The 72,089-nt window shown below is 45.1% G+C and overlaps 2 protein-coding genes across 2 annotated transcripts; both read right to left on the bottom strand.

Moving 5' to 3' along the window:
• Positions 1-3,752: 3,752 nt before the first annotated feature.
• LOC137326586 (EEF1A lysine methyltransferase 3-like) lies at positions 3,753-9,698 on the bottom strand. The gene is made up of 3 exons (XM_067991842.1): positions 9,573-9,698; positions 7,485-7,596; positions 3,753-4,147 (listed from the first exon to the last, which is right to left on the bottom strand). The coding sequence occupies exons 1-3, from the start codon at positions 9,696-9,698 to the stop codon at positions 3,753-3,755; spliced, it is 633 nt and encodes a 210-aa protein (XP_067847943.1).
• A 127-nt stretch (positions 9,699-9,825) lies between these two features.
• On the bottom strand, positions 9,826-35,307 carry LOC137326588 (EEF1A lysine methyltransferase 3-like). The gene is made up of 4 exons (XM_067991844.1): positions 35,161-35,307; positions 33,625-33,736; positions 31,208-31,600; positions 9,826-9,935 (listed from the first exon to the last, which is right to left on the bottom strand). The coding sequence occupies exons 1-4, from the start codon at positions 35,305-35,307 to the stop codon at positions 9,826-9,828; spliced, it is 762 nt and encodes a 253-aa protein (XP_067847945.1).
• Positions 35,308-72,089: the final 36,782 nt, after the last annotated feature.

Genomic DNA, 72,089 nt, shown 5'->3' on the forward strand with positions numbered 1-72,089 from the left:
CCCGATGGGGGCTTATCTTGTCAATCTCCTTCCCACCCCACTTACCACTTCCAGTGCTGACCCTGTGGACTCTGCCAGTGGATCAGCTATCACTGCCCCTCTCTGCATCTCCCTCCAGAATGTCCGTTCACTTGTGAAAAGGCCCTTGCCATCCATGAGCTTATTGTGGATGATTGCATTGATATCATGGGCTTGACGGAAACCTGGCTTAATGGAAACCACCCTTAATGAAGCCTTCCTGCCTGGCTATATCTTCCACCACTTGCCCCGCCCAGACCGCCAGTGATGTGGCCCTTATGACCAAATCACACTTTGGTCTGTCCCAGTAGTCCTCTGGCACCTTTTCCTCCTTTGAGCATCTCACCTTGTTCCACCCCTGTCGCCTCTCCTTTAAAATCCTCGTTCCCTACCACCCACCAAAGTACCACGCCAAGTTTCTCACCGACATGTCTTCACTGCTTTCCTCCCTCAGCCTCTGCACTGAGCGATTTCTCATCCTCGATAATTTCAACCTCCATCTCAACTCATCATGCTCTCTCTCCTGAGTTCATTGCCCTCCTAGTCGTCCTTAAAATCTCTCCCTCCATATAAACTCCCCAACCCATATTCACGGCCACTCCCTCCACCTTGCCAACTCACGTGGCCTCTTTACTCACATCATGTCAATCACAGATAAGGCCATCTCTGATCACTTCCTTGTATCCCTCTCCACCCACATCCCCTTCCCCCTCCCAATCCTTTTGTGTCCACCCCTGGAAAAAGACTTTTTCCAAGTTACTTACAAAGGCACTTTCAAATTCCCAACTGCCTAGCCTTTGGCCCTCCATTTACCACGACATTTCTGCAGCTACCGATCTGCTCAACCACACCCTTGCCTCCACCTTTGGTGCCCTTGTCCCCATTAAAAACATTACTCTTTCTCACCCGTGTCGTTCCCCTAGTATGGTCCTCATCTCCGCTCTCTTAATTCCAAGGGACGGACACTTGAACGTATTGTTAAGGTTTTTTTCATTTCACACCGGATTTTCTATGCCTGCTGTCAAATCACGCCCAATGTACCCCTGTGTTATTTACACTTGATCCTTTGGTGTAGCCCTGCGTTAACTATCCCATGGTACCTTTTACCTATGCCAAATTATTGACCTATTCTATTATACACTATCCTAAAATTGAACCTTTTCATGCACTTCAATTGGCCCTGTCGAAGTTTCAGCAATATTTGTTGCACCCGTTCACTGATTTGCCCCTTGCTGCTCGTGCATTTGATTGAATTGGTTCGGCAGAAAATCTCCCGCGGCAAACAGTGTACACTGGCCGTCTTTAGACAGGGTACAGTTTAACAAGGAACATGGCAAACTCGCCACTGAAAACAGTCGCCGGACCTGTCCTGCCCGCTCTGAGAAAACCATTGTCCAACATGTTGCACACCATTCCAAAATCCCCAGTGGAATAATGACAGAGATTGTTGGGATAACAGGGGTTTGAGCTCGTTAAAAAGGTTCATCAAGGAGACCTCGTACTAAATTCCTCACCCCTGCCCTTGTCATAGAAAATGGGTTGATAATACCCATCCGGAGTTGGAACTATTGTAGCAGAAGGAACGGGAAAGGTTTAGGTGAACTTAAATAATCAAAAAGAGCCCATGGGTTCAGAGCCCAGAGAGTTGGGACAAATGCATAGAACGGCGATGACAGTGAAGAAATCCCAACCCTTAATTGGAAAGGGACTGAAGGGTAAGTATAACGTGATACGGCCAGTGATTGTATACACAGGAATTGCACATTACTAACAGGGTTGTTACACTGTACCAAATCTGCTGACACTTAAGTTCCAATATCTTTGAGGGATTGTGTTTTTTTCAATCACATGAATTAAGTCTCCTGTTTCAGAGATCAGATATTGACTATTTCTGAAGTGCAGCCATTGTAAGGAACCCTGCAGCACTAACAATAACCAACTATCTAGACAGTGCCGTCGGTAACCAGGTACTGACAGTGTTTTGCGGCATTTTCACCTTCTGTATTAATCTGCAATGATGTTTTCAATAAATTTAGTGCATGGTGATATTTAGTTTCATGTCTTAAATAAGAATATTCTTGATCTCATGATATTCTTTATAACAATACTGTGAGTCGGCTCAGTAAACATGACATGCAAAAAATGATCCAAACTTTACGATATCAGGATGCAAGCGTAAAAATGTATTTTATTATTAATATTATTATTATTTTTCATGCTTTGTTACAGAGTGATTCTATTTGAAGTCACATGGTTTGGAAAAAACAAAAGTAAAGCAGTGATTATTGATTCCACGCTACCCGTTCCATTCAAGTACTGGAACAAGTTCAAGCAGTGTCTTTTATTGATTGCAGTACAAAGTAATTAACATTTATAGACAACATGAATGTACACCAGACTACAGCTGTTTTTATATTCCCTGTCACGGAGGCATAACCGAATTGTACTGTGTTATACTGTAAAAACTTGCACCGCTAACCCTTGAAACTTGTGTTGTGATTTGCTCCTTGCACTTTAAATGAATAGATCCAGTAGTTGGGAAATGTAGATACTGGAGCTAGCAATACTTGACAGTGAATAGGAAGGAGCAGGGCCGCAAAAATATAATTTTAACAGCGGCTAAAATGGTCTAGTTTCAAAAAAGCAGAAGGTTCGCCTTTAAAGAATTAAATCCGTTACCTCAGATTTCTCCAGCGTTCCGCTAAGGCAACCAGAAGAAGCGAAAGGCGCATGGTCACTACGCAGCACTATTAGAAAGAAAGTGCGGATTTCAGTTTGTTAAATGCATCCTTAGTAGTTTAAACTGGGAAGCTTTATCACAGACACCGGATTGGCTTTTCAGTTGGACCTTCACTCAGGGCATTCAAACTCCCATAAGTCAAAGCAAATGAAGCAGCACGTTATAGCTTGTGGATTATAACTCAGAGAAATCAACAATATCCGATCCCCATTTTAGCCTACAGAGGCAGATTTACAGCCACTCGGACCGTTGAGGGTACCCGAGGGTTTGGTAGCTGTAAAACGAGCATCTTGGAATCAGATTTCGCAAAGGAGGAAACGTGAGAGTTGCATTTAAGGGCAGAGGAAAGAGTGATGGTAAGATTGGCGATAGATGCAGCAGGACGCAGGGAGCATCGAAGATCAGGGGCGATGGCTGTTGGTTACATTTGCCGAGAACGAAATTCCTATGGCATGAAATTGCGTTGTGCGCTAGTTAACAAGGGCGTTAACCCATTTGCTGTAAACGGATTAACCCCTTTATTAAATAACAGAAAGGCTGCATTTTATACCAATGCGTCCGTACGTTCACCACTGATATGGAAGAGAATAATTTCTCCCTTGCGATCTTGTTTCGTTGCCATTGCTCGATAACCTTAACATTTAAACTATGTGCTTGTCCGGGGTTGTGTAAGCGAGTTATTTGGTTGTCAGGAAAAGTAACTCAAACTCACTCCCTTTATGGCTTCACTTAAATAAACACTGGATGAATCATTAATTCTTAATCTCCTGTAGGGGAAAGCGTATTGGTTAGATATATTAATATAATGTGTAAGTATGAATCACCATTTTTTTGGGAGAGCCAGGGAAGGAACTTGGAAAAGAAGTGAAAGGAGGGAAAGACGCAAGATGTTTATTCGAAAGATGACTCTTCAAAAAGTCCGTAAACCTCGTGAATCTCCCGAGTGGTGTGAAGGGACTAATAGATAGTCCTCTCTCCTTCTCTGCATCAGAAACTAGTGCTCATCGCGTGGGGATTTTTTGGTTACTTTGTAAATACAGTTACCGCCGCTTGTATGAATAACCTCGCTGTTAAACTGCTTTGGTAGGATCTCCTGATGGAAATTCTCAGACCCTACTCTGGCGTCCAGGTTAGAAGACAGATAAATTATAGTTTTATCGTTGCAGATATGCAGCAATGTCTGTATAAGACCTGGAAATTGCGATGGGCTGTACACAATATCCGACCCCAAGATGATATCAAAGTCGGTTGGAAAATTATTCTGATCAGTACCCCAAAGAAGTGCACGGGTTTTTGAACGGTGTCTGGAGGTGGCTGGAATGTTAGCAGACACGTTATATTCTATTTGCTTCAAAACGTACGCTCTGTCCGTCATGGTGACATCTCCACCTGGCAAAAAGAATGAAATAACAACACATTTACCCTACGATTTCTCCGCAGCACGAGTTGCAACAAACATTCTGGTCATGGGAATAGAAAGAAAAGTAGAAATCTCTAAACAGAAGGTATCTCTCTGGGCAATTCTGTGCGGAGTGGCCTTGAGCCAAAGAGCCAGACAGAAGCAGAATGGCCCATAGACTACGGAGCACATGTCCTGAAGGGGATTCCATAAGTTGAGATCACCTACACGCGGCTGCTCTACATGCATTGTCTGCAATGTAAGTTTGTAGGGAAGATGAAGTGAAATCAGACGTTTCCAAAATCAACTTACATTCTATTGACAAATATGATAGGGAGCAACAACCCATCATATTCGCACCTGCATGTTTCCTCTTCATGCAATGGGTACTGTGCTGGGCAAGCAACCGTTCATATTACTTTAGCATGAATTTGCTCCAACGTCTGATCATGTGGAAATATTCAGGTCTGTGGGTACTTTACAGAAAGCGTTATAATATTAGAATTCCACCAGTCTGCATTGCAGGCCGGCTCAAACCGATTGACCCTAAAGGTGTATTTTGAAGACAGAAATTGACTACTGCTCTATTTAACTTGGCTTGGTATATATAGAGATATCTTGTACGGTGCTAAAAAAAACAGGTGCCCGGCTTTTAACACGTGTAATACCTTAACCTTGCCTATCTTTGTTATCACGCAAACAGAATAAAATAGACAGTAAAAGATTTAGAACCTGAACTCGCGTTCCAGTTAACACTTTTTCATTAATGTAGCTTTTTAAAAACACATATATCAAGTACCATTGAGTGTTGGGGGGGAAATTATTAAGATCATTGAACCAACTGATCAAATATTCGGAATCTGAGACCAGCTCTTTAGGAAGGTTTGACGCAGCAATTTTTAACGCCGACGATATATTCCATAAGTTAGGGTAGAGTACAGTCTTTAGTGAAGGTGCTAGTGACATCTAGTGGCGGAACGTCAATCTACCAGCAACCTCGAATTCCACTCTATCTGAAGATTCCTGACTTGGATCCTTTCTCTGGAGTCTAGTTGGATCGCCAACAGTCCACTGAACTCTTAAATATGAAGCTGGAACTAAAATGGATTCACGTAGATTTAATAATTAAACGGTAACAATCTTCCTTTGAATGCTTCCCGGGTCATTCCGAAATGCTTTTCAATTACTTGCCTTGTTACTGTGGTAACACGAGAACCGTTTATTTCGATCCGACCAATCTCTATTTTGGTCAGCCCTAATTTCTGTTGTATGTAGAGACCCAATGAGCTCCACATATGTCCCACAACACTTTAAAAAAAATCCCCATCGTTTCCTGAAAACATTGACTCCCTGTGTGGATATGTGCCGACCGAGGGCAGATTATGCTGTGTCTTCTTTCTTAAGCGACCATTGTTCATGTGGGTGTTGGTAACCTTCTCCTGTATGGAGGAGAGGTGACCGCATAGTATCAGAAGCGGAAAAGAGAATATGGTTTTCTTTTCCTAACCCAAAGGCACTGACGTCAATTGTAACGGCCCCACCACCATCAAAGGTATCGCCCCTATCACCGTTAACTGTTGCTCCCACCACCGTTAATTGTCAAGCCCCGATCGCCGTCAACTGCAGCGCCTACCACCGTCAATGGTATCGCCCCTATTACCGTCAACTGCAGCGCCCACCACCGTCATTTGTAACAGAACAACCATCATAAACTATACCGCCCCACCACTTCAAATTCTGGCGCCCCTACTACCGCCCGTTGTAACGTCCCTATCACCACCAACTGTAGCGCCACACCAGTGGCATTTGGAATGGTTCCACCTTGCCAATTACAATACCCCTACCAGCGCCAATTGTAAGGATATCTCCACGGCTGAAATCAGCTAACAGATTACGTTTTCTGGTTCATATGGCTCATTGTATTAGAAATAATCATCTCAAGCATATTTCAGAAACCCGAACTAGAAATTGTGATATGACGATAGTAACCTCAGTGATAAGCACCAAGAACAGTAATTGTGGGGTAAACATTATTAATAGCAATTATAGGGGTATGCACTAGAGAGGCAGACACTACTATTTGTAATTATAGGGGCAACTGTATGAACAGTAACTACAAGGGCAACACTATAAATAGTAATTATAAGGGTGAGCACTATGACCTGTAATTAGAGAAGTACACACTAGGAATAGTAACTAGGGGTAAGCAATAGAAGTAGCGTTTACACGGCTAAAGGCTAAGAGTTGTCATTATAAAGGTAAACACTTAATAGTAATAATATCAGTAAGCAATATGGAACGTAACTATAGGGCGCTATAAATAACAATTGTAGGGGTGCAACTATGAATAGCAATTATAGAGGTAAATTTTGAATGGTAATTATAAGGGTAAACATTATGAATAATAATTATATGGGTAAACATTATGAATAGTAATTATGGTGTAAACATTATGAATAATAATTATAGGGGTAAACATTATGAATGGTAATTATAGGTGTATGCACTATGAATAGTAACAGCAGAAGTAATCACATCACTAAGAATATTAGAAACAGGGGTAATAATCACCCTGTACAAGGACCAGTAAAAAGGCGTATGAACTATGAATAGTAGTTATAGGCGGCTAGCACTATGGATAATAATTATAAGAGTTTGCACTATGAATTGTAAATATAGGGGTCAGCAATATGAATAGTAAATATAGGCGTTGGCACTGTGAATAGTAATTATAGGCAACTACACGTTGAACAGTAGCTATTGCAGTGGGCACTATATATAGTACCTATAGGAATGCTTACTGGAAATAGTAACTAGATGGCTATGCACTATGAATAGTAAATAGGTAGCTAAGCAGTGTGAACTTTAATTATCGTGGTAAGCACAATGGATTATAGCTATAGTTATATGCAATTTAAATAGTAACTAGAGGAATAAATACTTTGAATAGTTACTGCAGGGGTAAGCAGTATGAATAGTAGCTATTGGATAGGAGCTATGAATAATGACTATTGGATATGCACCAAGAAGAGTAACCATAGGTATAAGCACTTTGAATAGATACAATAGGTATATGTATTATGAATGGCAACTCGAATAAAAATCCTCCGAATGGTAACTATCGGAATATGCATTAAGAATAGTAATTATAGGGATATGCACTCTGAATAGTAACTATAGAGGTGAGAACTATCAATAGTGAATAGAAGGTTAAGCACAACGAACAATCACTGTCAAGACAACATTGGTCCTCACTTTATACAGTTTTAAAATTATTATTGAGAATTTTTAACTCTTAAATCAAAACGGCAGGATGAGTTAACTTACCCAGCAGCACCGCTAAAATCCCCACAATCCCAGTGCCAGATCCCAGTTCAAGCACCTTCTTCCCAGTAAAATTAAACTTCTCATCCTCAAAGTAGCGACAAAGGACAAGCCCCTGAAATAGAACACACTCTTACTAAAGCGAATCAATTTACAAGGTGCACAAAGCACTAGGACAATGTGGGAAGAGGCAGGAAAGGATGGTTGCTGGGGATGGGGTCGTTGTTGAAAGGTCACTCATTTAACTTCATGTGGGCAGGTCAGAGCGGCCTTGACAGAGTCCTACTCACAGGTCACCTTCCCAACCTTCTGGTTTCGGGATGAGGAGGGTGGGAGATATAAGGGGAATAAAGGAGAGGAGAGAAATATAATGGAAAGTGGGGTGTTCCAATCTGACTCCTTCCAGTCCCTTAGGTATAAATAATGTATTCGTCTTTCACAGCTGGGTTCACTGAGAGAACAGTGTGGGGATGCGAAGCTAAATGAAATCGGAATTTACAAATAATTAGACTGCAGTTATACTGTATGAGACGAATGGGTGCAGACTTGGAATGGGAAGCGAAAAGTACCGTGGAAACAGTGCACTGCTATCTGCGACACACATTTCACGAGCGGGCACCTAAGAGAACTGAAAGGCATCGCTGGTCGACAGCGTGTTGGACTATTTGTGTCATTCATTGGACAACAAAAGGTTACTTTCTACAGGAGGAAAGAGGTCATTACAGGCTGCCGGTTTAATGCGCTCTATATACTCGGTGGCAACAGTGGCTTTTTATTCGGTGTCAAAATGTGGGTGCAGCTGGAAAAGCTGGCATGTATTTCCCATTGCCACTTGGCCTGATCAGCTGGTGGTGAGCTCTCTTCTTGAACAGCTGAGCAGCGCCGAGTGGCTTCCCAGGCCACCTCAGAGGGCGTTTACGAGTCAATCACCTTGATGTGGAAGTGGCGTCACATGTAGACTACACCAGGTAAGGGCAGTAGGTTTCATTCGCTAACTTTCCAGATTTTTTATTAAAAAAGTGAATTTAAATTCGCAAACTGTTCTGATAGACTTTGAACTCGTACTTTCTGGATCATTATTCCAACTTCTAGATTATTAGCACAGTAACATAACCAGTGCACTACAGGATCCACTTACGAAGTGCCACTCTTGGCTCAGTGGTAGAGTCCTCTTGTCTCTGAATCGAGAAGGTCGTAAGGTCAAAGCCCACACCAAGGCTTGAATACTAAAACCCAGGCTGATAATTCAACAACAACAACATCTTGCATTTATATAGCGCCTTTAACGTAACAAAACGTCCCAAGGCGCTTCACAGCAGCGTTATTAAACAACATTTGACAGCCAGCCATAAAAGCAGATAGCAGAGCAGGTGACCAATAGCTTGGTCAAAGAGGTCGGCTTAGTAGATACAGGTAGAGAAACGGAGAGGTTTGGGAGGGAATTCCAGACCTTAGGGCCTGGACAGCTGAAGGCACGGCCGGTAATAGTGGAGCGATGAAAATCTGGGATGCGCAAGAGGCCAGGATTAGAGGAGAGCTGAGATCTCGGAGAATTGTAGGGTTGGAGGAGGTTTCAGAGATACGGAGGGATTTGAAAACAAGGATGAGAAGAATGGTGGGAATGCTGCATTCTCATAGCTCTTTGGGATAAGCCGTTAAATCGAGGCCCCCCTCTGCCTTCATGGGTTGATATAAAACGTCCCATGGCACTATTCGGGAAGCTGTCCTGGCCAGCAGTTATGATGTTCAAGATGTGCAGTCGCAGATCTACAAGCAGCATACCTCAGTTGCGGTGAGTCGGGCACAACCGTTGAAAAGGAAGCCAGTTTAAAAATCCCAGACCATTATCATTATTATACACCGCCCAGGAGATCCAAGTGGAGAAACAGCACGCTCCATAAAGGGGCCGGTACCATTCTGCCTCGAAATTAGAGCGGGAGCTGACTCTGGAGATATTCTGGCACCGATACCCGCTTCCAATCCATGCGAGTGTAGTCAAAACTACTGCGGTAAATTGCAAACGCGATACAATAGATCGGAAGTTTACTTTTAAACCGAAACAATACATTTATAACAGGCCACTAGACTTACAGGTCCCCAAACATAAGCAGAGACGCCTAAAGAAGCTCCTTTAAACGTAGTGATATTTAAAGTGTGTCCACTAAATTCATACTTCTTCTCCTCCAAGGAGAGACTGCTTTTAACCGTGCTGCTCATCCTCTCTGATTTCGAACCGTCCCTCTCTGATGTCCAAGCAGATTCCCTCCAGTCGCGGATACCGATTTCTGTCGGTTTCAGCTCCACGTGTCCACTCCAAGTTTTTATCTCGGATTAAAAAAAGATATTAACGAAAACTCTGCTGCAGAAAGGCAGCGTACGATTTATTGTGATTTAAATCGCAGAATAACACAAGAATGCTCAGAGCAAAACACAGGAGAGCTCTCCTCACTTTAACTGTCAAATAAAACAATCTAACAAATTCAGCATAAACACAGCATTGGTCCTTGATCCTAACAAGGAGCAGCGCTGTTTCAATCGGTGACACCATTATATACTCAAACAAACCTTTATCTATAGGGCATATTGACTTCAAGAGAACAAAAACTTGAAAACTATCTGTATGATGTAAAGTTGGCTGCGTGAAAAGATGCGGACCGAATATTTAAAACGAACAACTCCCGCAGGGGCCTACCCTCTAACAAGGGCGTCAAGCTTTCAACGTCTCTGAGCTGTGAGCCCTGAGCTCACTGGCCGCCTCTGCGGTTTTTGTTGTCCCTCAGTGTCTCAGACATGCGCAGTCACAATGTTTCCCAGCCTCACCCCAGGCTAAAAAAGGGCAATACAACAGGAGAGATATTGCTTAATTTGAGCATTTATCAAACGCAAATCGCAGTCTCAAAAGTTTATGCACAGGCACTTGTGCAGAGGAGAGGGTAAGGACATACCTAATCAGTTAACGCTGTCTCTCCAGCTCTGCTTTCGAATTTCATTCTATCGCGGTCTGCTTGAATATTTCAATTAGTTCTCCCGAAGTGCAAATTATACTCTCGCTCTCTCACTTACTTTCCATTCTGCTCCCCCTCGCCCCTCCCCCCGCCCTACCCCTTTGTTTTCTATCTCTCCTTTACTTTGGGAAATCGGCTTCTTCCATCCGTCATCTTCATGTGCTCCTTGTCGCTCGATCACTCAGGAATCTTCATTGTCTACCAGAGCTGGATTTGAGAAGCGCTGCTCTTTTCGCAGATCAGGACTGGGAGCCACGCTCTCAAAACACAAAGAAAGCGGTTTGGATTTCCATTGATTTTCTAGTCGACCTGCTATTGAATCTGGGAATTTGCCATGACTGATAACACTTACGACTGTAATTCAAAGTTGTTCGTTTTAAACGTTCGATACACAACTTTCCACTTCATATATTTTACATTACGCGTTTCTTATGTTTTGTAGGGTCACTGGGGAACTCCGGTTATGTATTTTCCTCTCGTTATCCATAATCCTAATTCGATATTTTCAATTCTTAAAAAAAACCAAATTAGGCATCGAACTATGCTTGTTTGACAAATATATTTTACGCCTTCCCCAGCGTTAATAGATGATTTATTACGAGGTGACACCTTCGTTAAAAAAAATTCTAAAATGTTGATCCCCAGCTATAACAAATGGTTTACCGAAAGAAGGAGATGATCATAGATAATTCTACCAATAATACCAGTAGTACTAATTCTAATAATAAAAAATGTAATATTAATTCTAGTACAATTAATATATTTTAATATCAAACTATTAATGTTGATAATAATTCGAATACTACTAATGCTATTAATAACTCCTAATAATGCTAATAATAAAACTACTAATTTTAAAACTCATTGGTACTACTGGTGTTCCTAACAATACAAATAATAAAATTAGTAATTCTACAGTTAAACTATTAATTCTAACAGTAATAATATTGCTAATAATGCAATATCGACAATTAATCCTGGCTCTTTTCTTAACATCTTCCGTTGTTGAATTAATTCTCTGGGCTGAAATAGGGTCCCGACCCAGGATCTCGTCTGCTGTCTAATAATAATAGATTTTGTTAATAATTAAATAGTTTCATTATATATTATTTCATGGAGATTGTGGACTCCCAGCAGTTTTAGGTCTCTCATTGACAGTAATTATTGGGTAAACGGCTCTTATTGAGCTCTTTAGAGATCAAGCACCACAGGGGAAAAGTGAGCAAAAGAATATCAGTCGAAATTAAACAATAAGGAAGACGTAAAACTCACTTAAGGATGCCTCACTGTGCCCACAGTGATCTTTAACTCTTTGCTTCAGCCCTCGTGCCTCACACAACAATCGGAAGTGCACTGGAACAGCGCACAGTAAACTTGTGCTCTGGTTTTAACCTGTCCAAATCTCGCCAGAGTTAAAATCAGCCAGGTTTTTATCGCAAGATGACGACTGTTGGCCAATGAAAAAAAAAGTGTGAACTGGAAGCGCTGATAGAGCAGTTTGATGCGTTGTTTTCGGGTTGGGGGCGGTGTTTATTTTCCTCAACCAAATCCCTAGAACTAATGCCTCATTATTGACCGAGCGACGAGTCAGTTCAGGCCTCCCCAGTAATAAACTGGAACCCCGGAGGAGAGTTAATCCGCGTTCTGACTTTTATTTCACAATCTTAGAAAACGCCTCAAGCTTCCCCTGGCTATACTGGGGGCTCACTGTTAAATCCGAATCCCACTGCCCTGCAATAACATCAAAATATTTTATTGCAATTGTCACCCAGGACTTTTGTCATCCTGAACATATTTATGTTTTAAAACATCCTGTTGCCACCAATCCCCTAATTAGATAAATTAGAAAATAACTTTAATATTTTTGTTTTGTTTCTTTTAAATACACATGTTGAACAAGTGCTATTGATAGCAGTTTAATGGGGTGGATTTGCCGCCTTGTATAACCGAGCTGATTTGAGACACAATTGAAATTGAAGTACAGTTGGGGTAAATGGGAAGTGCACTCTCGGGGTCGCTCTGTAATCCCCATATTTTGCACCATATATTATGTAGAACAATTATACATTCCATATTATATTAACTCTGTCTCTGTTTTTTCTCCCCCTGTTTACAGACAAAAATGATCAGATACTTCCCAACAAAATGGGTGTGAGGAATTTATGCTCTCTGGAAAGAGGCTAACGAATTGCTTGTTATTTACAACATCAAAACACGACTCATTTGCATTTTAATTACCTATACTCACGGTGCCTTTTTTGGAAATAGAATTAATACACCGTGCATTAAAACACGACCAAAGCTAACTCTTTCTCCAAAATCTTTTCTGCAGGAAACTGGTTTAAAAATCCCGAAAAGTGAGATATGATGTAGGACTGGTATATGTAGCATACTTCCGATGTGATCAGCCGCAAAATTACACGGTTTCATAGCACAATGAAAAAGGCAATGGCTGCAGGAACCACTGAAGTGGGGAAATTGAGTTTAATGAAGAATAGATTTTTTTTGGACAGATGATTTCGAGTGACAAACGGGAGGCTCTGAGCTCAGAGTATAGGACGCTTGGAGGTGTGCAGTAGTCCACCAGTCACTTTACTTTCGGGAGGGAGAGGGTCCATTTCTGTGGGGATCTGTGTTTCTTCTTTTTGGTTAAACCTTTTCACGTACTTTCTTCCTTTAATCCTTCCAGCTACTGTTTGCACACTACATTTGGCACAAGAGAATCTTAAATCGTTTTGAGGGTATCCCTACAGCGCCTGGAAGCAGAGTGTTGATCCAATCGGAATGACACGTTTCACTATGGTAGCCGCAAATATGTACCAGGAGTTGTCACTTTCGACACGCTTTGTTTGTACGTTTGTTTGTGAGGAGGGGGCCGAGTTACAAATATGATGCCATCAAATACAGTCCCAAGGAACAATGCCTTCAGTTAGGTGACTGATCCAGAGAGTGAAACACCACTTCCTCTTTATCACACGGGTGTCATGCTAATCCTAAATCCTACTTGAGCTGCTTTATGTTGTCAGTTTCTTTAGCAAATGACTCGACTTATTTGGAACAGCGACCGAAAGATCAATCGCATATTGATAGCACGCCTGGTTGTTTGTAAGGTCGTCATATTGTGAGTGACGCAGCGGCATTGGGCAATTTTGCACACTGAGGTCACTAAGTATTGTTATCTTCGGTAGATGTCCTGTGCTTCCAGCACTTATTGTTCCAGATTCTAATGTTCCACAGTGCTTGTGTCCAGCTTTGTCCTTGGTCGGTGAAATGTTCACTTGGGATTTACCAACTCAACCTCACACAGCATAAGATACCTGTGATCATTTTGTTCGCTGTAACTGCACATCTCAGTCATTAACAGTGGCTGTGATGCCTCTGTCCTTATTTCGAAATGTTCTGATATGACAACTTATCTTTTGCTACCAATAACAATAGGAATGAAGTCATCGGTATTAAACGGTCCCACATGAGTCTGATCCAAAGAGAGGACTCGTGTTCGGGGTTTTGTGCATATCTGGGGAAATTGCCGCGGGGGTTCTCCCGCTGGTCCGACGTTACGGTGAATAAGCGGGACAGCCCCGCGGATATTCACCACCATGACATTCATCCAACCAACTACTTTTTGGTGCAGTGTTCATTCGACTCCGCTAAATGGTTAACTATGAGGATTCGCATTCTGTCCGGATGCAAACAAAATTAAATGCAAATAATTTTCCTTTATAAATTCACACGCGCCGCAAAATGTCGAACAGAATGAAGGCGGAGTGAAACCGGTTCCAGACACGCAGTGTTGTGTTTTCAGTGCCTCCTGCCTGCTTCAATCTCCAATTATAATGCCAAGAGAAAGCCCTTCGCATGGGTACTTATAAGCAAATGCAGTTGGATGTGTGAAGCTTTAACAGGAACTACTTGCTTTTTGGAAACCAATCGCAGTATCTGCCTGAATATATGAGCACGTGCTCTCATCGCCCCCTTCCAAATTACACCTTCCAGCACAGTTCGTTTAAAGCGTTCTAGTTTCTTCATCAGATAGACATCCTCCTTCAGGTTGGTGGAATGACCAATCCAACTCAGTTTATTTTGCGGTAAAGCTTGTTCTACATCAGTGCCCAATGCTGCATACCAGGCTTATTCATCAACAACTGCTTAATTGAGGTCCTCAGCTGAGGAACCTCCGCAAAGCTGGAATGAAGCGGATTTCCCCTGCAGGCTACTCACTGACAGGTATGTATAGCTTGGAGACCTCCCCTTCGCAGTTGGCTCTTCCTTTTGCCAAAAATCCACCTTACAGCTTGATCTTAGGTGGGGAACATGGGTTAGAAGAAGCCTTCCTGCTACATGCTTAGATGCTGTGCACCATCAACTAGAATTTACATTTTTTTTATTCGTTCATGGGATGTAGACGTCGCTAGCAAGGCCAGCATTTATTGCCCATCCCGAATTGCCCTTGAGAAGATGGTGGTGAGCTGCCTTCTAGAACTGCTGCAGTCCGTGTGGTGAAGGTTCTCCCACAGTGCTGTTAGGAAGGGAGTTCCGGGATTTTGACCCAGCGATGATGAAGGAACGGCGATATAGTTCCAAGTCGGGATGGTGTGTGACTTGCAGGGGACGTGCAGGTGGTGTTGTTCCCATGCACCTGCTGCTCTTGTCCTCCCAGGTGGTAGAGGTCGCGGATTTGGGAGGTGCTGTCAAAGAAGCTTTGGCGAGTTGCTGCAGTGCATCCTGTGGATGGTACACACTGTGGCCACAGTGCGCCAGTGGTGAAGGGAGTGAATGTTTAGGGTGGTGGATGGGCTGCCAATCAAGCGGGCTGCTTTGTCCTGGATGGTGTCGAGCTTCTTGAGTGTTGTTGGTGCTGCACTCATCCAGGCAAGTGAAGAGTATTCCATCACACTCCTGACTTGTGCCTTGTAGATGGTGGAAAGGCTTTGGGGAGTCAGGAGGTGAGTCACTCCACGCAGAATACCCAGCCTCTGACCTGCTCTTGTAGCCACAGTATTTATATGGCTGGTCCAGTTAAGTTTCTGGTCAATGGTGACCCCCAGGATGTTGATGGTGGGGGATTCGGCGATGGTAATGTCATTGAATGTGAAGGGGAGGTGGCTAGACCATCTCTTGTTGGAGATGGTCATTGCCTGGCAATTGTCTGGCGCGAATGTTACTTGCCACTTATGAGTCCAAGCCTGGATGTTGTCCAGATCTTGCTCCATGCGGGCTCGGACTGCTTCATTATTTGAGTGGTTCCGAATGGAACTGAACACTGTGCAATCATTCGCGAACATCCCTATTTCTGACCTTATGATGGAGGGAACGTCATTGATGAAGCAGCTGGAGATGGTTGGGCCTAGGACACTGCCCTGAGGAACTTCTGCAGCAATTTCCTGGGGCTGAGATGATTGGCCTCCAACAACCACTACCATCTTCCTTTGTTCTAGGTATGACTCCGGCCACTGGAGAGTTTTCACCCTGATTCCCATTGACTTCAATTTGACGAGGGCTCCTTGGTGCCACACTCGGTCAAATGCTGCCTTGACGTCAAGGGCAATCACTCTCACCTCACCTCTGGAATTCAGCTCTTTTGTCCATGTTTGGACCAGGGCTGTAATGAGGTCTGGAGCCGAGTGGTCCTGGCGGAACCCAAACTGAGCATCGGTGAGCAGGTTATTGGTGAGTAAGTGCCGCTTGATAGCACTGTCGACGACACCTTCCATCACTTTGCTGATGATTGAGAGTAGACTGATGGGGCAGTAATTGGCCGGATTGGATTTTTCCTGCTTTTTGTGGACAGGACATACCTGGGCAATTTTCCACATTGTCGGGTAGATGCCAGTGTTGTAGCTGTACTGGAACAGTTTGGCTAGAGGCGCAACTAGTTCTGGAGCACAAGTCTTCAGCACTACAGCTGGGATGTTGTCGGGGCCCATAGCCTTTGCTGTATCCAGTGCACTCAGCCGTTTCTTGATCTCACGTGGAGTGAATCGAATTGGCTGAAGACTGGCTTCCGTGATAGTGGGGATATCGGGAGGAGGCCGAGATGGATCATCCACTCGGCACTTCTGGCTGAAGATGGTTGCAAACGCTTCAGCCTTGTCTTTTGCACTCACATGCTGGACTCCGCCATCATTGAGGATGAGGATGTTTGCAGAGCCTCCTCCTCCCCTTAGTTGTTTAATTGTCCACCACCATTCACGACTGGATGTGACAGGACTGCAGAGCTTTGATGTGATCCTTTGGTTGTGGAATCGCTTAGCTCTGTCGATAGCATGTTGCTTCCGCTGTTTAGCATGCATGTAGTCCTGAGTTGTAGCTTCACCAGGTTGGCACCTCATTTTTAGGTATGCCTGGTGCTGCTCCTGGCATGCTCTTCTGCACTCCTCATTGAACCAGGGTTGATCCCCTGGCTTGTTGGTAATGGCAGAGTGAGGAATATGCCGGGCCATGAGGTTACAGATTCTGCTGGAATACAATTCTGAGGCTGCTGTTGGCCCATAGCGCCTCATGGATGCCCAGTTTTGAGCTGCTAGATCTGTTCTGAGTCTATCCCATTTAGCACGGTGGTGGTGCCACACAACACGTTGGATGGTGTCCTCAGTGCAAAGACGGGACTTCGTCTCCACGAGTACTATGCGGTGGTCACTCCTACTAATACTCTCATGGACAGATGCATTTGCGACAGGTAGATTGGTGAGGACGAGGTCAAGTAAGTTTTTCCCTCGTGTTGGTTTGCTCACCACCTGCCGCAAGCCCAGTCTGGCAGTTATTTCCTTCAGGACTCGGCCAGCTCGGTCGGTAGTGGTGCTACCGAGCCACTCTTGGTGATGGACATTGAAGTCCCCCACCCAGAATACATTCTGTGCCCTTACTACCCTCAGTGCTTCCTCCAAGTGGTGTTCAACATGGAGGAGGACTGATTCATCTGCTGAGGGAAGGCGGTAGGTGGTAATCTGCAGGTTTCCTTGCCCATGTTTGCCCTGATGCCATGAGATTTCATGGGGTCCGGAATCAATGTTGAGGACTCCCAGGGCCACTCCCTCCTGACTGTGTATCGCTGTACCACCACCTCTGGTGGGTCTGTCCTGTTGGTGGGACAGGACATACCCAGGGATGGTGATGGAAGAGTCTGGGACGTTGGCTGAAAGGTATGATTCTGTGAGTATGGCTATGTCAGGCTGTTGTTTGACTAGTCTGTGGGACAGCTCTCCCAATTTTGGCACAAGTCCCCAGATGTTAGTGAGAAGGACTTTGCAGGGTCGACTGGGCTTGGTTTGCCTTTGTTGTGTCCAGTGCCTATAGGTCTGATGCCGGGTGGTCCGTCCGGTTTTATTCTTGTTATGACTTTTTTTAGCGAGATTTTCCAACTGAGTGGCTTGCTAGGCCATTTCAGAGGGCAATTAAGAATCAACCACATTGCTGTAGGTCTGGAGTCACATATAGGCCAGACTGGGTAAGGACGGCAGGTTTCCTCCCCTAAAGGACATTAGTGAACCAGATGGGTTTTTATGACAATCCGGTAATTTCATGGCCACCATTACTGATACTAGTATTTTAATTCCAGATTTTATTTAATTAATTGTATTTAAATTCCCCAGCTGCCGTTGCGGGATTTGAACTCATGATTCTGGATTATTGTCTGGCGCGAATGTTACTTGCCACTTATCAGCCCAAGCCTGGATGTTGTCCAGGTCTTGATGCATGCAGGCACGGACTGCTTCATTATCTGAGGGGTTGCAAATGGAACTGTACACTGTGCAATCGTCAGCGAACATCCCCACCTCTGACTTTATGATGGAAGGAAGGTCATTGATGAAGCAGCTGAAGATGGTTGGGCCCAGGACACTGCCCTGAGGAGCTCCTGAAGCAATGTCCTGGGGCTGAGATAATTGGTTTCCAACAACCACTACCATCTTCCTTCGTGCTCGGTTCGACTCCAGCCACTGGAGAGTTTCCCCCCTGATTCCCATTGCCTTCAAATTTTAATAGGGCTCCTTGGTGCCACACTCGTTCAAATGCTGCCTTCATGTCAAGGGTAGTCACTCTCACCTCACCTCTGGAATTCAGCTCTTTTGTCCATGTTTGGACCAAGGCTGTAATGAGGTTTGGAGCCGAGTGGTCCTGGCAGAACCCAAACTGAGCATCGGTGAGCAGGTTATTGGTGAATAAGTGCCGCTTGATAGCGCTGTCAATGACACCTTCCATGACTTTGCTGATGATTGAGAGTAGACCGATGTAGACATATAGAGTAGATTAATTAGACATAGGATGAGAAGAATGTTAAGCACCGAAACAGGCCATTCTGCCTAACAGGTCCATGCCAGTGTTTATGCTCCACACGAGCCTCCTCCCTCCCTACTTCATCTAACACTATCAGCATATCCTTCTATTCCTTTCTCCCTTATGTGTTTATCTAGCTTCCCCTTAAATGTATTCATGCCAGTCGCCTCAAGTACTCCTTGTGGTAGCGAGTTCCACATTCTAACCGCTCTCTGGTTAAAGAGTTTCTCCTGAATTCCCTATTGGATTTATTAGTGACTATCTTATATTTATATCCACTAGTTCTGGTCTCCCCCTCAAGTGGAAACATCTGCTCTATGTCTACCCTATCAAAGCTTATCCTGAATTGGGATTTTGCTGTCATTGAGCAAAGACCAGAAGGACCAAGGCTTCTCAACATCGCCCTTAAGTACTGCATCCAGTGAGAATGCAGGCACTTGCCAAGACCCCGAGATTCAGATACCGGAGATTCAGCAATCAGAACCGATGCTCCCTCTGTATTTTCCAACCAATACCTTTGACGTCTCGTCCTCGGGGTTCAAAGAAATAATATCGTACTGAAGGGCATTCACCACCATTTATATCATTTGTGAGCCCATTATTCAAAGTAAATGGAGTCTGAAACGAACAGTGACATGAGTTAATTTCCATGTACATCCCTTATGATGCAGTCCAACACATCGCTAATTAAGACATTAAATCAGAAGAGTGACAATAGTAGATCTTTTGAGAAAGGTGGGTTCAGGATAAATCTACCCTTATACGATTTGTGGAGTTGGAGCACACATCACAGTTAAAATCCAATAATTGGCTCTCGTGAAGCTTCTAGCTTTCTCATGAGGGCCACATGAGACACTGGGCCGAAAACCTGTAAAAGCAATGTAAATGGGCTTCCACTGAGCGTTATCATGCTCTGCGAATCCGAATTAATCCACATCAGTGTAATTAGGTTTCCACTGAGCGACATATGGCCTGCAAATCCGAATTAATTCAGAACTTTTCTGACACATAAATGAGAGTGCAAATTGGCCTATTCATTTCTGGTTATTTCACGTGTCTCTTCTGCACCTGATATATATATCGGAATGACCCAACGACCACTTATTGCCATTAGAGCCATTGATACCAGCAATATTTCTCGGCCAACTTTTCGAAATTCACCATGAATACTCTCTATGCCTGTGGCTCTATCATCAGGCATGCAATGTAGCGTGGTGTCCACTCCTCCCATTGGACTGGAACATTAAGACTTTCAATCTCTGCGGCACAATCTACCAGTTTTTCTGATATCTGGATCCATATTCCACCTGAGCATAATGATCGTTATAGACTTCAAAGGTATCCTCATTGGTTTATTGGAGAGCATTGGACGTGTCCGTTCTCGGCACTAGCCCAGGGGAATTATTTTCATGAAGACGAATAACTGATTTTAGGTAATGACAAACTGATTTAGGATCATTTAAAATTGTGTGCTCTGGCAATCAAATACAACTCATTAACACAGCATAATCTCATTAATAAAAAGAGAAAATGTTGGAAACACCCAGCAGGTTAGGTAGCATATGTGGAGTGAGAAACAAAGTTAACGTTTCAGGTTGATGACCTTTCATCCGAACTGGAAGAAGTTAGAGATTTAATAGTTTGTAAGCAAGTATGGAGCCAGACAAAAAGGGTGGGCTGGAAAGAACAAAAGGCACGGTCTGTGATAGGGTGGAGGGCAGGAGTGATTGAATGAGAAAACGATGGTGCAAGAGGAGGGTGGTAATGGGACAATAAGGATACAAAAGATGGGTTCAGAGGAGGTGTAAATGGCAACAGCAAAGCCATTCCTAGCACCTGCTGTCCGAGAATATGGGAGCGGTGGCTATGATCTGAAGATGTTGAGCTCGAGGCTAGAAGGTTGTAAAGTACCTAATCCAAAGATGAGGTACTGTTCCTCGAACTTGCATTGAGCTTCATTGGAACAGTGTAAGAGGCCGAGGACAGAGAGATCAGAGTGGGAGTGAGATGGAGAATTAAAATGGCAAGCGACCAGAAGCTGAGATTATTAATGTTCCTCCTGGTCGCACAGCGTGTTGCATTATAACTTCCCCTTGCAGAGGTATCTATGGCCACCAATAGGTTTTGGGTGGCATTTTATAGACAGTTCCCTTTGGCTATTATGTTTAGTCAGACGTTAACACCTACTACCATAATGGCATTAGAAGATATTATCTGTGACTGGTCACTGTCGACTGCTAGGTGGTAGTTGGGTAACATTGCCAGTTCCATGAAGTGTCTACGCCTTTGGGTGGATGGATGCCTGGAGGAGGGTAATGGGACAATAGGTGGAAGAATTGCTATAAAAATACGTGTGAGCTAATCCTTGAATTAGCAAATGGCATCCACAACCTGCAAGCCACGATAGCTGCAGTACATAACAAGTCAATGAAATACCAGTCATGGGCAGTCCGAAACACAATCCCAGGGTTCATGTCCCTGGCATAAACCATGAAGAGATGTGGGGGAGAATCGCAGGAGCTCCAACAATAGCCAATCAATGAAAACGATTGCTTTGGCCTAACAACTTTTCTTCTATTTGCCCTTATCTTAACATGGTGCTGCTTAGTGTATCTGTGACTAGCAGACTGCAGCTTCAGTTATTTCATGATTTGAGCTGCAAAATAAAGTTAATTCTTTCCCACGTGTCTTCCTTTGAATCTGTCCTATCAGCAATCACACAGAACCAGTCCCAGGGTTTCGGGCCAGTAATATTCTTCTTCTGGTTGGGTATACTCCACGAGTTGTCACAAGAGCATGCAATCTCAAGATAATGAGGAAGCCATTCGAGTCATCTTAGTTCATCGATCCAGAACAACCCTAAAATGCCTTCTCTGCAGTATCCAATTGGCTGTTAAGTAACTCCAAGGTTTCCGCCTCCTCTACTCTACCCAGGAGTCCATTCGAGCTGTCGACCAGTCTTCATGGGAAGAACTTCCTAGATGAGAAAACAAAACTGTAATCTAATCTAGATGCGATGGGGGAATGGGCTCGCATCTGGAAGATGTCATTTAAAGTAGATAAAAGCATCAACGACAATTTGCATTTATATAGAACCTTTAGGGTAGTAAAACGTCCCAAGGCCCTTCACAGGAACATTATCAAACAAAATTTGACACCGAGCCACATAGGGAGATGTTAGGACAGGTGACCAAAAGATTTTACCGAGGTAGGAGTAGTCGGTGCTTTTACAAGATTCTAGATAGGCCCCAACTAGCATACTGTGTTTAGGGTGGTCCACTCACATGGTGGGTGATATAGAGGCGCTGGAAAAAGTTCAAAGGAGGGCGACTAGAATGATTGTTGTTTAAACGCCCTTAGTAAATATAGGCTTAGAGGATTCAATCATTTCATTATAGAAAACTATAGGCTTCAGGGAGATTTAATTGAAGCGTTTAAAATGATGAAGAAACTAGAATGATTATGGATGGTCAGACTATTTGAAGTAACTAGGTTAGGGAGGTACTAGGGTTCATTCGGATCAGCTATGTAAACATAGGACCAGGTTGAACGTTAGGAGGTTTTACTTCACACAAAGGTTAGTCAATACGTTACATGCTCATATACCGAGTTCAGGTTCGCTGCAAAAGTTCAAAAAAGAGCTGGACGAGTTCCTTGTTTTGGCTAATATCACTGTACAAAAGGTAGGTGAGACGTTGGATATGTACCTCATGGGCACTGTGATCTCCTCGAACACGTTTTGATCATCTTCGCGGCCAGAGAGGATGTGCCCAGATTTTGTTACCCCAGAATTGTCCTACAGTTTTAAAAAATCTTTTTACCTGCTTCTCCCAGGAGATAACATGACTACAAGTGGGAGAGTACACTGGGAGTCAGGGTGCTTAGTTGTGTCGTGATCGTTTGGAGCAGGCTTGGACCTGCCCGTCCTTCAGTGTGTTCGTACCGAGAGGGGTTATGGTGTATTCTACAAACGCAAATGAGCAAGCCCTGCATCAAGCAGCTTTAGTCAGCGGGAGGCACCGTTACTTATAAAGGGATACGTATGTGTGGCGGCAGGTGGGTGAGGGTCTTTCCATGTGTCCTCTGTGTCAGAAAGATGAGAGAAAACATTTCGCCCAACGTGAATTGTAGTGATTGAAGAGTGTAAGATAAATACTGCAACCACAACAATTTGCATTTACACAAAGCCCCGCACGTCAAATCCCTGAGCAGAGCAGATAAGAACAGAATGTTTGTATTCTGCAATATGCAAGGGCATAGAGGGAAATCGAGATATATAAGATACCCCTTTATCGCATGTTCCAACAGAGAGACAACTATCTGCACCTGACAGAGCAAGAATGCAACAGGAGGCTTAGATTTAACAGGCAGGCAGCCTGATCAAGGATTGGATAGAAAGATATGTGCACACGCCTGATAAGTTAGCATGAGTATAAATATGGCAACAAAGCTATGAACAACTCTTAATTCCTAATTGATTGGTGCATTGATGACACACAAGAGACATCCCCTGCATCAGTCAGTATGCGGCATAATGCTGTGTAAAAGATGTCACAGAAGTGCTATACGGGATTGCGACAAGTTGCCTCAATTTTTCCCTTGACTCAAGCCAACGGCAATGTAGGAAAGCACAGTCTCTGTCCCGAAGGTGCAGAACATCATATACTACTCTATTAGTGGCGGCCACCATCAAACCGATGGAATACGTTAATAGGGAAGCGTTGCATTTGCTGAATGTATATTGATGCGCACAGGCAAAGCTTGTTTCGGTTAAGGGGGCATGATTCATATATACCCACAGAGCTAAGGGTACCTGAGTTATTCTCGACACATTTGGATTGGACGGTTGGCTGCTAGCGAACCTTTTGAAACCCCACTGTTGACAACTCGGAAGAACTCTGCTTTACGTATTAGGTATAGTCAACAGTATGGAAATAGAACATTGGAGGGGCAGATTTTGGTGGGTTTCAAAACGCCGGCTCAGGCGCCCGGACCATTCTTGGGAGGAGTTTTCAGTATGCCACAGGAAGGGCGGCGTGCAACATAATATTGCTCAGAGATCAGAGGATGAGCAGCAGCTCTGGCCCAGGGCTGGGTGATGGCAACAAGTAGACGTAGCAACAGAAATTCATGGGCAGGGACGAAAACTGCAGCAGGGTCCGAGACAGTAGCGGGGACGGGGGAGCACAGGGGCAGGGAGGGAGACAGACAAATGGGTCAGTTGATAGTAACATTGCTTTCATAAAGCTGCATTACGTTGCACCGTAAATCATAGAATACAGTCTGATTGAAACATCATACATACTGGAACAGAACGCTATTCATTAAAGCTTATATTACGCTACATTTATATCGGCAAAGAGAAAATAAAGTACAAAACTCTATGTCCCTAAATAACAGATTACATTTGGTTACATTATTTTCTCAACCCGTGAACACGGGCTATGTGCTAACTATTCCTCAATTTACCGCGCCATTGATGAAACATGAATCTCACCATTGCTCACGGGCCTCTTTATTTGGTGAAGGACTGGTGTGGACTCTTAGAAACAGCAGGCCCAACACCTCCATTGATAACAACACTTCAGGGTTCCAACAACAGTGCTGGACTTATACTTGGCTGTATTCACCGTGGGTTTGGTACATTCTAACGGCCTCTTCTGTCATTTGGACATGGTGTGGAGAGAGCTCAGGCCTGTGTCTGACCTGAAGGCCGACCACAAATTCCACCTGCTGAGCACTGGGCCATCGCCTTCCACTGCTCAAATCTGACACTGAAGTGTGAGCTTCGGAGAGTACAGAGGTCTATTGATGGCTGCCGGAAATCTGTTGAAAAGCGAGGTGAAGTCTTGAATCAGACATTGAAAAATACTATTGTACTGGTTCTGGCTGCCCACGCCATGCTCAATAACAGAAAGCGTGGTCAGAAAGCATCAAGCCCGCTATGACTGTTTTCATTGTCGGAGTTATGTGGCCACAGCAGTTGCCACACCGACTTCCATTAGCTCAGGTAACTGTTCATTAGAGAGTTCTTTCAACTAATGATGCCAAAGTCCAGCGGCTTGGACAACTCACGCAATTGACAGTGAGATAATCAAGGGCTTAAGTAGATAGCAGTCACCTTGAGTGCCATCAGTAACTGATTCAAGGCAGGCCCACTTTGCCAGAGGTTTTCAACTTCTTGCAATTGTATTGGGGCCATAAAGTCACTCGCCCTCTTAAATGGGAAAATAATTACTCCCGTTATTAGTGCCGTTGTTCATTTGGGCTTGGTGAAGCGCCAACCTGTGATTCTTGCATTACTTCATTATTTGTAGGAGCCTCAGTCGGAGTATCCTGGTCCACGCCTTCAGGGCTATATCCTATAAAGCCAACACTGTATGCTCGACTTCCAAATGTTGCAACCCCCTCCCTCCCGTATAGTGGATGTATGTCCAAGCGTTCTGTAAGCATATTCCCTCACCCCTCCCCTGGAAATGTTTGAATTTTGGACTGAATGTTATATCGGGTACCGTAGCATAGTGGTTATGTTACTGGACTAGTAATCCGGGGCAAGGATTGATAACCTGGAGAATGTGAGTTCCTAATACCACCATAGCAGTTTGCGATTTTTATTTCAGTTAAAACAATATCTGGAAATAAAAAGCTCGGATTGTTATTAAAACCCAACTGGTTCACTAATGTCCTTTAGGGAACTGAACCTGCCGTCCCTATTCGGCAGGGCCTATATGTGACTTCAGTTCCATATAGCCGTGGTGGACCTTTTGCTGCCCTTTGAAGTAGCCTAGAAAACCGCTCAGTTATATCTCCCCCTTCTTAGAACAATTAAGGATGGGAAATAAATTATGGCCGTGCCTACACCAGGGGAATCAATTGAAAATGTACATATATATTTTGGTTAATTTTAGATCAATTTTCACACTAGATGGATTTTAAGCAAAGAAACGATGTGAGACAAATTATGTGAGGGGTTCAAAGTGGTCGAGGGCACTTTTGTCACTATGACGAAGGACACACAACATTGCACTACAATGGGAATGGAATCACAGACTCTTACCGCAAGTTTGCTTCAGTTTGCTGTACAGCCATATGACTAAATGTTATATTTTTATGCTGTTTCACAGTTTGTAAATAAATTATTTTAGCCTTGAGTTACTTCTCAGGATTTCCGATTGTGCAATCACGGAGGATCTGGGTGTGCGTTCAGTAGTGAAATGTAACTCTTGAGGGTAAACATTAACAGAACAGCAAGCTTGGACTAAGGATTCGGACGCAGTGTCTGAAATTGATCAAATTAGAGTGCTTTAGCTAATGTAGGTTACTTTAGATAGTCCATCCAACATTCGCACCTATTTTGGGTATGTTTCTATTTATCTAAGACCAACATGAGAAGTCTGCCGGGAACATATTGGGAGAGTGAATAGTTGATTTAATTGACAGGCCTACTGGCGAATCCTTGAATGGTTAGGTGTTGCAGGACCCACCCTTCTGATTGCTGTGCATACTGACAGGGTATATGAGTTAAGAGAGACTTGGCAATAAGTCAGCTAGTGGGAAGGAAGCTTGGTCTAGTGAGAGGAAACTCAGCCTCCTGAAGCCCAGAGCCGGACAGAATCAGAGGGCCGACGAGGCAAGGTTAAGCACTGCTGCTAATAATGATTGCGTGGCATATTTTAAAAATGATTGTTCTTGTTTTGGCAGAAGGTTGGGTAATAATATGGATCAAGGCACGGCTTCATTACAAATATTGCCCTGTATGTCCATTTTCCGTTTGTAAAATGAAGCAGTTTACCAATTTGTATCATGTCGCGTCTCGATTAAATGTTTCTCAGTCCGACCACTGAAAGATTGTAGAGGCATACGTGAAGACATATGTGAAAGACAAGATATCCAGTTCAAATCACAAGGGAGTCCAAGTGTTACACCATTAGGTTCCGCAATTGTATCGGCGCACTCCTGAAGTTAAGATGCTCGCGCTGCCTAAGGGAATGGCCAGCACTGCCACACCCAAGAGAATACCCAAGGCCCATCTGAAACGTGGTTGCAACCAGCGCCACATAACCTTTAACATTCACCTTAACAGGCAAACTGGGCCTTTGTTTGGCACCCAATCAGAAGCACAGGACCCACAACAATGCACCACTTCCTCAGAACTGCACTGGAGCCTAAATTATATGCTCACGTCCAGGAGTCAATCTTGAACACACTACCATTCTGGCGAAGAGGCAAGCATGCTACAGACTGAGCCACAGGCATCTAATGGTGCGTCCTGAACAGTGATCTTTTCCGGACTTCATAGATACCATTCCGGACACAATAACAGTTGGCTTTTACTTCTTTGGTAAAATTATATGCAAAACGCCTAGATACAGGGTTTTGTTTTGTTTAAAAAAGGAGAAAGGGATAGGTCTATTAATTACAGGCCAGTCAGCCTACCCTCAGTGTTGGGCAAATTATTAGAATCAATTCTGAGGGACCATATTAATCGTCATTTAGAAAGGCACGGGTTAATCAAGGACAGTCAGCACGGATTTGTTAAGAGAAGGTCGTGTCTGACTAACCTGATTCAATTTTTTGATGAGGTAACAAAGAGGGTCGGTGAGGATAACGGATTTAATGTAGTGTACATGGATTTTAGCAAGGCTTTTGACAAGGTCCCACATGGCAGACTGGTCAGAAAAATAAAAGCCCATGGGATCCAAGGGAAAGTGGCAAGTTGGATCCAAAATTGGCTCAGTGGCAGGAAGCAAAGGGTAATGGTTGACGGGTGTTTTTTTGACTGGAAGGCTGTTTCCAGTGGGGTTCCGCAGGGCTCAGTACTAGGTCCCTTGCTTTTTGTGCTATATATCAATGATTTAGACTTAAATGTAGGGGGCATGATTCAGAAGCTTGCAGATGATACAGAAATTGGCCGTGTGGTTGATAGTGAGGAGGAAAGCTGCAGACTGCAGGAAGATATCAAAAAAATGGACAGAAAAGTGGCAAATGGAATTCAATCCGGAGAAGTGTGAGGTAATGCATTCGGGGAGGGCAAACAAGGCAAGGGACTACACAATAAATGGGAGGATACTGTGAAGTGTAGAGGAACAGAGGGACCTTGGACTCCATGTCCACAGATCCCTGAAGGTAGCAGGACAGGTAGATAAGGTGGTTAAGAAGGTACACGTGATACTTTCCTTTATTAGTCGAGGCATAAAATATAAGAGCAGGGAGGTTATGCTGGAACTGTATAAAACACTAGTTAGGCTACAGCTTGAGTAATGCGAACAGTTCTGGTCACTACATTACAGGAAAGATGTAATTGCACCAGAGAGGGTACAGAGGAGATTCACGAGGATGTCGCCAGGACTGGAGAATTTTATCTATGAGGAAAGATTGGATAGGCTGGGGTTGTTTTCTTTGGAACAGAGGAGACTGAGGTGAGATTTAATTAAGGTATATATAATTATGAGGGGTCTAGATAGAGTGGATAGCAAGGACCTATTTCCCTTAGCAGAGAGGTCAAAAACCAGGGATCATAGATTTAAAGTAATTGGTAGAAGGATTAGAGCGGAGTTGGGGAGAAATTATTTCACCCAGAGGGTGGTGAGGGTCTGGAACACTCTGACTGAAAGGGTGGTAGAGGCAGAAACCCTCATCACATTTAAGAAGTACTTGGATATGCACTTGAAGCGCCACGACCTACAAGGTTATGGACTAAGAGCTGGAAAGCGGGATTAGGCTGGATGGCTCTTTTTCGGCCAGCACAGACACCATAGGCCGAATGGTCTCCTTCTGTGGTGTAAATTTCTATGGTTCTATGATTTTATGGAAATCTTGTGGAAGGACATGATGTTTGCTCAATGAGATCGCTGTGTTTCAGGGGGTCTTGACCTTCAGTAGAGGAATGGAGGCCAGCTTACAGCGCCTACCATGTTCACCTTATGTGAGTTGTACTGTGATGTTATCTGTGCAAGTGAGTTTCAGCGCATTCAGACAAGGTGAAGACCAGCCGTGCAGAGACCAGCATTGCAGATACAACTACAAGTCACAACGAGACCTCAACCATACAAAGTTATGGCTCTATTCCAATCTAGAAAGACTTAGCAGCAGAACTGCTAGGCAGTCTCAATACCTGCCACTTCCACTTTATGGATATCACTATAATAGAGCCGTACTTCTACACGTGATCTCTGATTCCATTGTTCATGGACAGGAAAGGTAGCTGTGATTGATAGAAAGAATTTGAGTGGGTTGAAAATTAATATTTGGTTCTCTTGCATGGAAAATTATAATTCCAAAAGGACCAGGCACATTGTGAAACCCAGTTTGGATTGTTGGATACGTAGAAACGCTTGACAGTGATGCAAAGTAGAAGCAGAGTGGAACAGGACCACAGGATGGCACTACTAGTTGCTGCTATATCTCCTTGTTTCACAATTATGTTACACAAGACAGGACTTACCAGGATGTTTCCCCTGGCTGGAGAGTCTAGAACCAGGAGACATAGTCTCAGGTCAAGGGATCGGACATTTAGGACTGAGACGAGGAGGGATTTCTTCACTCAGAGGGTCGTGAATATTTGGAATTCTCTACCCCAGAGGATTGTGGATGCTCAGTCGTTGAGTATATTCAAGATTGAGATCGATAGATTTTTGGACACTAAGGAAATCAAGGGATATGGGGATCAGGCGGAAAAGTGGAGTTGAGGTCGAGGATCAGCCATGATCTTATTGAATGGCGGAGCAGGCTCGAGGGGCCGTATAGTCTACCCCTGCTCCTAATCCTTATGCCTTATGTGTTATACCAATCCAAGCTTGGAAAACATGCCTTGTCTGCGCCACACCATGATCTCCACCTGCCTGCCTCGTCACCTTCATAATCTTCATCATGCCTGTCCAACTTTAGCCCCTGCATTTCATCAACGGGAATGCCTACCACAATTTCAAGGCTGTACAGCACTGTAACATTGCCCAACACGCTCGAAGGCATTTTGTAAAGCACCCCCATCAATTTAGGCAGCTGAAGCAGGCTGCTGACCCCGAAAATCCGCTCAATTGCAAATTTGCTCTAAAATGTGCTCCTATTCTCTGCTAAGAACAAGGGCTCCTCGGCGGAGACATGGGCAGTGGGCAAAACATAACCCTTATCCACCAGGAGCCATCCTTTCACCCTGTTAATTCCTGTTGATATTTGGAAGATATTCGCCTTGAGGCAGAAATCGTTCGGGAGTTGGAGTTAGTCTCTTCCTGTGCCTCGTGATGCGCCATTTGGCCCTGGAGTAGTCATAAATAAACTGACTCAAATCAAAAAACCCAAGAGCGCCCAGATACCCGTGTGAGCAAACCGCAGCACTGCAATAACATTTATTATTCAAGAGTTATTATCCATTTGCTCACCTTAACGGAAACACATACTGGACAGGACGCAGCTTACTCCGTTACATGCTGTTACTTTATTTCATTACATGTGCACATCCATTTATCAACTGAATCGTCAGAAACAGAACAATAAAATGTGTTTTCAGAATCACAATGACGCAGTATTAACTGGGTCAATGTAACATGACCCAAGTTCAGTTCAACATTACAACATTGCATCAGATAGGATCAGCTTAATGCATTACACATTTTGCAACAGTATATACTAGAGCAATATTAGTTGGTTTCAACCTCATATAACAGTACGTGCTTGGCAGAGTTAGATTTTGCAGTCTGGATTTTGAATAGCGGTTATGTAGTTGTAGCATTAAACGCAATACTTGGATGGCATCAGTAAAAAGCGATGGGAGCTGTTTGAGTAGGCGGCAGATAAACCGTCGTGTGCAGAGCATTCACCTCTGGAATATGATGCCGATTAGTTCTCTGCTGTCCTCTTTCCCTGTTTAGTTGATTGTTTTTTTACTTCCGAGTAACACTTTGTACCCGCTGACGTGGGATTGCACTTTACTTCTACTCCGACCATAACTTCATCTTGTACAGTTTTTGTACAGTGATTATGGGGCTGCACTAATGTACACAGCATTGATTCCATTTTACACACAGTTTAGTGTTAAAGCAAAATACTCCAACTTAATACTTAAATTGCCAAAACTAAGTAATATCTTAGACAGCAGCGGATCAATCCACCAATCTTCACCAATTTGATTATTTCATTTGAAGCAGTACATATACATTCATCAGATTTTGGTATCTGTATTTCACGTAAACAAGACACAGATCACGATTAATAAAGCAGTTTCAACGATTTAACACCCCACATCCTTATGTAATGAAAGGAAATGACGAAAGGTAGCTCATGTCTGGTTTATACTATTTCACTCATCACCGCCAAGAGCATTAAAAAAAAACTTACCTTTGAGCACCTTAATCGTGTAAAAAATGTCACCATAAATTGATGGGTTTGTTACAGATTCTTCTACAGGTTATTGAGCACGATATCCGTGTGGCAATTTCCTTTATTTCTTACTGTTATTTGTATCGATTTTGGTCAATTTGAACACAGTTATACTTTTATCCTCTAATCTGTCAACAGCCTGGCAGTTAAAATATTCAGGTAGAAGCACCTCATGGAAAGGGAGGGAGCCATTCCCGGTTCGGAATTCCGAAGAGAGGTAAATATTAGTCCTTTGGTTGGCGAGATGGCGCAGTGTTTCTATTAGCGCGGGGTAGCAAACTGAGCTATAGACAATATCAGAACCCAGGATGAAGTCATAGTCGGTAGGAAAGTTAGCTTGATCTTGACCCCAGGTCAGGGCACAGACTTTTAAACGGTGTCTGCAGGCAAAAGGGATGTTGATGGATACATTGTTGTCTATTTGCTTCAGGATGTTCGGTTGATCTGTCAAGGTAACATTTCCACCTGACAACAAGAAAATATATCGATGTTTAATTCATTATTTGCTTTTGATAACAGTCTGATCCTACACTATGTTGATGGAGACAAAAAAATATCGGCCTCCAAAAAAAAGGATGGGTCTGTGAGCAAGTACCGTCCCAGATAGTCCTAGACTCTCCGAAGCACTGATAAACAGGATTCTGATACATAGAGCACCCCCACCCACCCCCCAAAAGTTACTGACCACAGCATAGGGAGCAAATAAGGTGGATGGGATCGCCACATAGGCTGAGTAAAATTAAGCTTTGTAGGGATCTTGAAAATTAGGTTAATTAAAAAAATGTTTTTTTTTTACAGAATTATCTACTCTTAACTTCTTCTGAAGCATAACTCCTGGCAGTGGTACAGTTCAATAGGAGCAGCACGAATCCCCGCTGGACCAGATCCTGTTCTCACCCGATACCCTATCAGCAGAGGTCACTGTATGGCGACCATGAATAAGATTCACTACTTTCAAACCCAGGGACACAGGTGCCAGGTTGTAGCATCCATACCAACTCGTTCACTCCAGTAATGCCTCAACATTTCTTAAGATCGTTTCTATTGGCATATTTATCCATCATTTGACTGTGCCGAAACATTCAGGTCTGTTCATATATGACAAGGTTGGGCTGAAGTAATGTGTCGAGCATTGACTGAGCCACAAAAGGCCACCAGAAATGTGTTTCTACATAAGAATCCTACAAGTGGCTGAAACAGCAAATTATTGTTACAATTCAGTTTACTCCGTAATATTCATTGGAGCGTGCAGAGATATCACGACCTCGAAAAAACAAGGACCCTAGGATTGATGCAGCCTGTGTATATCTAGACATTCTTATCAATCACACAGAATAACATGGACTTGGAAGGAATATGTTCCTAAGCTAATCCCTACAGGACCCAGGCATTCCCGCCAACTACCTTTAATGTAGCATTCCATGTATATGCTTCTAGAGGTTGCCCGAATTTGAGAATGTTGAATTAGCTGATCAAAGATTCATGTCACCATTAGTTTTAGAAATCTTACAGCAGTCCATTAATATTCTGTTATCCTATTATCAGAACCTTGGCTTTGGATTCAAAGAATCGAGGAAACGATGACATTATGGCGCTTGATGCCGTTATCATACTTTCTATTTAGCATCGATTTCTGTCACCAGTTGCCACTTACATGTTCAGTATTTACTAAAGATCGAAATGCCAACAGTTGACAAAGAACCAATATAAAGTTCCCCTTCTTTTGTTGGCAGGCTCAGGGTTTGGTTCGTTTGTTCTGCGGCTCATTAGCTTGTGAAGTGGCTGTTGGCTGAATTTAACGAGCATTCGAATACTTTGAAGTAAGAAACGCTGCTATTTGCTGTTTAAATCCCTGGTCAGAGATTGTCTTTCGCAGTACTGAGAGAATGTCACACTGAATGGAACCCGGCTTATTCACATTATGGTTTAACTAGTGACTAATCCAAGGAGCACAGCCCTAAAGACAAAATATGTTTAATTAAAAAAAATATATATACTAACGCTAAAACTAAGCGGCGTCGCAGTCCACGGGAAGACCAGATCGGTTGCCAATTCGGTTCTTTGGGCAGGACACTCAGACTTCAAACGACATTTTTCCCAATACAGAGCTAGTGGCAGATCTTTGCGTCCAGGGCAATTACAGAACAACTTAAATATTTGCTGGAAGACTGGTGAGCCATTATAGTTACATGAAAGTAGAACTTCGCTTTTAAACCCTTTAGCTCTCATTTACATTCCCTGAAATTATAATTTTAGAAGTAAAAGTTTACAGTAGGGAGACCGAATTCCTCCTAAACCATGTGTACCACAGGAATTGTAATCACACCATTCATTACTCTCAGACATGGTATCACTCCTCCCCCCCCCCCCCCCCATGGACAGGTCTTTCCGTTATTGCCCATGGACAGGTCTTTCTGTTATTGCCCCATTCGCTTCCTCTCATCAGTAAAATGGTACATTTTTTGATCCAATTCCACGCTGTAACTCACCTAGTAGGGTTGCTAAAATCCCTACAGTTCCAGTGCCTGATCCCAGTTCAATCACCTTTTTCCCAGTAAAACTGATGTCCTCCTTCTCAAAGTACCGGCAAAGAGCAATCCCCTGAAAAGATGGAACACATGTACGTTAGGATTAATTCACTCAGGAAGTAACACTTGTACCCGAACGACTGTTTATAAAGAAGAGTGCGGCGTGGGTTCCAACAACTCCCTGCAGAGATAAAGGAAGGCTCCTGGTTGTCACCGCCGACCTCCCAGTTCAAATCAGCTCTGGGCGGGGCTGTTGACAGAACTTCCATTCATGTAGAATCTTTCACGAAGTCTGGACGTCCCAAAGCGTCTTGCAGCCAATGCAGTACTTTTGAAGTGTAGTCACAGTACTAATGTTGGGAAACATGGCAACCAATTTGCCTACAGCGAGGTCCCACAAACATCATTGAGATAAATGACCAGACAACTACTTTAGTGATGTGGGTTGAAGGATTGGTCAGGACAGCGGGAAATTCTCCTGCACTTATTCGAATAGTGCCGTGGGATCTTTCACGTCCACCTCAGACGGTAGGACGAGCCTCGATTTAACGTCTCATCCGAAAAACAGCACCTCTAACAGAGCAGCATTCCACAGTACTGCATTGGACTGTCAGCATAGATTATATGCTCAAGTCTCTGGAGTGATTCCACGACCTCCTGACTCAGAAGCAACAGTTCTGTCACTGAACCAAGGCTGATACTGAAGTAAAAATAAAATAACTTGAACAAAGTGTTCTAAACTGTTGCAACATCCTGCGCCATCCCGCTCCACCCCACTCCACTAACTCGCAGTCCTACCAGGCCCATTGTTTTCCTCAGCGCAGTTAAAGCTGCACCGCTGACTCAGTCGGAAAATGCAGCATTCTTTGCAGTGCTGAGCCTTAAAGGCCAGGAAAGTCCCAAGATCCTCCACTCCCGTCCATACCGAGTTAGCCACGCTTCTGAATGCTGACCAGTGACCCCTACGGTAAACTGAAAGTCTGTGGAGTCGGAGTGGGGAGAGAGTCAGACACAACAACAATACACTCAGCCTCTGTGGACACTCGGTGTCTGGGTCCACGCACGAAGTATGGTCCTTTGGGCCGGGATACCGGAGGGAAACTGTGAAATAGCATAGGTAAGGGACTTTAGTAATCGAGAAATTAGAGGGTAGCAATTTAAAAAAACGAGTGAAGTCGGAATATTTTATTAGCTTCACTGAGCCTCTAATCCTTATTAAAACATATTTACGTGCGAGACATTTGTTACATTAATACAGTATACTATTTCAAATATGTGAGAAGAGTACAAGTTATAGCCAATAATAGTCAACTATGTACAAGCTGTACCTGATCCCTGATCTATTTTCAAAGATCATTTTTTCTAAGAATAAGATTCCAAACCAACTGCAACTGAGAACAGAGATTCTCGAGAATCGACATTTATCTGCTAAACGTATAAGATGTGACAGGTTGTGTTTTCTTTTTTTGCTCTATCCGATTAACGCAGCGGACTTACAGCGTCCCAGATATAAGAGGAAACGCCCATTTTAGAGTCCATCATTCGAGCGATCTTTAAACTAAATCCGCAAAATTCGAAGTTGCTCCTGCGGATTACAGCGTTGGCGTCGTAACTGGATTGTTCCCGATTCTGGGTGGTCGACATCCTTTCAATTCTTCCTCCAGAATCCACCTTTTGGACCGTCAGTGATTTGCAATGTGATTGCCGTCTAGTGCCGGATTTGAAGAAATTATTGAATTTGCACTTATATAGCGCCTTTCACGCCCTCATGACGCCTTAAAGCGCTTTACAGCCAATCAAGTGCAGTCAGTTCTTAGGCAATCATATGCAATAGCCAATTTGGCGTGCAGCAACGAGTGGAGCGATCAGTTAAATAATGTTGACCAGGACACCTGGAGAATTGTCTCCACAAACAGCGGGGACCGTACAAAGGATAATACCTTTAGCGATCTAAAACACTTCATTCAAATATATCTCCGGCTACTTATTCACCGTTCTCTTGAATTTCTAATCAGCCCCTACTGTCTTCCTTGGCAGATTATTCCATTCATTCAGCCCCGACTCAGTTGGTAACACTCTCGCCTCTGAATCAGAAGGTTGCTGGATCAAGTCTCACTCCATGGGCCTTGAGCATAAAATCCAGGCTGACATTCCAGTGCAGCAGTGAGGAACTGCTGCATTGTCGGAGGTGCCGTCTTTTGGATTAAATGTTAAACCCAGGCTTCGTCTGTCTTTTCCGATGGACATAAAAGATCTCATGGCACTATTTCAAAGAAGAGCAGGGGAGTTCTAACCTGGTGTCCTCGCCAATAATTGCCCCTCAATCAATACCTAAAACAGTTAATCTGGTCATTATCATATTGCTGTTTGTGGGACCTTGCTGTGTGCAAATTGGCTGCCGCGTTTTCTACATTACAACAGTGATTGCACTTTTAAAGAAAAGTACTTAATTGGCTACAAAGCGCTTTGGGACGTCCTGAGGTCGTGTAAGGCGCCATGTAAATGCAAGTCTTTCTTTTACTGCCTAATCTGTCAACAGTCTTTTCAACCCCCCTCTTCCAAGATTCAGGGTCTGCTCTCCTGTTGTGGAATCTGCGACTATGTTAAAACATTATGGCGTTTATGATCTTTGGGATCTTGAATACTCAAGTAAGATTCGCCCTGAGCCTTCCCTTCAATGTATCACGTTAACTGTTTCCTGATGAGAAAAGACTCCAAGTGGGAAGCCATATTCCGTTGTCAATGGGTTTGGGGACCCATTAGAGGCATACTCACACCCACTGGTCCCGGAAGATAATGTTCACATTTATTTTTTGACTAATATGGACTTGGTAGTGGATTTCACTTTCGGCACCTTGCCACATTTACAGCCGTTACCTCATCTCAATATAAGCGATGGCAAATGGACTGCAGCAAAATTAGTTTGAAAATAAACAGGGAGATAACAAAGAATTGAGAGAGGACCTCAGCCAGAAATGAGAGCAGCTATAATTTGAAGCCTAAATAACCCCAAATTGGCAGGGATGTAAATTCCTCTCCTGAATCTTCTTTTCTATTCAGCAGGCCTTGGATTAGGCAGTCGTGATCAGCAGGAGACACTATTATTCAAAAAGAATCTGGGGGAGCACTTTATGTTTCCTTTGTATCAGGTAGGTCAGAGAGGAACATTTTCTGCCAGCACAAATTGTAGCGATTGAAGATTGTGGGGTAATTACTGCAACCGCAACAATTTGCATTTACACGGCGCGCCGTGCGTCAAATCCCAGAGTAAAGCGATGAGAACAGAATATTCGCATTTTTACGCTGCTCAAAGTTCTGACCAACCCCCTTCCCCAATGTGAAACATTAGCTGAAAATGTAACTTAAGCCAATATGAAGAAAAAGAAAAAAGTTAGAAAATACAAATTATTGCGCTTTTCATGACCTCATGGCATCACAGAGTGCTTTACAGCCAATTAAGTATTTTTGAAGTGTAGCCGTTGTTTGAATGTTGGTGATGTAAGAGCCAAGTAACTCAAGCTGAGGTATTGCTGTAAACTAAAATAGCTAGCGATGGAAGCTATTCACTCCAACTTTGTTTGAGGATTCTAGGAGTAGGGGGCACAGTCTAAAAATTAGAGCCAGACCTTTCAGGAGCGAGATTAGAAAACATTTCTGCACACAAAGGGTGGTAGAAGTTTGGAACTCTCTTCCGCAAACGGCAATTGATGCTAGCTCAATTGCTAAATTTAAATCTGAGATAGAGATCTTTTTGGCAACCAAAGGTATTAAGAGATATGCGCCAAAGGCGGGTATATGGAGTTAGATCACAGATCAGCCACGATCTTATCAAATGGCGGAGCAGGCACGAGGGGCTGAATGGCCTACTCCTGTTCCTATGTTCCTATGTAACATAACAACCGCTCTATTGTGCTCGTAGGCCCCATCATCTGAGCACTGCCAAGTGAGGATACCGCACGGTATCTAAGGGACCGAAACCCTGGCAGGCGGGTAGTTAAGGAAAGAGGAAGAGAAGGTAATTGACGCTCTTTTGTGCCGACGGCATAGAAGAACATCTAGAGATAGAAGATACCCCTTCACCGCCAGTCCTATCAGAGAGATAGCTACCTCCACCTGACAGGGGAAGAAAGCATCAGGAGGCTCAGACTTAACAGACAGGCAGCCACCGAGGCCTGTGATCAGATAGAAAAAAGATGTGCACACGCCTGCTACAGTTAGAATGGGTATAAGTCTGCTACAGTTAGAATGGGTATAAGCTAAGCACAGCATTTAAATTCTAGCTGACTGGTATATTCCAGATATGTAGGATAAATTAGAGGCGAATTTCCTGGGGGCTTCTATCTCTCCTCACCGTAACTTCGGCGGAAACCCAGTTTCCACGCGTAACTGTGGTTTCTGCTGAAGTTACGGCTGCGGACTGGGAGAAGCACCTAGGAAATTCATCCCTATTCCCTGCATGGTTCACTATGCGGCGCAATGCGTGTAAGGGACATCACAGAAGCGCTGTATGGGGTTGCGACAGAGGAAAGCAATGTCTTTGCTCCAGTTACTAGTCTTCCCGTGATGCAGACATCATAAACTGCGCTCATATTGCAATTCGTGCGCCTACATCAAACCAATGCATGAACAGGGAAGGATTGAATTAGCTGTATGTACGATGATGTGTGCAGTCAAAGCTGGCTTCAGGTAATGGTAGGGCGGGACATGATTCCTATATAATGAGACTATTAAATGTATCTGACCTATTCTCGGCATATTATAGGTTGGATGTCTGGTTGCTTGCGAACCTATTGAAACCGTGACTCTGGTAGCTCGGGATGGGCTAACACAATACATAGGAATAGGCCATTCAGCCCCTCGAGCCTGTTCAGCCATTCAATTAGTTAATGGATGATCTGTATCTTAGGTCCATCTAAAGGCCTTGCTTTTATATCCCGTAATAGTCTTGTCTAACAAAATTCTGTAAATCTCATTTTTGACATTTTCAATTGACCCCTAGCCTCAATAGCGTTTTGGGGGAGAGAGTTCCAGATTTCCACTACCCTTTGAGTGAAATCGTGCTTCCTGACATCACCTCTGAATGCCCTAGCTCTAATTTTAAGGTTCTATCCCCTTGTTCTGAACACCCCCACCAGAGGAAATAGTTTCTCTCTATCTACCCTTTAATCGTCTTAACACCTCAATTAGATCACCCGTTAATCTTCTATCTCAAGGGAATACAAGCCTCGTCTATGCAACCCGTGCTTATAATTTAACCCTTTTTGCCCTGTATCATTCTGAATCAGCGCTGCACCACCTTCAAGGCCAATCTATCCTCCCTGAGGTGCAGTGCCCAGAACTGAACGCTGTACTCTAAATGGGGTCTAACCCGAGATTTATATAATTGTAACATAACTTCTACCCTCTTTGCTTTCCAGCCCCCTTGAGAAAAAGGCCAACATTCAATTAGCCATTTTCATTTTTTTTGTACCTGTCCACAAGCTTTTAGTGATTTCTGTATTTGGACCCCTAAACCTCTCTGGTCATCCACAGTTCTTAGCTTCTCGCCATTTAGAAAATACTCTGATCTATCTTTCTTAGGTCCAAAGTGGATGAACTTACATTGTCTCATGTCGAACTCCATCCGCCACAGTTTTGCCCACTCATTTAATCTATCAATGTTCCTTTGCAACTTTCTGCTCCCACCTGCACTATTTACTGTGTAACCTAACTTGGTGTCGTCAGCAAGTTTGTAGTAGTTAAAGAACATTGATAGAACAGATTCTTGGGGGGGGGGGGGGGGGGGTCCTAAAAATCCAGCTCAAATGTTCGCAACCTTGTCGGATGGAGCTGACAGCACGGCACAGAAAAAACTTGTGTGCTCAGTGCTGCATAACATCACCAATAGAAACGGCCTGAGGGTAAACAGCAGCACCGAACGGAGCCCGACTAATGGCAACAAGTAGACTTCAGTAATTGAGATGCAAGAATACAGAGAGAGACAGGAACAGGAGGAAGAGAGACATAGGGACCAGTTGGTAACTAATTTAGTTTTCCTATTGTTACAAAACGTTCCTTACGTAAATGAAAGGACATGGAATATATTGAAACATTATACACGCCAGAAGAAAGCTCTTTTAATTAATGTTAATGTTGCGCTATATTTCTTTCTGTGAGGATAAAAAAAATACAGAACTCTGTGTCCTTGAATAAACGGCTGCATTTGATTACACTATTACCCCAACCTCTTTGCCTGTGCAATGTGCTAACCACTCACTTTACTACTCCATTGATAAAACATGAATCGAATCATTGCTCACGAGCCTATTTACTGGGTGGAGGACTGGTGTCGGCCTCTGATAAACTGCAGACCCCACACCTAGAATCATAGAACCATAGAAAGGTTACAGCATGGAAGGAGGCCATTCGGCCCATCGAGTCCGAGCCGGCTCTATGCAAGAGCAATCCAGCTAGTCCCACTCTCCCGCCCTATCCCCGTAGCCCTGCAAATTTTTTCCTTGCAAGTATTTAGCCAGTTCCCTTTTGAAGGCCATGATTGAATCTGCCTCCACCACCCCCTCGGGCAGTGCATTCCAGGTCCTAATCACCCGCTGCATAAAAAATGTTTTCCTCATATCACTTTTGGTTCTTTTGCCAATCACCTTAAATCTATGCCCTCTGGTTATTCACCCTTCCGCCAATGGGAAGAGTTTCTCTCTATCTACTCTGTCTAGCCCCTTCATGATTTTGAATACCTCTATCAAATCTCCTTGCGACCTTCTCTGTTCCAAAGAGAACAATCCCAGCTTCTCCAGTCTATCCATGTAACCTCCATTGATAACAACACTTCAGGTTCCAATAACACTGTCGGGGATGCTTCTGGCTGCAGTTATTGTGGTTCTAATGCGTTTTGACAGCCCTTGTTGTCATTTAGACATAGTGTGGCGAGGGGGTCAAGCCTATGGTTGGCCTGAAGGCCAAGCACACGGTCCACCCGTTGAGCACTGGATCATTTTGCTGACTATCGCCTTCCATTGTTCAGATCTGACACTGAACTGTGAATGTCGGGCAGTATATTGGGTCTGTTGATGGCTGCCGGTACCCTGTTACCAATTGACGTGAAGTCTTAAATCAGAGATTCCAAAACACCTGTTGTTATCGGTGCCAGCTGCCCAAGGGAACCAGCAGACTGCTATAATTGTCGGCATGATGGAATGCGACATAACAGTTACCATAGCGCTTGCCATTAGTTCACTGGAAAGCTGTGCAGGTAACTATTCATGCGGGAATTCTTTCAAGCTCATGACGCCAAAGCTCAGTGGCTCGGACAACTCACGCAACTCCAGATGATATAGTTAGGGGCTAGCACCGTGACATCAGTAACTGATTCAAATCAAACCCACTGAGGTTTGCAACTTCTTGCAATTGTGAAAGACTATTGAAATACTCGCCCTTTTAGATGGAACACTCATCACTCCAGTAAGCGGTGTCCTTGCTCATTTGGGCTTGGTGACGTGTTCAACTGTGATTCTTGAATCTTTTTCTAATTAAATGTCTGGATATGGGGGTTGCTGGCAAGGTCGGCATTTATTGCCCATTCCTAGTTGCCCCTGAGAAGGTGGTGGCGTGTGCTGCACGTGGCGAAGGTGCTCCCACAATGCTGTTAGGTAGGGAGTTCCAAGATTTTGACCCAGCGATGATGAAGAAACTGTGATATATGTCCAAGTCAGGATGATGCTCCTATGCACATGCTGCCTTTGTCCTTCTAGGTGGTGGAGATTGTGGGTTTGGGAGGTGCTGCTGAAGAAGCCTTGGCAAAATGTTGCAGAGCATCCTGTAGGTAATACACACTTCAGCCACAGTACGCCGGTGGTGGAAGGAATGGATGCATAAGTTGGTAGATGGGCTGCAGATCAAGCAGACTGCTTTGTCCTGAATGGTGTTGAGCTTCTTGAGTGTTGTTGCAGTTGCACTCATTCAGGTTGGTAACTTGTGACTCCTGACTTGTGGTTTGTAAGTGGTAGAGAGGCTTTGGGAATCTGCAGGTGAGCCACTCACCACAGAATACCCAGTCTCTGATCTGTTCTAGCAGGCACAGCATTTATCTGGCTGGTTCCGCTGAGCTTCTAGTCAATCGTGACCCTCCAGGATGTTGATGGTGGAGTGCTCGGTGATGGTAATGCCACTAAATGCGTAGCAGTGGTGATTAGGTTCTCTCTAGTTGGAGATGGTCATTACCTGGCACCTTTGTGGCACGAACGTTACTTGTCAATTACCATCCCAAGCCTTGATGTTGTCCAGGCCTTGTTGCATGTCAGCATGGACTGCTTCATTATCTGAGGAATTGCACATGGAGTGGAACACTGCAGTCAACAGCAAACAGTCCCACTTCTGACCTTATGATGGAGGGAAGGCCATTGATGAAGCATCTGAAGATATTTGGGCCTAGGACACTGTCCTGAGGAACTCGTGCTGCGATATGCTGGGGCTGAGATGATTGGCCTTCAATAACCACAACCATCTTTCTTTGTGTCTGGTATGACTCCAGTCATTGGAGAATTTTCCATTAACTTCAGTATTACTATGGCTCCTTGGTGTCATACTCGGTTGAATGCTGCCTTGGTGCCAAGTGCAGTTACTCTCATCTCACCTCTGAAATTCAGCTCCTGTATATCAACCAAGGCTCTAATGAGGTCTGCAGCTGAGTGATCCTGGAAGAACCCAAACTGAGCATCGGTGATCAGGTTATTGGCGAGCATGTGATGCTTGATACTGCAGCTGACAGATTGTGAGTAGGCTGATGGGGCGATAATTAGCTTGGTTGGATTTGTCCTTCCTTTTGTGGACAGGACATACCTGGATAATTTTCCACATTGTTGGCTAGATGCCAATGTTATAGCTATAATGGAACAGCTTGGCTAGAGGGGCAGCTAATTCAGAGCGACAGTTGGGGTGTGATCTGGGCCCATAGCCTTGGCTGTGTCCAGTGCACTCAGCAGTTTCTTGATGTCATGTGGAGTGAATCGAATTGGCTGAAGCCTGGCACCTGTGGAGGAGGCCCAGAATGATTATCCACTCAGCACTTTTGGCTGAAGATGGTTGCAAGTACTTCAGCTTTGTCATTTACCTCTTGTGCTAGGCTTTGCCACCATTGAGATTGAAAATGTTTACGGTGCCTTCTCCTCCCGTCAGTTGCTTAATTGTCCACCAACATTCTCAATTTGAAGTGGTAGGACTGCAGAGCTTTGACCTGATCCGTTGGTTGTGGAATCCCTTACCTCTGTCAATGGCATGCTGATCCACTATTTAGCATGTATATAGTCCTGTGTCGTAACTTCACCTGGTTGGCACCTTGTTTTCAGGCACACCTGGTATTGCTCTCGGCAGGTTTGGTCATCTGGCTTGATGGTGATGAAGGAACGAGGGATATACCAGGCAATGAGCTTACAGATTGTGGGTTATGAAATTCTGCTGCTAATGGTCCACAACGCCTCATGGATGCCCAGGTTCAAGCTGCTAGATCTGTTCTTAATTAATCCCACTTAACACATTGATACTGCCACACAACACGATGGATTGTGTCCTCGGTGTGAAAGACTTAGTCTCCACAAGAACTGAGTGGTGATCATTCCTATCAATACCGTCATGGACAGCTGTAGATTTGTGAGGAGGAGGTCAAATACGTTTTTTCCCTCGTGATTCTTTCACCAACAGCTATGTCCTTCTGAACCTGGCCAGTTTTGTCAGAGGTGGTATTGCCGTGCCACCTTTGGTGGTGAATATTGAAGTCCCCCACCCAGAGTACATTCCATGCCCTTGCTATGCTCAGTGCTTCCTCCAAGTATGTTCAACATGGTGGAGTACTGATACATCAGCTGAGAGAGGACGTTGCTGATAATCAGTAGGAGATTTCCTGCCCTATGGGATCACTCACACTAGACTATATACAACTGTGGATAGTGGGGTGTGGAAAGTGGGATGTGGACAGTGGGTTGTGGGCATTGCGGTGTGGACAGTGGGGTGTGGACAATATGTTGTCGACAGTCCGGTGTGGACAGTACGAGGTGGACATTGGGGAGTGGACATTAGGGTGTGGGCATTGCGATGTAGACAGTAGGGTGTAGACAGTGTTTTGTAGCTAGTGGGGTGCGGACCTTGTGATGCTGTCAGTGAGGTGTGGACAGTGGGTGTGGACAGTGCGATGTGGACATTGGGATGTGGAAAATGTGGTGTAGAAAGTGCGATGTGGACAGTGGTGTGTGCAATAGGGTGTGGAGAGAGGGGTGTAGGCAGTGCGTAATGTCAAATGGGGTGTAGAAAGTGGATGTGGACAGTATGGTGTGGACAGCAGGATGTAGAGAATAAGGTTTGGACAGTGGGGTTTAAAGAGTGGAGTTTGGACTGTGTGGTGTGGGCTGTGGGGTGTGGTCAGTGGAGTGTCAACCGTGCGATGTCGACAGTGGCGTGTGGACAATGGGTTTGGGACACTGAGGTGTGGAAAGTGAGGTGGGGGCAGTAGGTATTGGCAGTAGTGCATGGACAGTGCCAGATGGACAGTGTGGTGTGGAGAGTGGAGTGTGGAAAGCGGGGTGTGGAAAGTGGGTTGTGGGGAGTGGACAATGCAATGTGGACATTGGGGGGTAAACAGTGGGTGTGGACAATACAATGTTAACCATGGGATGTGAACAGTGGGGTGGGGACAGTGGGGTGTGGGCAGTTGGGTGTGGACAGTGCTTGTGAGCAGTGCATTGTGGACAGTGGGGTGTGAACAGTGTGGCATAGACAGTGGTGTGTGGAAATTGTGAGGTGGACAGTGGGTTATGGACAGTAGGTTGTGGAATTTACAATGTAGACGGCAGGGTGTAGACAGCGTTTAGTAGACAATGGAGTGTGGATGGTGCGGTAAGGACAGAGGGTACTGTAACAATGGGGCGTGGACAGTGGGGTCCGGGCAGTGTGGTGTAGACAGTGGTGTGTGTACATTGGGGTGTGGACTGTGGGTTGTCGACAGTGTGCTGTGGACAGTGTGGTGTGGAGAGTAGGTTGTGGAATTTAAAGTGTAGACTGTAGGGTGTAGAGAGTATTTTGTGGGCAGTGGGTGTGGACGGCGTGGTGAGAACAGTGGCTACTGGACAGTATGGTGTGGATAGTTGGGCGTGGACAGCGAGGTGTGCACAGTGTGGTGTGGACAATGGTACTGTGACAATGGGGTGTGGAGAGAGGGGTTTGCGCAGTGGGGTGTGGACAGTGTGGTGTTGACATAGGGGTGGGGACATTGGAGTGTCGACAGTGCGGTGTGGACAGTGGAGGGTGGACAGTAGGGTGTGGAATGTATGATGTAGACGGTAGGGTGTACATAGTGTTTTGTGGACAGTGGGGTGTGGAGGTGTGGTGAGGACAATGGGTACTGGAAAGTGTGTGGATAGTGGGGTGAAGACAGTGCTATGTGGGCAGTGTGCTATGGACAGTCGGGTGTGGAATTTACGATGTAGATGGTAAGGTGTGCATAGTGTGGTGTGGACAACGGTACTATGACAATGAGGTGTTGTCAGAGGGCTGTGGTCAGTGGGTGTGGACAATGTGGTGTGGATGTTGGGGTGTGGACACTGTGGTGTGGTTAGTAGTGTGTGGATAGTGGTGCGTGGGCAGTGGGGTGTGGACAGTATGGTAGACAGTGGGGTGTGGACAATGGTATGTGAACAGTAGTTTTTGGATAGTTGGTTGTGGACAGTGTAATGTAGACAGTGTAATGTAGACAGTGTGATGTAGACAGTGAGTTGTAGACAGTGAGTTGTAGACAGTGAGTTGTAGACAGTGGGGTGTTGATACTGGCGTGTGGATAGTGGAGTGTGGACAGTGAGGTGTGGACAGTGAGGTGTGGACAAATTGATGTAGACACTGAGATGTGAACAATGGGGTGTGGACAGCGCGGTACAGTGCAGCAGCAGACCGAGAGTGGGGTAAAAGCAGCAGCAGACCGAGAGTGGGGATAAAAGCAGCAGCAGACCGAGAGTGGGGATAAAGCAGCAGCAGACCGAGAGTGGGGATAAAAGCAGCAGCAGACCGAGAGTGGGGATAAAAGCAGCAGCAGACCGAGAGTGGGGATAAAAGCAGCAGCAGACCGAGAGTGGGGATAAAAGCAGCAGCAGACCGAGAGTGGGGATAAAGCAGCAGCAGACCGAGAGTGGGGATAAAAGCAGCAGCAGACCGAGAGTGGGGATAAAGCAGCAGCAGACCGAGAGTGGGGATAAAAGCAGCAGCAGACCGAGAGTGGGGATAAAAGCAGCAGCAGACCGAGAGTGGGGATAAAAGCAGCAGCAGACCGAGAGTGGGGATAAAAGCAGCAGCAGACCGAGAGTGGGGATAAAGCAGCAGCAGACCGAGAGTGGGGATAAAAGCAGCAGCAGACCGAGAGTGGGGATAAAAGCAGCAGCAGACCGAGAGTGGGGATAAAAGCAGCAGCAGACCGAGAGTGGGGATAAAAGCAGCAGCAGACCGAGAGTGGGGATAAAAGCAGCAGCAGACCGAGAGTGGGGATAAAAGCAGCAGCAGACCGAGAGTGGGGGTAAAAGCAGCAGCAGATTGAGAGTGGGGATATAAGCAGCAGCAGATCGAGAGTGGGGGTAAAAGCAGCAGCAGATTGAGAGTGGGGATATAAGCAGCAGCAGACCGAGAGTGGGGGTAAAAGTAGCAGCAGACCGAGAGTGGGGATAAAAGCAGCAGCAGACCGAGAGTGGGGATAAAAGCAGCAGCAGACCGAGAGTGGGGATAAAAGCAGCAGCAGACCGAGAGTGGGGATAAAAGCAGCAGCAGACCGAGAGTGGGGATAAAAGCAGCAGCAGACCGAGAGTGGGGATAAAAGCAGCAGCAGACCGAGAGTGGGGGTAAAATCAGCAGCAGACCGAGAGTGGGGATAAAAGCAGCAGCAGACCGAGAGTGGGGTAAAAGCAGCAGCAGACGGAGAGCGGGGGTAAAAGGAGCAGCAGACCGAGAGTGGGGTAAAAACAGCAGCAGACCGAGAGTGGGGTAAAAACAGCAGCAGACCGAGAGTGGGGATAAAAGCAGCAGCAGATCGAGAGTGGGGGTAAAAGCAGCAGCAGACGGAGAGCGGGGATAAAAGCAGCAGCAGACCGAGAGTGGGGTAAAAGCAGCAGCAGACGGAGAGCGGGGGTAAAAGGAGCAGCAGACCGAGAGTGGGGTAAAAACAGCAGCAGACCGAGAGTGGGGTAAAAACAGCAGCAGACCGAGAGTGGGGATAAAAGCAGCAGCAGATCGAGAGTGGGGGTAAAAGCAGCAGCAGACGGAGAGCGGGGGTAAAAGGAGCAGCAGACCGATAGTGGGGTAAAAACAGCAGCAGACCGAGAGTGGGGTAAAAGCAGCAGCAGACCGAGAGTGGGGATAGAAGCAGCAGCAGACCGAGAGTGGGGATAGAAGCAGCAGCAGACCGAGAGTGGGGATAAAAGCAGCAGCAGACCGAGAGAGGGGATAAAAGCCGCAGCAGATCGAGAGTGGGGGTAAAAGTAGCAGCAGACCGAGAGCGGGGATAAAAGCAGCAGCAGACTGAGAGTGGGGGTAAAAGTAGCAGCAGACTGAGAGTGGGGGTAAAAGCAGCAGCACACTGAGAGTGGGGATAAAAGCAGCAGCAGACCGAGAGTGGGGATAAAAGGAGCAGCAGACTGAGAGTGGGGTAAAAACAGCAGCAGACCGAGAGTGGGGTAAAAGCAGCAGCAGACCGAGAGTGGGGGTAAAAGCAGCAGCAGACCGAGAGTGGGGGTAAAAGCAGCAGCAGACCGAGAGTGGGGATAAAAGCAGCAGCAGATCGAGAGTGGGGGTAAAAGCAGCAGCAGACGGAGAGCGGGGGTAAAAACAGCAGCAGACCGATAGTGGGGTAAAAACAGCAGCAGACCGAGAGTGGGGTAAAAGCAGCAGCAGACCGAGAGTGGGGATAGAAGCAGCAGCAGACCGAGAGTGGGGATAAAAGCAGCAGCAGATCGAGAGTGGGGGTAAAAGCAGCAGCAGACCGAGAGTGGGGATAAAAGCAGCAGCAGATCGAGAGTGGGGGTAAAAGTAGCAGCAGACCGAGAGCGGGGATAAAAGCAGCAGCAGACTGAGAGTGGGGTTAAAAGTAGCAGCAGACCGAGAGTGGGGTTAAAAGTAGCAGCAGACCGAGAGTGGGGGTAAAAGCAGCAGCAGACCGAGAGTGGGGATAAAAGCAGCAGCAGACCGAGAGTGGGGATAAAAGCAGCAGCAGACCGAGAGTGGGGATAAAAGCAGCAGCAGACCGAGAGTGGGGGTAAAAGCAGCAGCAGACCGAGAGTGGGGATAAAAGGAGCAGCAGACCGAGGGTGGGGGTAAAAGGAGCAGCAGACCGAGGGTGGGGTTAAAAGTAGCAGCAGACCGAGAGTGGGGGTAAAAGGAGCAGCAGACCGAGAGTGGGGGTAAAAGCAGCAGCAGACCAAAGGTGGGGGTAAAAGCAGCAGCAGACCGAGAGTGGGGATAAAATCAGCAGCAAACCGAGAGTGGGGACAAAAGGAGCAGCAGACCGAGAGTGGGGACAAAAGCAGCAGCAGACCGAGAGTGGGGATAAAAGCAGCAGCAGACCGAGAGTGGGGATTAAAGCAGCAGCAGACCGAGAGTGGGGATAAAAGCAGCAGCAGACCGAGAGTGGGGATAAAAGCAGCAGCAGACCGAGAGTGGGGGTAAAAGCAGCAGCAGACCGAGAGTGGGGGTAAAAGCAGCAGCAGACCGAGAGTGGGGATAAAAGCAGCAGCAGACCGAGAGTGGGGATAGAAGCAGCAGCAGACCGAGAGTGGGTGTAAAAGTAGCAGCAGACCGAGAGTGGGGGTAAAAGCAGCAGCAGATCGAGAGTGGGGGTAAAAGTAGCAGCAGACCGAGAGTGGGGGTAAAAGCAGCAGCAGACTGAGAGTGGGGATAAAAGCAGCAGCAGACCGAGAGTGGGGATAAAAGCAGCAGCAGACCGAGAGTGGGGGTAAAAGCAGCAGCAGACCGAGAGTGGGGGTAAAAGCAGCAGCAGACCGAGAGTGGGGGTAAAAGCAGCAGCAGACCGAGAGTGGGGGTAAAAGGAGCAGCAGACCGAGGGTGGGGGTAAAAGGAGCAGCAGACCGAGGGTGGGGTTAAAAGTAGCAGCAGACCGAGAGTGGGGGTAAAAGGAGCAGCAGACCGAGAGTGGGGGTAAAAGCAGCAGCAGACCAAAGGTGGGGGTAAAAGCAGCAGCAGACCGAGAGTGGGGATAAAAGCAGCAGCAAACCGAGAGTGGGGACAAAAGGAGCAGCAGACCGAGAGTGGGGATAAAAGCAGCAGACCGAGAGTGGGGATAAAAGCAGCAGCAGACCGAGAGTGAGGATAAAAGCAGCAGCAGACCGAGAGTGGGGGTAAAAGCAGCAGCAGACCGAGAGTGGGGATAAAAGCAGCAGCAGACCGATAGTGGGGTAAAAACAGCAGCAGACCGAGAGTGGGGTAAAAGCAGCAGCAGACCGAGAGTGGGGATAAAAGGAGCAGCAGACTGAGAGTGGGGTAAAAACAGCAGCAGACCGAGAGTGGGGTAAAAGCAGCAGCAGACCGAGAGTGGGGTAAAAGCAGCAGCAGACCGAGAGTGGGGGTAAAAGCAGCAGCAGACCGAGAGTGGGGATAAAAGCAGCAGCAGATCGAGAGTGGGGGTAAAAGCAGCAGCAGACGGAGAGCGGGGGTAAAAACAGCAGCAGACCGATAGTGGGGTAAAAACAGCAGCAGACCGAGAGTGGGGTAAAAGCAGCAGCAGACCGAGAGTGGGGATAGAAGCAGCAGCAGACCGAGAGTGGGGATAGAAGCAGCAGCAGACCGAGAGTGAGGGTAAAAGCAGCAGCAGACCGAGAGTGGGGATAAAAGCAGCAGCAGACTGAGAGTGGGGTTAAAAGTAGCAGCAGACCGAGAGTGGGGGTAAAAGCAGCAGCAGACCGAGAGTGGGGATAAAAGCAGCAGCAGACCGAGAGTGGGGATAAAAGCAGCAGCAGACCGAGAGTGGGGGTAAAAGCAGCAGCAGACCGAGAGTGGGGATAAAAGGAGCAGCAGACCGAGGGTGGGGGTAAAAGGAGCAGCAGACCGAGGGTGGGGTTAAAAGTAGCAGCAGACCGAGAGTGGGGGTAAAAGGAGCAGCAGACCGAGAGTGGGGGTAAAAGCAGCAGCAGACCAAAGGTGGGGGTAAAAGCAGCAGCAGACCGAGAGTGGGGATAAAAGCAGCAGCAGACCGAGAGTGGGGATAAAATCAGCAGCAAACGGAGAGTGGGGACAAAAGGAGCAGCAGACCGAGAGTGGGGACAAAAGCAGCAGCAGACCGAGAGTGGGGATAAACGCAGCAGCAGACCGAGAGTGGGGATTAAAGCAGCAGCAGACCGAGAGTGGAGATAAAAGCAGCAGCAGACCGAGAGTGGGGATAAAAGCAGCAGCAGACCGAGAGTGGGGGTAAAAGCAGCAGCAGACCGAGAGTGGGGGTAAAAGCAGCAGCAGACCGAGAGTGGGGATAAAAGGAGCAGCAGACCGAGAGTGGGGGTAAAAGCAGCAGCAGACCGAGAGTGGGGATAAAAGCAGCAGCAGACCGAGAGTGGGGATAGAAGCAGCAGCAGACCGAGAGTGGGTGTAAAAGTAGCAGCAGACCGAGAGTGGGGGTAAAAGCAGCAGCAGATCGAGAGTGGGGGTAAAAGTAGCAGCAGACCGAGAGTGGGGGTAAAAGCAGCAGCAGACTGAGAGTGGGGATAAAAGCAGCAGCAGACCGGGAGTGGGGATAAAAGCAGCAGCAGACCGAGAGTGGGGGTAAAAGTAGCAGCAGACCGAGAGTGGGGGTAAAAGTAGCAGCAGACCGAGAGTGGGGATAAAAGGAGCAGCAGACCGAGGGTGGGGGTAAAAGGAGCAGCAGACCGAGGGTGGGGTTAAAAGTAGCAGCAGACCGAGAGTGGGGGTAAAAGGAGCAGCAGACCGAGAGTGGGGGTAAAAGCAGCAGCAGACCAAAGGTGGGGGTAAAAGCAGCAGCAGACCGAGAGTGGGGATAAAAGCAGCAGTAGACCGAGAGTGGGGATAAAATCAGCAGCAAACCGAGAGTGGGGACAAAAGGAGCAGCAGACCGAGAGTGGGGATAAAAGCAGCAGACCGAGAGTGGGGATAAAAGCAGCAGCAGACCGAGAGTGGGGGTAAAAGCAGCAGCAGACCGAGAGTGGGGATAAAAGCAGCAGCAGATCGAGAGTGGGGGTAAAAGCAGCAGCAGACGGAGAGCGGGGGTAAAAACAGCAGCAGACCGATAGTGGGGTAAAAACAGCAGCAGACCGAGAGTGGGGTAAAAGCAGCAGCAGACCGAGAGTGGGGATAGAAGCAGCAGCAGACCGAGAGTGGGGATAAAAGCAGCAGCAGATCGAGAGTGGGGGTAAAAGCAGCAGCAGACCGAGAGTGGGGATAAAAGCAGCAGCAGATCGAGAGTGGGGGTAAAAGTAGCAGCAGACCGAGAGCGGGGATAAAAGCAGCAGCAGACTGAGAGTGGGGTTAAAAGTAGCAGCAGACCGAGAGTGGGGTTAAAAGTAGCAGCAGACCGAGAGTGGGGGTAAAAGCAGCAGCAGACCGAGAGTGGGGATAAAAGCAGCAGCAGACCGAGAGTGGGGATAAAAGCAGCAGCAGACCGAGAGTGGGGGTAAAAGCAGCAGCAGACCGAGAGTGGGGATAAAAGGAGCAGCAGACCGAGGGTGGGGGTAAAAGGAGCAGCAGACCGAGGGTGGGGTTAAAAGTAGCAGCAGACCGAGAGTGGGGGTAAAAGGAGCAGCAGACCGAGAGTGGGGGTAAAAGCAGCAGCAGACCAAAGGTGGGGGTAAAAGCAGCAGCAGACCGAGAGTGGGGATAAAATCAGCAGCAAACCGAGAGTGGGGATAAAAGCAGCAGCAGACCGAGAGTGGGGATTAAAGCAGCAGCAGACCGAGAGTGGGGATAAAAGCAGCAGCAGACCGAGAGTGGGGATAAAAGCAGCAGCAAACCGAGAGTGGGGGTAAAAGCAGCAGCAGACCGAGAGTGGGGGTAAAAGCAGCAGCAGACCGAGAGTGGGGATAAAAGCAGCAGCAGACCGAGAGTGGGGATAGAAGCAGCAGCAGACCGAGAGTGGGTGTAAAAGTAGCAGCAGACCGAGAGTGGGGGTAAAAGCAGCAGCAGATCGAGAGTGGGGGTAAAAGTAGCAGCAGACCGAGAGTGGGGGTAAAAGCAGCAGCAGACTGAGAGTGGGGATAAAAGCAGCAGCAGACCGAGAGTGGGGATAAAAGCAGCAGCAGACCGAGAGTGGGGGTAAAAGCAGCAGCAGACCGAGAGTGGGGGTAAAAGCAGCAGCAGACCGAGAGTGGGGGTAAAAGCAGCAGCAGACCGAGAGTGGGGATAAAAGGAGCAGCAGACCGAGGGTGGGGGTAAAAGGAGCAGCAGACCGAGGGTGGGGTTAAAAGTAGCAGCAGACCGAGAGTGGGGGTAAAAGGAGCAGCAGACCGAGAGTGGGGGTAAAAGCAGCAGCAGACCAAAGGTGGGGGTAAAAGCAGCAGCAGACCGAGAGTGGGGATAAAAGCAGCAGTAGACCGAGAGTGGGGATAAAATCAGCAGCAAACCGAGAGTGGGGACAAAAGGAGCAGCAGACCGAGAGTGGGGATAAAAGCAGCAGACCGAGAGTGGGGATAAAAGCAGCAGCAGACCGAGAGTGAGGATAAAAGCAGCAGCAGACCGAGAGTGGGGGTAAAAGCAGCAGCAGACCGAGAGTGGGGATAAAAGCAGCAGCAGACCGATAGTGGGGTAAAAACAGCAGCAGACCGAGAGTGGGGTAAAAGCAGCAGCAGACCGAGAGTGGGGATAAAAGGAGCAGCAGACTGAGAGTGGGGTAAAAACAGCAGCAGACCGAGAGTGGGGTAAAAGCAGCAGCAGACCGAGAGTGGGGTAAAAGCAGCAGCAGACCGAGAGTGGGGGTAAAAGCAGCAGCAGACCGAGAGTGGGGATAAAAGCAGCAGCAGATCGAGAGTGGGGGTAAAAGCAGCAGCAGACGGAGAGCGGGGGTAAAAACAGCAGCAGACCGATAGTGGGGTAAAAACAGCAGCAGACCGAGAGTGGGGTAAAAGCAGCAGCAGACCGAGAGTGGGGATAGAAGCAGCAGCAGACCGAGAGTGGGGATAGAAGCAGCAGCAGACCGAGAGTGAGGGTAAAAGCAGCAGCAGACCGAGAGTGGGGATAAAAGCAGCAGCAGACTGAGAGTGGGGTTAAAAGTAGCAGCAGACCGAGAGTGGGGGTAAAAGCAGCAGCAGACTGAGAGTGGGGATAAAAGCAGCAGCAGACCGAGAGTGGGGATAAAAGCAGCAGCAGACCGAGAGTGGGGGTAAAAGCAGCAGCAGACCGAGAGTGGGGATAAAAGGAGCAGCAGACCGAGGGTGGGGGTAAAAGGAGCAGCAGACCGAGGGTGGGGTTAAAAGTAGCAGCAGACCGAGAGTGGGGGTAAAAGGAGCAGCAGACCGAGAGTGGGGGTAAAAGCAGCAGCAGACCAAAGGTGGGGGTAAAAGCAGCAGCAGACCGAGAGTGGGGATAAAAGCAGCAGCAGACCGAGAGTGGGGATAAAATCAGCAGCAAACGGAGAGTGGGGACAAAAGGAGCAGCAGACCGAGAGTGGGGACAAAAGCAGCAGCAGACCGAGAGTGGGGATAAACGCAGCAGCAGACCGAGAGTGGGGATTAAAGCAGCAGCAGACCGAGAGTGGAGATAAAAGCAGCAGCAGACCGAGAGTGGGGATAAAAGCAGCAGCAGACCGAGAGTGGGGGTAAAAGCAGCAGCAGACCGAGAGTGGGGGTAAAAGCAGCAGCAGACCGAGAGTGGGGATAAAAGGAGCAGCAGACCGAGAGTGGGGGTAAAAGCAGCAGCAGACCGAGAGTGGGGATAAAAGCAGCAGCAGACCGAGAGTGGGGATAGAAGCAGCAGCAGACCGAGAGTGGGTGTAAAAGTAGCAGCAGACCGAGAGTGGGGGTAAAAGCAGCAGCAGATCGAGAGTGGGGGTAAAAGTAGCAGCAGACCGAGAGTGGGGGTAAAAGCAGCAGCAGACTGAGAGTGGGGATAAAAGCAGCAGCAGACCGGGAGTGGGGATAAAAGCAGCAGCAGACCGAGAGTGGGGGTAAAAGTAGCAGCAGACCGAGAGTGGGGGTAAAAGTAGCAGCAGACCGAGAGTGGGGATAAAAGGAGCAGCAGACCGAGGGTGGGGGTAAAAGGAGCAGCAGACCGAGGGTGGGGTTAAAAGTAGCAGCAGACCGAGAGTGGGGGTAAAAGGAGCAGCAGACCGAGAGTGGGGGTAAAAGCAGCAGCAGACCAAAGGTGGGGGTAAAAGCAGCAGCAGACCGAGAGTGGGGATAAAAGCAGCAGTAGACCGAGAGTGGGGACAAAATCAGCAGCAAACCGAGAGTGGGGACAAAAGGAGCAGCAGACCGAGAGTGGGGATAAAAGCAGCAGACCGAGAGTGGGGATAAAAGCAGCAGCAGACCGAGAGTGAGGATAAAAGCAGCAGCAGACCGAGAGTGGGGGTAAAAGCAGCAGCAGACCGAGAGTGGGGATAAAAGCAGCAGCAGACCGAGAGCGGGGATAAAAGCAGCAGACGACCGAGAGTGGGGATAAAAGCAGCAGCAGACCGAGAGTGGGGATAAAAGGAGCAGCAGACCGAGAGTGAGGTTAAAAGCAGCAGCAGACCGAGAGTGGGGGTAAAAGCAGCAGCAGACCGAGAGTGGGGATAAAACGAGCAGCAGACCGAGAGTGGGGATAAAAGGAGCAGCAGACCGAGAGTGGGGATAAAAGGAGCAGCAGACCGAGAGTGGGGATAAAAGGAGCAGCAGACCGAGAGTGGGGATAAAAGGAGCAGCAGACCGAGAGTGGGGATAAAAGGAGCAGCAGACCGAGAGTGGGGATAAAAGGAGCAGCAGACCGAGAGTGGGGATAAAAGGAGCAGCAGACCGAGAGTGGGGATAAAAGCAGCAGCAGACCGAGAGTGGGGATAAAAGCAGCAGCAGACCGAGAGTGGGGATAAAAGCAGCAGCAGACCGAGAGTGGGGATAAAAGCAGCAGCAGACCGAGAGTGGGGATAAAAGCAGCAGCAGACCGAGAGTGGGGATAAAAGCAGCAGCAGACCGAGAGTGGGGATAAAAGCAGCAGCAGACCGAGAGTGGGGATAAAAGCAGCAGCAGACCGAGAGTGGGGATAAAAGCAGCAGCAGACCGAGAGTGGGGATAAAAGCAGCAACAGACCTGCAACAGGAGAAAACTGAAGTCTGACGTCACATTTGGGGCAATAAGTGATTGGTAGTGACTGTCGGCTAAGTTTTTAGTTAACATATAGCATATAACTAAATTTTAAGAACTAAACTTAATTTAATTAATCTAATAAATTAAATGAGGTAAATTATTTGATTAACACTGAATTAATTAAATAAAATAAAGGGAAAACAGGAGATATGTTGCTCCAGCAATATGTGCGAGTTTGTGGACCTTTTTATTCAAGGCGCCTCCATCTGCAGTAAGTGTCCGCAGCTCGAGGAACTTTGGCTCCGAGTTGAGGAGCTGGACTGCGAGCTGCAGACATCAGGAAGGGAGAAAGCTACCTGGACCATTTGCTCCAGGAGGCAGCCACACCCCTTAGATTAGATACTTTAGAACTGACACATGGTCAGGGACAGGAGAGTGTGACAGCGAGTGAGGCAGGTACGGGGATCCAGGAGGTAGTATTGCAGGAGCCTTAGGCCCTACGCTTGTCCAATAGATTCGAGGTTCTTGCAACCCTTGTGGACAAGTGCGGGGACTGGGGGGAGGACAAGCAAACTGCAAACGGCACCGTGGTACAGGAAGCTGTTCACATGGGTGGAGTAAAAAGGAAGGTGGTTGTAGTGGGCGACAGTATAGTTAGGGGGCTAGACACTGTTCTCTGTAGCGAGGAGCATGAGTGCCGAAGGCTGTGTTGCCTACCCGGTGTCAGGGTTAAGGACATCTCCTCCGGGCTGGAGAAGAACTTAGAGTGGGAAGCAGAGGATCCAGTTTTCGTGGTCCACGTAGGTACCAACGACATAATTATGACTAAGAAAAAGGTTCTGCTGAGAGAGTTTGAGCAGGTAGGGACGAAATTAAAAAGCAGAATCACAAAGTTAATAATCTCTGGATTATTACCTGAGCCACGAGCAAATTGGTATAGAGTAAATCAGATCAGAGAGATGAATGCATGTCTCAAAGATTGGTGTGGGAGAAGTGAGTTTTGATTCGTGGGGCACTGGCACCAGTACTGAGGAAAGAGAGAGCTGTTCCGGTGGGACGGACTACACCTGAACCATGCTGGGACCAGAGTTCTAGCGAATTGAATAACTAGGGAGGTAGACTGGGCCTTAAACTAAATAAAGGTGGGGGGAGGGTACCGGTAGAGAGAAACCTAGAATGCGAAAGAGAAAAGACAAAGAAGCAGTGCAGAAAAGAGATTGGGGTAAGAATAACCAGATTGTGTCAGGAAGGAACAGAGCGTACAAACAAAAGAGTGCACTAACAAATAGGGTCCAGGTAAGAAAAAATGGTAATAAGACAAATAGGGCCATAGCACAAAAAAATGTTAAGATGTCCAAAAATGCTAAAAAGACAAATCTGAATGCACGAAACATTTGCGATAACGTAGATGAATTAACAGCGCAAATAGATGTAAACAAATACAATATAATTGCAATTACAGAGACATGGCTGGGAGCTGAATATCCAAGGGTATTCGATATTTAGGAAGGACAGGCAAAAAGGAAAAGGAGGTGGGGTGGCGTTGTTAATAAAGGATGAAATCAGAGCAATAGTAAGAAAGGATATTGACTCAGAAAATCAAGAAGTAGAATCAGGGTGGAGTTAAGAAGCACCAAGGGGCAGAAAACCACTGGTGGGAGTTGTCTATAGGCCTCCAAACAGTCGTGGTAATGTAACAGATGGGATCAAACAGTAAATTAGAGATGCATGTAACAAGGCTACCACAGTAATCATGGGTGACTTTAATATACAGATAGACTGGCCAAACCAAATTAGCAATAATACTGTGCAGGATGAATTCCGGGAGTGTGTACGAGATGGTTAGTTAGACCAGAATGTTGAGGAGCCAACTAGAGAACAGGTTCTCCTAGATTGAGTATTGTGCAATGAGAAGGGGTTAATTAATAACCTTGTTGTGTGGGGTCCTTTAGGGAAGAGTGACCATAATATGATGGAATTCTTCATTAAGATGGAAAGTGAAGTAGTCCAATCCGAAACTAGGGTCCTAAATCTAAACAAAGGAAATTACGAAGGTATGAGGAGTGAGTTGGCTATGATAGATTGGGAAGCTTCATTAAAAGGCATGACAGTGGAAAGGCAATGGCTAACATTTAAGGAACGAATGCATGAATTGCAACAGCTATACATTCCTTTCTGGCGCAAAAACACAAAAGGAAAAGCGGCCCAACCATAGCTAACAAAAGAAACTAATATTAAATCCAAAGAGGAGCCATATAAAGTTGCCAGAAAAAGTAGCAAGCCTGAGGATTGGGAGCAGTTTAGAATTCAGCAAAAAGGAAAAATAGAGTGTGAGAGCAAAATTGTAAGGAACATAAAAGTAGACTGTAAAAGCTTCTACAATATGCAACAAGAAAAAAATTAGCGAAGACAAATGTAGGTCCTTTACAATCAGAAACGGGAGAATTTATAATGGGGAACAAGGAAATGGCAGAGCAATTAAACAAATACATTAGTTCTGTCTTCATGGAAGAGGACACAAATAACTTCCCAGAAATGCCACGGAACCAAGGGACTAGTGAGAAGAAGGAATTAAAGGAAATTAGTATTCGGAAAAAAATAGTGCTGGAGAAATTAATGGGACTAAAATTCAATAAATTCCCAGGGCCTGACAATCTGCATCCAAGGGCACTAAAAGAGGTAGCCATGGAAATAGTGGATGCATTAGTTGTCATCTTCCAAAATTCTATAGATTATGGAACAGTTCCTGCAGATTGGAGGGTGGCAAATGTAACCCCACTATTTAAAAAAGGAGGGAGAGGAAACAGGGAACTATAGACCAGTTAGCCTAACATCAGTAGTAGGGAAAATGCTAGAGTCTATTATAAAGGACGTGATAACAGGACACTTAGAAAATATCAACGGGATTAGACATGGGTTTATGAAAGGGAAATCATGTTTGTCAAACTTACTGGAGTTTTTTGAGGATGTAACTGGTAGAATAGATAATGGAGAACCAGTGTGGTTTATTTGGATTTTCAGAAAGCCTTTGATAAAGTTCCACATAAGAGGTTATTGTGCAAAATTACAGCACCTGGGATTGGTGGTATTATACTGGCATGAATTGAAAATTGGTTAACAGACAGGAAACAGAGAGTAGGAATAAATGGGTCTTTTTAGGGATGTCAGGCGGTGACTAGTGGGGTACTGCAGGGATCAGTACTTGGGCCCAGCTATTCACAATATATATCAATGATTTGGATGAGGAAACAGATGTAATATTTCCAAGTTTGCTAACGACACAAAGCTTGGTGGAATTGTGAGTTGTGAGGAGGCTGCAAAGAGGTTTCAAGGGGATATAGACATGTTAAGTGAGTGGGCAAATACATGGCAGATGCAGTATAATGTGGATAAATGTGAAGTTATCCATTTTGGAAGGAAAAACAGAAAGGCAGAGTATTATGTAAATGGTGAAATGTTGAAATTGGGAAATGTTGATGTACAAAGGGACCTGGGTGTCCTTGTACACCAGTCACTGAAAGCAAACATGCAAGTGCAGCAAGCAGTTAGGAAGGCGAATGGTATGTTCGCCTTCATTGCAAGAGGATTTGAGTATAGGAGCAAGGATGTCTTACTGCAGTTATACAGGGCCTTGGTGAGACCACACCTGGAGTATTGTGTGCAGATTTGGTTTCCTTACCTAAGAAAGGATATACTTGCCATAGAGGGAGTGCAGCGAAGGTTCACCTGACTGATTCCTGGGATGGCAGGACTGTCGTATGAGGAGAGATTGGGTCGACTAGGCCTGTATTTACTCGAGTTTAGAAGAATGAGAGGGGATCTCATTGAATCGTATAAAATTCTGACAGGGGTAGACAGATTGGATGCAGGGAGGATGTTTCCACTGGCTGTGGGGTCCATAACGAGGGGTCACACTTTCAGGTACAGGTTCGGACATTTAGGACTGAAATGAGGAGAAATTTCTTCCCTCAGAGGGTGGTGAACTTATGGACTTCTCTACCACAGAGGCTGTGGAGGCCAAGTCATTGAATGTATTTAAGAAGGAGCCACATAGATTTCTAGACACAAAAGGCATCAAGGGGTATGGGGAAAGAGCGGGAATATGGTATTGAGATAGAGGATCAGCCATGATCATACTGAATGGCGGACTAGGCTCGAAGGGCCGAATGGCCTACTCCTGCTCCTATTTTCTATGTTTCTATGTACGGACAGTGGGATGTGGACAGTGTTTTGTGAACACTACAGTGTAGACTTGATGTGAAGATGCCGGTGATGGACTGGGGTGGACAAAATTAAGTAATCTTACAACACCAGGTTATAGTCCAACAGTTTTATTTGAAAATCACAAGCTTTCGGAGGCTTTCTCCTTCATCAGGTGAGTGTGGGATTCCATGAAGGTTACCGCATATATAGTCAGAGAACAATGCCTGGTGATTACAGATAATCTTTCCAACTGCCCGTTGTCAAGGCAATCAGACAGAGAAACATTACATGCAGGACTACTGAATATACAAACGGTCTGAGCCCAAAGACAGAGAGAGAGAGAGAGAAAAACATCCGAAAGGAAGAGAAAGAGAGAGAATGACCAGTTGTATTAAAAACAGATAACTCTTCTTTCGCTGGTGCGGTAAAGTGTAGCGTGACATGAATCCAAGATCCCGGTTGAGGCCGTCCTCATGGGTGCGGAACGTGGCTATCAATTTCTGCTCGACGATTTTGCGTTGTCGTGTGTCTCGAAGGCCGCCTTGGAGAACGCTTACCCGAAGATCGGTGGCTGAATGCCCTTGACTGCTGAAGTGTTGCCCCACTGGGAGGGAACCCTCCTGTCTGGCGATTGTTGCGCGGTGTCCGTTCTTCCGTTGTCGCAGTGTCTGCATGGTCTGGCCAATGTACCATGCTCCGGGGCATCCTTTCCTGCAACGTATGAGGTAGACAACGTGGAGCAAATCGAATTGGCTGAAGACTGGCTTCTGTGATGGTGGGGATATCAGGAGGAGGCCGAGATGGATCATCCACTCGGCACTTCTGGCTGAAGATGGTTGCAAACGCTTCAGCCTTGTCTTTTGCACTCATGTGCTGCACTCCGCCATTATTGAGGATGGGGATGTTTGCACAGCCTCCTCCTCCAGTTAGTTGTTTAATTGTCCACCACCATTCACGACTGGATGTGGCAGGACTACAGAGCTTTGATCTAATCCGTTGGTTGTGGAATCGCTTAGCTCTGTCTATAGCATGTTGCTTCCGCTGTTTAGCATGCATGTAGTCCTGAGTTGTAGCTTCACCAGGTTGGCACCTCATTTTTAGGTATGCCTGGTGCTGCTCCTGGCATGCTCCATGCGTAGATCTCCTTTTTGATCCCTAATTGGTCCCACCCCTCCTCTGACTACCTGTTTACTGTTTATATGCCGATAGAAGACTTTTGGATTCCCTTTTATGTTAGCCACTAGTCTATTCTCATATTCTCTTTTCCCCCCTTATTTCCCTTTTCACCTCGCCTCAGAACTTTCTATATGCAGCCTGGTTCTCGCTTGTATTACCAAACTGACATCTGCCATGCGTCCCCTTTTTCTGTTTCATCTTACTCTGTATCTCTTTCGTCATCCAGACTGCTTTGGCTTTAGTTGCCCTACCTTTCACCATCACAGGTATGTACCTAGACTCTACCTGAACCATCTCCTCTTTAAAGGCCGCCCATTGTTCAATTACAGTTTTACCTACCAATCTTTGATTCCAATTTACCCGGGCCAGATCCGTTCTCATCCCACTGAAACTGGCCCTCCTCCAATTGAGTATTTTTACTCTAGAGTGCTCCTTGTCCTTTTCCATAGCTAATCTGAACCTTATGATACTATGATCGCTGTTCCCTAAATGTTCCCCCACTGACACTTGCTCCACTTGACCCATCTCATTCCCCAGAACCAGTTCCCGCAATGCTTCCTTCCTCGTTGGGCCGAAAATGTACTCGTCAAGAAAGTTCTCCTGAACACACTACAAAAATTCCTCCCCCTCTTTGCCCTTTACACTATTACTATGCCAGTCTATATTAGGATAGTTGAAGTCCCATTTTCAGTACTCTATGGCTCTTGCACCTCTCTGTAATTTCCCGGTAAATTTGCTCCTCTATATCCTTCCCACTAAGTGGTGGTCCATGGAATACACCCAGTTGTGTAATGGCACCTCTACTGTTTCTTATCTCTAACCAAATAGATTCTATCCTTGACCGCTGAAGGACATCATCTCTCTCCAGCTCTGCAATATTCTCCTTAATCAATTCTGCCACCACCAACCCCCACCCCCTCCTTTCTTTCCTGCCCTATCTTTCGTGAACACCTTGTATCCAGGAATATTTAGTACCAATCCTGCCCTTTTTTGAGTCAGGTCTCCGTTATCGCCATGACACCATGTTCCCATGTGGCAAATTGTGCCTGCAGCTCATCAACCTTATTTAATATTCGTTGTGCATTTACACGCATGCACTTTAAACCTATCTTAGACCTTCTTGTATTCTCACTTAGTCTGATCCCACCTAATCCCATACTATTTCTTGCTCTAGTGCTATCTTTCTCTCCCAATCCTTTGTGCACCTTGTTTCTTCTTTCCAATGCTACATCCTGGTGCCCATCCCCCTGCCAAATTAGTTGAAACCTTCCCCCACAACACTACCGAACCTCCCCGCAAGGACTTTGGTCCCAGCTCTGTTGGGGTGCAAACCATCCGGCCTGTACAGGTCCCACTTCCCAGGAATCTGATCCCAAAGCCCCAGGAATCTAAAGCCCTCCCTCCTGCACCATCTCTTCAGTCACGCATTTATCTGCTCTATCCTCCTATTTCTATACTCACTAGCACATGGCACCAGAAGTAATCCGGAGATTACTACCTTTGAGGTCCTGCTTATTAATCTCTTTCCTAGCTCCTTAAAATCTGCCTGGAAGACCTCATCCCTCTTTCTACCTAGTTTTTTGGAACCGATATGGACCACGACCTCTGGCTGTTCACCCTCCCCCTTCAGAACATTCTCCAGCTGCTCAGTGACATCATTTATGTCGATTCGCTGCTAAATGTCCATGAGTCTCCTATCTGTCTCTGATGGCGTGAGAAGACTTGTTATCATGGATCTAGTCAGTTGGAATCCTTTGAACGTGGAGTTGCACAAGGAAATTAAAAATGTATCTGTTGTGCTCAGGTAAAACTGTGAATCAAGTAAAAACATCAAATCCCCCACAGGAGGTTTCTATTCGAATTGAATGGCTCGTTCCTTGCTGGGAACAACTTCTATCTGTTGCACACACGTTGGACCAGCTCTGATACATTTTCCAATCTAAGAGCAAGGGTGCCTATTAATTGCTGGAAGAATCCACTTAGCGAGCACTTAGTAACAACCCTTTGAGCACAGTGAACAGAACAAGTCGGTAAAAATGGATGCAATTTAAGGTATTTCCAGACTGATTCCTACAGCAGAAATACCGTCCGTTCTGCGCCTGCTCTGCATCAACTGCCGGGGTCATTTTCTTTAAGTAAACCCGGTTAAACCCAGTGACAAAAACGAACAAAGCCAATAATAATAAGTGACAGACAGGATGCTTCATTTACGTCACATCAGGGAGCGAGAATGAGAATCATTAACTTTCCTTTTTTCAATTGCTGTTGATATTTAGAAGATATTCGCCTTGAGGCAGAAGTCGCCCGGGAGTTGGGGCTGTCCCTTCCCGTGCCTTTCTTTATTCATTCATGTGATGTGGGTGTCGCTGGCGAGGCCAGCATTTACTGTCCATCCCTAATTGCCCTTGAGAAGGTGGTGGTGAGCCGCCTTCTTGAACTGCCGCAGTCCGTGTGGTGAAATTCTTTTTGTAGTCGGATTGTGCAACTGAATGGCTTGCTAGGCCATTTCAGATGGCAGTTAAGAATCAATCACATTGCTGTGGACCTGGAGTGATGACTCATTTGGTCCTGGAGTAGTCATACAGCTACCGATTTAAATCAAAAGACCCAGGAACAGCTCAGATGCCCATGTGAGCAAGATGCAGTACTGCAATAAAATGTATTATTCAAGAATTATTATCTATTTGTGGGACCTTGCTGTGCGCAAATTGGCTGCCGCCGTTTCCTACCTTACAACGGTGACTACACTTCAAATGTACTTCTTTAGCTGTAAAGTGCTTTGTGATGTCCTGGGATCGCGAACGGCGCTATAAAAATGCAATTCTTTCTTTACCTATGTCTGTCTTTAATGCTTTCAGAAGGACTGCTAAATTAAATTCAATCAGTCACTACTAATCCTTTGAACATACACGGACACAAAGGAAATTAAAAATGTACCAGAGATATTGCAGATATATTGTCAGCTTGGTTATATTCTGATTTGAACCCGGTTTATCCCATTAACAAGCATTGCAATTTAAAGCATTTGCACACCGATATCGCCTCGTTCCATTAACAGAAATATCGCCTTTTCTGTGCCTGTTGTGCTTCAACAGTTTGGGTTTTCTTGAAGTGAATCTGTTTAAATCCAGTGACAAGAAGGAAAAAAAAAGTCAACCATAATACAGGATAAACAGCAAAAGCTTTATTTGTCTCTGGAGTATTGCATAAAGCGATTCAGATCAAAAGATCAAAAGCACCGGACTGCAGTAACATTATTTAATAGTTATTAGCTGTTTGCTCAGCTCAAAGGGAACAACTACGGAGAGGACGCAATTTATTCTGCCGCATACAGTTACGTTATTTTATTCCATCTGCGCATTAATTCGTCAACAGAATCGTCAGAAACAGAACGATAAATTGTGTTTTTAGAATCACAGTGGCTCAATATTAACTGAGTTCAACGAAAAATGGCACAAGTTAATTTCAACATTGAAATAACACTGCATCAGATAAAAACAACTGTATGTATTAGACAGTTTGCAACAATATGTACGAGAGCAATATTAGCTGGCTTCAACCTCATATAAACTTACGCAATTGGCAAAATGAATTTGTGCAGTCTATACTTAAATAGTTGGTGCATCAACTATAACTTGGATGTCATTCGTAAAAGCGGGTGGGAGCTGGTTGATTAGGCTGCAAATACTCCAATGTGTACAGGTCCATCACTTTGGAACATTATGTTGATTAATTCTCTCGTCTTCTGTTCCCCGTTCGTTAAACGTTTTGCGGCTAACACTTTGAATCTGCTGACGCACGGTTGTACCTTGCTTCTACTCCGGCTATAACTACGTTTTGTAGTGATTGTGAAGTTATACTGTTACACACATCACGGTATTTATCAGCAAACTACTTCGACTTAAAGGTTAAGTTGCTAAAACTAAACTGGGCACGCGAATCAATCAATCAAATCTTTTACTAAGTTGATGGTTTCAATTAAAGCAGTGAGTATATATTCATGAAATTTAGTTATCCGACTAACGTCTTCCCTACATGGGTTTTCATATGCTTATTTAAATGTAAGTAGGTTACATGTAAATGTTAATAAAGCTTTCTGAAGGATTAGAGCTGCGAGCAAATTGGCATAGGGTAAATAAGATTAGAGAGTTAAATTCGTGGCTCAAAGATTGGTGTGGGAGAAATGGGTTTTGTTTCATGGGGCACTGGCACCAGTACTGGGGAAAGTGGGAGCTGTACCGTTGGGATGGGCTTCATCTGAACCATGCTGGGGCCAATGTTCTGGCAAATCGTATAACTTGGGCGGTAGAGAGGGCTTTAAACTAAATAGTGGGGGCGAGGGATCAAGTAAGGGAAGAAGTGATAAATTAAAGAAAGAAGACAAGACAAGAGAGCAATGTAGCAATAAAGGAAACGATAATCAGAGAGTGGCAGAAGGGGCAGAGCATGAAAACTTAAGAGTGCACCAGCAGATAAGGCTAGAGGTTGCAAAAATAGTAAATAGGCAGCACTGAAGGCTTTGTATCTGAATGCGCTTAGCATTCGTAACAAAATGGATGAATTGACAGCTCAAATAGAAATAAATATGTATGATCTGATAACCATTACAGAGACATGGCTGCAAGATGATAAAGACTAGAACCTGAATATTCAAGGATACTTGACATTTCGGAAGGACAGCAAGTTAGGAAAAGGTGGAGGGGTAGCTCTGTTAATTAAGGATGACATGAATATAATAGAGAGAAATGACCTTAGTTCTAAAGACAAAGAAACATAGAAAATAGGAGCAAGAGAAGGCCATTCGGCCCTTCGGGCCTACTCCGCCATTCAAAATGATCATGGCTGATCATCTAACTCAGTACCCTGTTCCCGTGTTTTCCCCATATCCCTTGATCCCTTTAGCATTAAGAAATATAACTATCTCCTTCTTGAATACATTCAATGACTTGGCCTCCACTGCCTTTTGTGGTAGAGAATTTCACAGGTTCACCACCCTCTGAGTGAAGAAATGTCTCCTCATCTCGGTTCTAAATGGCATACCCTGTATCCTGAGACTGTGACCCCTGGTTCTGGACTCCCCAGCCATCGGGAAAATCCTCCCTGCATCTAGTCTGTCTAGCCCTGTTAGAATTTTATATGTTTCGATTAGATCACTTCTCATTCTTCTAAACTCTAGTGAATATAGGCCTAGTCGACCCAATCTCTCCTCATACGCCAGTCCTGCCATCCCAGGAATCAGTCTGGTAAACCTTTTTTTGCACTCCCTCCATGGAAAGGACATCCTTCCTCAGATAAGGAGATCAAGATGTAGAATCAGTTTGGGTAGAGATAAGAAATAGTAAAGGCAGGAACTCACTTGTGGGAGTAGTTTATAGGCTCCCTAACAGTAACCACACTGTAGGACAGGGTATACAGGAACAAATAATGGGGGCTTGTGAGAAAGAAACAGCGATAATCATGGGTGATTTTAATCTACATATTGATTGGAAGAATCTGATTGGCAAAGGTAGCCTGGAAGATGAGTGCATAGAGTGCTTTCAGGACAGTTTCTTAGAGCAGCACATGCTAGAGCCAACCAGAGAGCGGGCTATTCTAGATCTGGTAATGTGTAATGAGACAGGATTAATTAATGACCTCATTGTAAAGGAGTCTCCAGGTAGCAGTGATCACAATGTGATTGACTTTCGCATTCAGTTTGAGGAAAAGAAGAGTATGTCTACGACTAGTGTTTTAAACTTAAATAAGGGCAATTATGAGGGCATGAACACAGAGCTGGCTAAAGTGAACTGGGGAATTAAGTTTGGGATAGGTCAGGAGAGATGCAGTGGCAGACATTTGATGAGATAGTTCATAACACTCAGCAAAGATACATTCCAGTGAGAAAGAAAGACTCTAGGGGAAGGACGTACCATTCGTGGCTTACTAATGAAGTTAAACATTGTATCAAATTGAAAGAAAAATCATACAATTCTGCGAAGATTAGTGGCAGGTCAGAAGATTGGATAGAATGTAAAAAACAGCAAAGAATGACTAAAGGAATAATAAGGAGGGAGAAATTAGAATACGAGAGAAAGCTAGCTAGAAACATAAAAACAGATAGTAAGAGTTTTTAAAAAGGAAAAGAGTAAGTAAAGTGAGCGTTGGCCCTCTGGAGAGTGAGTCTGGGGAATTAATAATGGAGAATAAGGAAATGGCGGATGAATTGAACAGATATTTTGTGTCCGTCTTCACTGTAGAGGATAAAAATAACATGCCAGAAATAATTGTGAATCAAGAGGTGAAAGGGAGGGAGGAACTTAAAACATTTACAATCACCAGGGAAAGGGTTCTGAAAAAAATATTAGAACTAAAAGCTGACAAGTCCGCAGGTCCTGACGGACTTCATCCTAGGGTCTTAAAAGAAGTGGCTGCAGAGATACTAGAAGCATTGGTATTAATTTTCCAAAAATTCCTAGATTCTGGAAGGGCCCAATCAGATTGGAAAGTTGAAAATGTAACTCCTCTGTTCAAGAAAGGAGGGAGACAGAAAGCAGGAAACTACAGGCCAGTTGGCTTGACATCTGTCATAGGGAAAATGATAGAATCTATTATTAAGGAGGTTATAGCAGGGCACTTAGAAAATCTCAATGCAATCAGGCGGAGTCAACATGGCTTTGTGAAAGGGAAATCATGTTTGACTAATTTATTAGAGTTCTTTGAGGAAGTAACAAGCAACGTGGATAAAGGGGATCCAGTGGATGTGGTGTACATGGATTTCCAGAAAGCTTTTGACAAGGTGCCACATCAAAGGCTACTACACAAAATAAGAGATCATGGTATAGGGGGTAACATATTAGCATGGATAAAGGATTGGTTAGCTAACAGGAAACAGAGAGTAGGCATAAATGAGTCATTTTCAGGTTGGCAAGATGTAATGAGTGGAGTGCCACAGGGATCAGTGCTTGGGCCTCAACTATTTACAATCTATATCAATGACTTGGATGAAGGGACCGAATGTATGGTTGCTAAATTTGCTGATGACACAAAGGTAGATGGGAAAGTAAGTTGTGGAAATGGCATAAGGAGTCTGCAAAGGAATATAGATAGGTTAAGTGAGTGGACAAACATTTGGCAGATGGAGTGTAATGTGGGAAAATGTGAACTTGTCCACTTTGGCAGGAGGAATAGAAAAACAGTATATTATTTAAATGGAGAGAGATTGCAGAACTCTGAGGTACAGAGGGATCTCGGTGTCCTAGTAGATGAATCACAAAATTTAGTATGCAGGTATAGCAAGCGATTAGGAAGGCAAATGGAATGTTGTCATTTATTGCAAGGGGAATGGAATATAAAAGTAGCGATGTTTTGCAGGACATTAGTGAGACCACATCTAGAATACTGTGTGCAGTTTTGGTCTCCTTATTAAAGAAAGGACATAATTGCTTTAGAAGCAGTTCAGAGAAGACTCACTCGACTGATTCCTGGGATGAGGGGGTTATCTTATGAGGAAAGGTTGGACAAGTTGGGCCTGTATATATTGGAACTTAGAAGAATGAGAGGTGATCTTATTGAAACATATAAGATCCTGAGGGGACTTGAAGGGGTAGATGCTGAGAGGATGTTTCCCCTTGTGGGAGAGACTAGAATTAGGGGCCACAGTTTAAAAATAAGGGGTCTCCCATTTAAGACAGAGATAAGGAGATTTTTTTTTCTCTCAGAGGATCGTGAGTCTGTGGAACTCCTTTCCCCAGAGAGCGGTGGAGGCAGGGTCATCGAATATTTTTAAGGCTGAGTTAGATAGATTCCTGATTAATAAGGGAGTCAAGGGTTATAGTAGCTAAATGGGAAAGTAGGGTTGAGGTCACAATCAGATCAGCCATGATCTTATCAAATGGCAGAGCAGGCTCGAGGGGCCGAATGGCCTACTCCTGCTCTTAATTCGTATGTTCATAATTCGTATGTATGTAAAGCACCAACATTACTTCATTATGGAAGGAAAATGAAAACTCACATTTGCCTGTTTTAGGGGACACTGACACCAGTACTGGGCCATTGGCACCAGGGACAGGAAGGAGCTATACCGCTGGGATGGGCTCCACCTGAACCGAATTGGGACCAGATTCCCAGCGGAAAGGATAAATAGGGTGGTGCATAAGGCTTTAAACTAGCAAGGTGGGAGAAGGACCTGGTAGCAATAACAAAAGCTTAAAGATAAAAGAAACAGGGGATGAGTGTAAAGGTCGGACCATGGTAAGGAATAAAGATAACATAAATGGTCAAGGAACAAATACAGTTCTAAAACAGAAGTATAAAATAATTGTTGAAAATAAAGTAAAAGGAACAACTTTTAAAGATGAATTAAACTGCCTGTACAGCAATGTAGAGTGTCCAAAATAAAACGGGGGAACTGGAGGCAATAATCCGGAGTGAGGAACCAGGTGTAGTAGTAATAACTGAAATATGGCTACATAAAGAATAAGACTGGCCACTCAATATTGCAGGCTGTAACGTAATCAGTAAGGATGGGAAAGGAAGAAGGGGTGGATTAGCTGTACTAGTTGGAGATAACATAATGGCAGCAGAAAAAAGGGACATAACTAACAGAAGGATAGAAACAGAATCCATATGGATTGAAATAACAGATAAGAAAGGATCGATCACGTTAATAGGGGCACCCTACAGACCACTTAATAGTGGAAAGGGTATGGAGGAAGAAATATGTAAGCAAATATGTGAAATGAGTAAAGGAATAATAATCATTGGAGATTTTAACTATCCCCAAAAAACTGGCAAGAAGAGGTAGGTAAAGGGGTACAGGGAATAGAGCATTTACAATATGCGCAGGACTCCTTTCTTACCCAGTTTGTAAAAAGCCCAACAAGAGAGGAAGCACTGCTGGATCTATTAATGGGAAATGAACCAGAACAGATAAAAGAAGTAAGCATAGGGGAACATATAGACAATAGCAATCATGACATAATAAGGCTTAAGATAAAGATTGAGAAGTAAGTAAGACAAATACCAAAATAAAAAATTGGAAAAAATCTGATTTTCAGTGGATGAGGATGAAACTAGGGAAAATAAACTGGAAAAATTTACTGATAAAAAGAAGAAATAGAACATCAGTGGGAAACATTTAAAACGGTGATCAATAGAGTCCAGGAGAAATATATCCCACTAAAAAGCAAGAACAAACTAGCCAGTAAAGATACACCATGGATGAATAAAGAAATAATGGCAAAATTGAAACTAAAGAAAAGGCATAGAGTAAGTAAATAGTCAGCAAAGGAAAGAATGCCAAAAGGGAATATGAAAAGATTAGGAAAGAAGATAAAATCAATTAGAAAGGCAAAGAGAAACAACAAAATTAAATTATCAAGGGATATAAAAATAAATCGTAAAGTATTCTACAGACATATAAATAACAAAGGAAAAATCAGGATAGGGCTAGGGCTACTAAGGGATGCGCACGATAAATTCACAGCAAAATGACAGAAATGTTAAATAATTACTTTGCCACGGTATTTACCAGGGAGACTATCATGGTGGGCATTGGAAAAACAGATCAAAAAAGGTATGAGGACATTCAAGATAGAAAGGGGTGAGTCAATTGATAAACTAATCAAACTTAGAGAGGAAAAAAAACCTCTTCCGATTGCATCCGGGCATATTAAAAGAAGTTTGGAGAGAGACAGCGGAGGCTTTATTTTTATTATTATTATTCCTTCATGGGATGTGGGCGTCGCTGGCGAGGCCGGCATTTATTGCCCATCCCTAATTGCCCTTGGCTAATTGGTCTATAGTTCCCTGGGCTGATTCTATCTCCTTTTTAAATATAGGAATCACAATAGCTATTCCCTATGCCAGTGGCATAGGGAATAGCTATTGTGATTCCTATATTTTAAAAAGGAGATAGAATCAGCCCAGGGAACTATAGACCAATTAGCTTAACGTCGGTGGTAGGGAAGATAATGGAATCCTTACTCAAAGATGTAATAGAAAAACTACTAGAAACCGAAAATATAATAAAGAATAGTCAGCACGGATTTCAAAATGGAAGATAATGCTTGACCAAACTTATTGAATTTTTTGAAGAATTAACAGAAAGAGTAGACAAGCGTAATTTAGTAGATGGAATATATTTGGATTTTCAAAAGTCCTTCAATAACTAAGGTGGAACCAAGAGACAAGTAGCAGAATTAATAGCATGCTGGCTACAAACCAGAAAACAAAGAGTAGGGGTTAAGGGTAGCTACTCATACTGGCAAAAGGTGGGAAGTGGTGTTCCACAAGGGTCGGTGCTGGGACCACTGTTGTTTACCATTTACATAAATGATTTGGACTCGGGAATTGGAAGTACAATTTCAAAATTTGCAGATGACACCAAATCGGAGGGTATAATTAATACCGAGAACTGTGACAATATACAGGAAGACTTTAATAAACTTGCATAATGGACGTGTAATTGGCAAATGAATTTCAATTGGGGTAAGTGTGAGGTATTCCATTTTGGTAGGAAGAATAAGGGGACACATACTGCTTGGATAATGGTGTAGAGGAGAAGAGGGATCTGGGGATAGAAATGCACAAATTACCAAAAGTAGCGATGCAGGTTAATAAGGCCGTAAAAAAATTGGGGTTCATTTCTCGAGGGATAGAATTAAAAAGCAGAGGCGTTATGTTAAACTTATATAGACCATTGGTTAGATCACACTTTCACACTTAGAGTACTGTGAACAGTTCTGATCCTCCATATTATAAAAAGGATATTGAGGCATTGGTGAAGGTGCAGAAAGAACTTACTAGGATGATAACAGAACTGAGAAGTTATACCTATTAGGAAGGATTGAGCAGGCTGGGACTCTTTTCTCTAGAATTGAGACGACTGAGGGGTGAGCTGATAGAAGTCTTTAAGATTAGGAAAGGGTTTGATAGGGTAGATGTTGAGACGGTGTTTCCACTTGCGGGGGAGACTGTAACTAGGGGCCATAAATATCAGATAGACACTAATAAATCCAATAAGCAATTGAGGAGAAACTTCTTTATCCAGAGAGTGGTTAGAATGTGGAACTCGCTACCACAACGAATAGTTGAGGTGACCAGCATAGATGCATTTAATGGGAAGCTTGATAACACGTGAGGGAGAAAAGACTAGAAGGATATGCCGATGGGGATAGATAATGTAGGGAGCAGGCTCTTGCGGAACATAAATACCGGTATAGACCTGTTCGGCCGAACGGCCTGTTTCTGTGTTGTACAATCTATGTAATTCTATACAATTCTATGCTATGTCACTGATCTCTGTGTCAGGTGTATTTCAAATACCAACTTGTGTTATGGTATCAATATCATGTAAATATGTTTGCCATAAACTAACAAGTTTGCTATAGTGAAGGAAGCTCATTTATTGCGTACTCAACCTGACAGTTGGAAACGTGAAGAAATATACGATGGTTATTAAACATTGCGTTCAACTTAACTGTTTGGAACTTGGGTGTCATTCCATCATCATTAATAGGAACTTCTGCAAGCCTTTGCCCAAAAAATGTCGTAGTGCGTATAATAATAAAACTCCACTAATAGATCAGTATGACTATAACGCCAGTTACAGTAGGGAGACTAGGTTTTTCCCCTGGTTTGTGCCCAGCTAGCATTATTCCGCCTGGGCGGTAGTCGGAGCTATACATTTCATCTCATTATCGCTTGGCTCGTGAGTTAAAAGTTAGCCACGTTTCCCACTCCTACCCACCAGTCAATCAGTCAAACTGGGAAGCGTGCACTGGATGTAGCTCAGCTCTGGTATCTACATACTTAACTAGC

This window comes from Heptranchias perlo, chromosome 10 (genome assembly GCF_035084215.1).
Source record: "Heptranchias perlo isolate sHepPer1 chromosome 10, sHepPer1.hap1, whole genome shotgun sequence".
Classification (NCBI taxonomy): Eukaryota; Metazoa; Chordata; class Chondrichthyes; order Hexanchiformes; family Hexanchidae; genus Heptranchias; species Heptranchias perlo.

Bases quoted from the DNA above. Each gene is read 5' to 3' on its own strand.
- LOC137326588 (XM_067991844.1), bottom strand. From the start codon at position 35,307: ATGTCGACCACCCAGAATCGGGAACAATCCAGTTACGACGCCAACGCT. The intron at 31,601-33,624 runs GTGAGTTACAGC...TCTTGTTGTCAG, and splicing joins GATTTTAGCAACCCTACTAG to GTGGAAATGTTACCTTGACA. The intron at 9,936-31,207 runs GTAAGAAATAAA...TTTATTTGACAG, and splicing joins CAAAATCGATACAAATAACA to TTAAAGTGAGGAGAGCTCTC.
- LOC137326586 (XM_067991842.1), bottom strand. From the start codon at position 9,698: ATGAGCAGCACGGTTAAAAGCAGTCTCTCCTTGGAGGAGAAGAAGTAT. The intron at 7,597-9,572 runs GTAAGTCTAGTG...GTTCTATTTCAG, and splicing joins CTGCTTATGTTTGGGGACCT to GGGCTTGTCCTTTGTCGCTA. The intron at 4,148-7,484 runs GTAAGTTAACTC...TCTTTTTGCCAG, and splicing joins GATTTTAGCGGTGCTGCTGG to GTGGAGATGTCACCATGACG.